The sequence below is a fragment of the Camellia sinensis genome, chromosome 13 (assembly GCF_055761805.1).
Source record: "Camellia sinensis isolate YWXY chromosome 13, ASM5576180v1, whole genome shotgun sequence".
Taxonomy (NCBI): Eukaryota; Viridiplantae; Streptophyta; class Magnoliopsida; order Ericales; family Theaceae; genus Camellia; species Camellia sinensis.
Genome location: NC_138973.1, coordinates 125,924,794 through 125,996,882, shown reverse-complemented (window position 1 = coordinate 125,996,882; position 72,089 = coordinate 125,924,794). Strand labels below are relative to the sequence as shown.

At 38.6% G+C, this 72,089-nt stretch overlaps 2 protein-coding genes and 2 long non-coding RNA genes across 4 annotated transcripts; all 4 read right to left on the bottom strand.

Moving 5' to 3' along the window:
- Window positions 1-6,470: 6,470 nt before the first annotated feature.
- Window positions 6,471-13,932, bottom strand: LOC145806430 (uncharacterized). Its single transcript, XM_082903359.1, has 6 exons — window positions 11,324-13,932; window positions 10,881-10,934; window positions 10,355-10,408; window positions 9,273-9,328; window positions 8,624-8,677; window positions 6,471-8,411 (listed from the first exon to the last, which is right to left on the bottom strand). The coding sequence occupies exons 2-6, from the start codon at window positions 10,930-10,932 to the stop codon at window positions 8,325-8,327; spliced, it is 303 nt and encodes a 100-aa protein (XP_082759485.1). The 5' UTR covers window positions 10,933-10,934; window positions 11,324-13,932; the 3' UTR covers window positions 6,471-8,324.
- A 16,847-nt stretch (window positions 13,933-30,779) lies between these two features.
- Window positions 30,780-46,324, bottom strand: LOC145806012 (uncharacterized). Its single transcript, XR_014348414.1, has 3 exons — window positions 45,341-46,324; window positions 45,043-45,117; window positions 30,780-31,280 (listed from the first exon to the last, which is right to left on the bottom strand). It is a non-coding gene; the product is annotated as an uncharacterized LOC145806012 (long non-coding RNA).
- On the bottom strand, window positions 39,250-43,372 carry LOC145806270 (uncharacterized). The gene is made up of 2 exons (XM_082902726.1): window positions 40,289-43,372; window positions 39,250-40,199 (listed from the first exon to the last, which is right to left on the bottom strand). The coding sequence occupies exons 1-2, from the start codon at window positions 40,488-40,490 to the stop codon at window positions 39,250-39,252; spliced, it is 1,152 nt and encodes a 383-aa protein (XP_082758852.1). The 5' UTR covers window positions 40,491-43,372.
- A 6,259-nt stretch (window positions 46,325-52,583) lies between the features above and the next one.
- LOC145806011 (uncharacterized) lies at window positions 52,584-54,756 on the bottom strand. The gene is made up of 2 exons (XR_014348413.1): window positions 53,764-54,756; window positions 52,584-52,863 (listed from the first exon to the last, which is right to left on the bottom strand). It is a non-coding gene; the product is annotated as an uncharacterized LOC145806011 (long non-coding RNA).
- Window positions 54,757-72,089: the final 17,333 nt, after the last annotated feature.

Sequence of the window (72,089 nt, the reverse complement as noted above, 5' to 3'; positions counted from 1 at the left end):
TAACTATACAACTTCTAACATGAAATAATGTATTCAGGATATTTGCTAAACAATATAAATGTTAAACCATGCACCTTTTAGATAATAACAGAATATATTAAAATTTTAAAATTTATTTTGTTACAAGGATCTTTAAGGGGTTTTCTTTATTTTTTATAATTTCTCCTTTGTTTTTTATGGATGGGGAAACTATACAAATTGGGTAGACTACTTAGGTACAACTATACATAAGATATGTATATATTTGATATTCTTAAAATCATTTGAAATACCAAACAACCAAGCAAAATAATATATATCTCGTTTATATTATATATGGGAAAGACTATAAAAAAAAAAGAAATTCATAACCAAACATTATATGAAGTATAACCAAATATTTCAAAATAATGTCATGACTAAATTAATAAAAAAAATTGTATAATTAAAGGTGCATATGATATATAGATGTGTATTATAGAATTCTCCATTATATATAGACATTCTCAATACACTCTCAATCTTACGTGTTTTTAATATTAATATTGACCACATTTAAAATTTATTTTTATTTAGTTTTCAATTGCTAAAATTTTCAACACATGAAGTATTAAGACTCAAAATTAAATTTTATTTTAAAAATAATTTTTCGTACATCGCACGGGTCACCTACTAATTTTATATGGGGTAGTTATTCATCCCCCTAAAAATAGAGCTCTAAAGAGAGCTCTATACACTTAGCAATGAAAAAAAAAAAAAAAAAAACCAATATATCACATCCCAACTATCCCTACAACTCCATTAGAATTCTTAATTTATAACTCTGAAACATTTTTGTTTTATATATAATATGGATAGATAGATAAATACCAGTTGCCCCAATAATGGGGGAACCTCCACCAATTCCAGGGGAATCTCCTGCACCTCAACATGATTTTCCATATCTGAAGAAATAACAAATAGAAGCATATAGTAAGTATACAACTTCTAACACGAAATAATGTATTAAGGATATTTGCTAAACAATATAAATGTTAAATCTTGCACCTTTTAGATAATAACAGAAACTATACAAATTGGGTAGACTACTTAGGTACAACTATACACAAGATATGTATATATTTGATATTCTTAAAATCATTTGAACTAGCAAACAAACAAGCAAAATAATATATCTCGTTTATATTATATATGGGAAAGACTATAAAAAAAAAAATTCATAACCAAACATTATATGAAGTATAACCAAATATTTCAAAATAATGTCATGACAAAATAAATAAATAAATTGTATAATTTAGGGTGCATATGATATATAGATGTGTATTGTAGAATTCTCCATTATATATAGACATTCTCAATGCACTCTCAATCTTACGTGTTTTTAAAATTAATATTGACCTCATTTAGAATTTATTTGTATTTAGTTTTAAATTGCTAAAATTTTCTACACATGAAGTATTAAGACTCAAAATTAAATTTTCATTTTAAAAATAATTTTTCGTACATCGCACAGGTCACCTACTAATTTTATTTAGGGTAGTTATTCCTCCCCCTGAAAATAGAGCTCTAAAGAGAGATCTATACACTTAGCGATGAAAAAAAAAAAAAAAAAAAAAAAACCAAAACATCACATCCCTACTATCCCTACAACTCCATTAGAATTCTTAATTTAGAACTCTGAAATATTTTTGGTTTATATATAATATAGATAGATAGATAAATACATGTTGCCCTAATAATGGGGGAACCTCCACCAACTCCAGGGGAATCTCCTGCACCTCCAACATGATTATCCATATCTGATGAAATATCAAATAGTAGCAAATAGTAACTATACAACTTCTAACATGAAATAATGTATTAAGGATATTTGCTAAACAATATAAATGTTAAACCATGCACCTTTTAGATAATAACAGAATATTTTAAAATTTAAAAAAAAAATTTGTTACAGGGATCTTTAGGGTTTTTTTTTTTTTTTTTTTATAATTTCCCCTTTGTTTTTTATGGATGGAGAAACTTTACAAATTGGGTAGACTACTTAGGTACAACTATACACAAGATATGTGTATATTTGATATTCTGAAAATCATTTGAAATAACAAACAACCAAGCAAAATAATATATCTCGTTTATATTATATATGGGAAAGACTATAAAAAAAAAATTTCATAACCAAACATTATATGAAGTATAACAAAATATTTCAAAATAATGTCATGACTAAATAATTAAATAAATTGTATAATTAAGGGTGCATATGATATATAGATGTGTATTATAGAATTCTCCATTATATATAGACATTCTCAATACACTATCAATCTTACATGTTTTTAAAGTTAATATTGACCACATTTAAAATTTATTTGTATTTAGTTTTCAATTGCTAAAATTTTCTACACATGAAGTATTAAAACTCAAAATTAAATTTTCATTTTAAAAATAATTTTTCGTACATCGCACCGGTCACCTACTAATTTTATATAGGATAGTTATTCATCCGCCTAAAAATAGAGCTATAAAGAGAGCTCTATACACTTAGCTATGAAAAAAAAAAACAAAAACATCACATCCCAACTATCCCTACAACTCGATTTGAATAATTAATTTACAACTCTGAAATATTTGTCATTTATATATAATATAGATAGATAAATAAATAAAAACCTGTTGCCCCAATAATGGGGAACCTCCACCAACTCCAGAGTAATCTCCTGCACCTCCAACATGTTTATCCATATCTGTTGAAATATCAAATAGTAGCATATAGTAACTATCCAACTTCTTACATGAAATAATGTATTAAGGATTTTTGCTAAACAATATAAATGTTAAGCCATTCACCTTTTAGATAATAACAGAATATTTTAAAATTTTAAAATTTATTTTGTTACAGGGATCTTTAAGGGTTTTTTTTATTTATTTTTAATAATTTCTCCTCTGATTTTTATGGATGGGGAAACTATACAAACTGGGTAGACTACTTAGGTACAACTATACATAAGATATGTATATATTTGATATTCTTAAAATCATTTGAAAGACCAAACAACCAAGCAAAATCATATATCTCATTTATATTATATATGGGAAATACTATAAAAAAAAAAAATTCATAACCAAACATTATATGAAGTATAACCAAATAATTCAAAAAAATGTCATGACTAAATAAAAAAAAAAATTGTATAATTATGGGCGCATATGATATATAGATGTGTATTATAGAATCTCCATTATATATAGACATTCTCAATACACTCTCAATCTTACGTGTTTTGGAAATTAATATTGACCTCATTTAAAATTTATTTGTATTTAGTTTTCAATAGCTAAAATTTTCTACACATGAAGTATTAAGACTCACAATTAAATTATCAATTTAAAAATAATTTTTCGTACATCGCATAGGTCACCTACTAATTTTATATTGGGTAGTTATTTATCCCCTTAAAAGTAGAGCTCTAAAGAGAGCTCTATACACTTAGCAACGAAAAAAAAAAACCAAAACATCACATCCCTACTATCCCTACAACTCCATTACAATTCTTAATTAAGAACTCTGAAATGTTTTTGTTTTATATATAATATAGATAGATAGATAAATACCTGTTGCCCCAATAATGAGGGAACCTCCACCAACTCCAGGGGAATCTCCTGCACCTCCAACATGATTATCCATATCTGATCAAATATCAATATAGCGACCCCGGTCTTTTCCCATTTGACTATTGTGTCCGGACATAGGTTCCGTAGATTCTGTCATTGTATAATGGTTGTTGTTGTCCCTTATTTTCTCATTTGGAATTATAGGATGTGTTGGGCAGGTTTGTTTCAGGTTGGTTGGGTTTAGAAATTAGGTGTTGCTGTCCAGAATTTTGGATCTTCGCTCGAGCGAGGAGTTTGTCGCTCGAGCGAGCTGTTGTTTTTGGTTCTTCGCTCGAGCCGGAGTTTGGTAGCTCGAGCGAGAGTTTGCGTCTGGTTTGGACCTGTAGCTTTGCATTCTTGGCTCGAGCGAGCTTTTCTTCGCTCGAGCGAGTTAGTTCGTTCTTCGCTCGAGCAATAGTTCCTTCGCTTGAGCGTGTGTCTGGTTACAGACCTGAGGGTTTGAGTTCTTCGCTCGATCGAGCTTTCTTTCGCTCGAGCGAGCTTTTGGGTTGTTGGCTCGAGCAAGGCTTCATTGGCTCGAGCGTAGTTTCTCTGTGTCTGGTTGCTCGAGCGACCAAGTCTTCGCTCGAGCGAGCCTGTCCAGTTTATATACACAGCAGCGGGTCTTGGATGTCAAGACTGCCTTTCTCCATGGTGATTTGGAGGAAGAGATCTACATGGAGCAGCCAGAAGGATTTAAAGTTAAAGGGAAACAAAATCTAGTCTGCAAACTGAAGAAGAGTCTCTACGGCCTGAAGTAGGCACTGAGACAATGGTACAAGAAGTTTGATTCATTCATGGTGGATCACGAGTACACAAGAACGGTAGCAGACCAGTGTGTATATTTTCGAAAGTTTTCGGATAGAAACTTCATCATCCTAATGTTGTATGTTGATGATATGCTGATCATCGGACATGATATTGCTATGATCAACAAGTTGAAAAAGGACTTGCCGTAGTATTTTGACATGAAAAATTCAGGCCCAGCACAGCAGATTTTAGGCATGAAGATTTCTCGTGACAGGAAAGCCAAAAAGATATGGTTGTCATAGGAAAAATATGTTGAACTGGTGATTGAAAGGTTCAACATGAAAGACGCCAAGCCAGTCAGCACACAACTAGTCAACCATTTCAAGGTAACAAAGCGTTCGTGTCACACGACCAGCTCTGAAAAGAAAGAAATGGAGACAATCCCTTATTCTTCCGCAATAGGAAGTTTGATGTATGCAATGGCGTGTACCTGGACAAGTACAGCTCACGCAGTTGGTGTTATGAGCAGATTCCTCGCCAATCTTGGAAAGGAGCATTGGGAGGTGGTCAAATGGTTTCTTCGGTACTTGAAGGGAACTTCAAAGACGTGTCTATGTTATAGGGGAGCTGAACCAATTTTGGAGGGATTTACAGATGCCGATATGGCGGGTGATCTTGATGGTAGAAAATCTACATCAGGATTTCTATTCACCTTTGCAGGGGGCTGTTTCATGGCAATCCAAACTACAAAAATGTGTTGCTTTATCTACAACAGTGGTAGAGTACGTTGCTGCCGTAGATGTTGGAAAAGAAATGTTGTGGTTGAAGCGGTTTCTCTAAGAATTTGGTCTACAGTAAGAAGAATACAAGGTATATTGTGATAGTCAGAGTGCAATTGATTTGAGTAAGAATTCCACGTACCATTCGCATACAAATCACATGGATGTCCGGTATCATTGGATACGAGAAGTGATGGAAAAGCAACTGATGAAACTAGTGAAGATTCACACAGACAAGAATCCTTCTGACATGATGACTAAGGTTGTCACCAGAAACAAACTGGAAGTTTGCAAAAATCTGACCGGGATGGACTTCAAGTGAGAAGCCCACATGGAGAAATTAATAAGGGTTGGCTCCAAGTCAAGAAGTAAGAGGGAAGATGGCAGTTGGCAGCCCAATTACTTCTTTCTCTTGACTTTGTTTTCTCTCTTTTTTGTGTATAAATTGAGGTGATGAGGAAGGGATGAGACAACACAGACAGAGCAAAGAGCGTAATCTGTGAGTGAGAGTGCTATAGAGAGAGAGGTGTGAGTATTGTAAACTCCCTCTGGGAAATTCTATAGAGAAATCTCTCCCTGTGGACGTAGGCAATTGCCGAACTACGTAAATCTCTTGTGTCTCATTTTTTTTTGTGTGTGTGATTGATTTTTGAGTGTGCCTTAATCCTAACAGTAATACTGTGTTTGGCATCCATGATAAGAGAAGTATTCAATCTAATAGTTGATTTTGTGAAATGTGAAATTGTAAAAAAATATGAACTGGTTTAAAACTTCTTTATTTTTCAGTTAATCCTGCCCCTATATATTCATACATTCGTATATATGTAGAACCTTTTGATAATTGACAGTATGGGGAGTATTTATTAAATTTTTTTTTTTGGGACAGTATGGAGAAGTATATTAGCTTATGTATTCGTTAGCATTAATTTGAGGTTGTTAATTTGTATTTATTTTTCTTGCAATGTTAGACAAGCTTGGTTCGAGCAGTTGTTCGTGAATGTGATGCGCATTTAACTGTTATTAGGTAATTTCATTTTTGGTTTCTGCCCATGCTGTTTATTTGTCTCTATTAAAATTGTTAATATCATTAGGAAGTCTTGTTATTGGTTTTCCACACGGTGTTGCTCTGACTCTTGTAAAATTCCGTACTGAATTTTTCCATCATATTGGTGAAATAATTTACGTAGTTGCAATTGTTTCATTCCTTCCACACTTCAATAGCTTCTTAAGGGAAAAATTGCATGTCTGGTGAAATTCGAATCAACTGTGGTGCTGTATGTTAAATATTACATTGAATAGCATTCTGAATATGAACATTACATGAAATGGCAGTAATTGCAGAAGTAGATATTGAAGATTGAAATGACAATCACCACGATAGGTCCTTTCCCCCCCCCCCCTTTTTTTTTTTTTTGGTGTCTTCAATGGCCTCTGCTAGATGGAGGGTTGAAATGTGGAATTTTATATTTCCAGCCATCCCTAAAGTTGTTTTATTTGGTTTTTAATTTGTATTGATTTTGGTTTGTTGGGTTCCTCTTGCAGTCCTCATTCTGTTCACAGAGCATATGCTGGAGAAGGTGAGAGAATCTCATGGAAGGCTTTTGCTGAAGCATCATCTCGTGCAAAATCGGGCAAGCCGTCAGTTATCTTTATTGATGAAATTGATGCACTCTGTCCTCGTCGTGATTCAAGGTGTGTGAGACAAAAAAAAAAAAAAAAAAAAACAAAGGTGTGTGAGACAACTGACAAAATTTGAGCCAACTCTGAATTATTTTTTCCATACGATTTACTGCTTTTCATTTTGCTGCACTTCAATAACAGAAGGATGAGAAAGGGAAGAAAAAAAAAACTTGTGAAGGAACATGCTGAAGTGCATTCACATTTTTCTCTCTATTTTTTTTTTTCCTTCCCCTTTTTTAATTCTTTCACTTATCATATTCATCAATTTACTTTTGTGATTGTTATTTGGTCTTTCATATTTGATGGTGCTGATGTGAGAAAAGATAAGTGGTTAGAAAAATAAATAAATAAAATAATTTTCTTTTTTGCCAATAGTTGAAGCTGTTATGCTCATTTCATGCTATAGAGCACCTCTCTGCATTTTATTTTCTTTGTCTATGTGCATGCAGGTGCATATGTACTGTTATGATGCCTTTCTGTTAGTTTGATACCAAAATGTTTTCTCTTAATAAAATAGACACTGTTTCTTTGTTGTCTTAATTTTTTTGGTGAAACAACTGAGGGGTGAAAAAGACAAAAGAAGTGTTAATGTGAGTCATTGCTACTTAACTATGAACCAGCGATTTGGGAATCATGGCATCATTTATGGGCAGTTTGTCACATCCCGCCGAATTACCAATACAGAATTAAATACAAAAAGAAAGTCTCATGGAAGAGAGGGTAGGGGAATGTTCTGGAAACTCCTAGAAATATTGAGAAAATATGAAGACCATGCAGGATGCTGGAAGCTTCTAGAACTCCTTAGAGTCTTATAGACAATTGTACATAGGACTAGAAGCTTGTACATAATTCTTGTATATTCTAGAACAGGTTCTTTGAGAGGATAGGGGAAGGATCTAGAATCCTCTCCATCCATGTAGATCTAGACTAGTCTATTAAATGTAAGAGGAGGAAGTGTTTAGAACACTCTATACTAGTATAGTTCTAGAATGTTCTATGTAGCCTATAAAAGGGGGAGGGCCTCATTTGCCCATACTACTCAAGAAAACCAAGTGCATCCAAGAGTTGTAAGCTTTCTCAAAGTATATACAAGGCCTTCTCTCAAACTCTCTCTTTTTGTTCTTCTAAACTTCTCTTTCCTACAACTGTGTGAGTTAGGCTAACTTAGTATCATCAAGTAAAACTTGAGATTGTCTAAGTGCCACACGGATGGCTTGGAAACAACCAAGTCCGTGACAAGCTGCTTACTTACATACGTCACTTGTTCTTGAAATGCAGAAAAGAGCAAGATATTCGTGTAGCCTCTTAGCTTTTTGTGCTTATGGACTCCAACAAACCCACATCAAGATCTGTGCCACAGGTGGTTGTGGTGGCATCTATTGACATCCCCAAGCATCATATACAAAGTTTTTTAGAAGAGAGAGAAAAATACGAAAGTAAAAAAGCAAAAATCCTAAAGCTATGGTATGAAACCCAGTCAACCTAGCCGACGACGCAGTGAAGCGCCCTGGGAAGGAACCCCCTCATCATCTGAGTCACTCCCTCTAGTAGCATTGGACGCAGATGCACCTCCAGCATTAGACAAAGCCAAAAATACAAAAAAATTAGCAAAAACTTTTTCGATTAATAACCAAAATAATACACCATAAGTTATAATCAAGTCATAATTTGTATATTATAGAATTTTTATTTGTTTTTATTTTTTTTCAAAAAAAAAATTATTTTGATACAAGTGGGTCACCTACTAGTTTTATATATAATATAGATAGATAGATAGATACCTGCCGCCCCAAAAATAGGAGGATCGGCAACACCTCCAACATGAGGATCCATATCTGAAGAAATATCAAATAGTAGCATGAAAAGAGAAATTCAAACCATATGCAACATAAAAATAAAAAATAAAAAAATACCTCATAATAATTACAAAAAAATAAGACTGACTAATAGTAATTGTACAATTTCTAGCATTAAATAATGTATTAAGGATATTTGCTAAACAATATAAATGTTAAAACATGCACCTTTTAGACAATGACAGCATATATTAAAATTTTAAAATTTATTTTGTTATAAGGATCTCTAAGGGGTTTTTTTTTTTTTTTTTTTTTTTTTTGGATTGGGAAACCATACAAATTGGGTAGACATAAATACTTCCCACCATGCTAGCCATCCTACATACGTATTTAGCTTTCAATTGTAAAAAAAAAATTCTATACATGAAGTATTATAACTTAAAATAATATTTTCACTTCAAAAATAATTTCATGGGTCACGTACTAGTTTTATATATAATATAAATAGATAGATAGATAAATACCGGTTGCCGGAGAAATATTATAACTTAAAATAATATTTTCACTTCAAAAATAATTTCATGGGTCACGTACTAGTTTTATATATAATATAAATAGATAGATAGATAAATACCGGCTGCCGGAGAAATGAGAGGATCGGTATAACACCTCCTGCATGAGGATCCATATCTGATGAAATATCAAATAGTAGCATGAAAAGAGAAATTCAAACCATGTGCAAGATAAAAAAAAATTCCTAATAACAATTACAAAAAAATAAAACTAACTAATAGTAATTATACAATTTCTAACATTAAATACTGTACCAAGTATATTTTGCTAAACAATATAAATGTTAAACCATGCACCTTTTAGACAATAACAAAATATATTAAAATTTTAAAATTTATTTTGTTATATGGATCTCTAAGGGCTTTTTTTTTTTTTTTTTTTGATAATTTCTCCTGTGTTTTTTATTGGATGGGGGAACCATACAAATTGGGTAGACATAAATACTTCCCACCATGCTAGCCATCCTACTTACGTATTTAGCTTTCAATTGTAAAAAATATCTATACATGAAGTATTATGACTTAAAATCAAATTTTCACTTTAAAAATAATTTCACGGGTCGCCTACTAGCTTTATATGTAATATAAATAGCTTTATATATAATATAAATAGATAGATAGATAAATAACGGCTACCGGAGAAATGGGAGGATCAGCAACACCTCCTACATGAGGATCCATATCTAATGAAATATCAAATATTAGCATGAAAAGAGAAATTCAAACCATATGCAACATAGAAAAAAAAAAAAAAAAAAAAAAAAACCTCATAACAATTACAAAAAAATAAGACTAACTAATAGTAATTATTCAATTTCTAACATTAAATAATGTATTAAGGATATTTGCTAAACAGTATAAATGTTAAAACATGCACCTTTTAGACAATACAATGACAGAATTTATTAAAATTTTAAAATTTATTTTGTTATAAGGATCTCTAAGGGTTTTTTTTTTTTTATTGGATTGGGAAACCATACAAATTGGGTAGACATAAATACTTCCCACCATGCTAGCCATCCTACTTACGTGTTTAGTTTCAATTGTAAAAAAATTCTATACATGAAGTATTATGACTTAAAATCAATTTCACGGGTCACCTACTAGTTTTATATATAATATAGATAGATAGATAGATAAATACCGACTGCTGGAGAAATGGGAGGATCGGCAACACCTCCTGCATGAGGATCCATATCTGATGAAATATCAAATAGTAGCATGAATGCAAGATAAAAAAAAAATACCTAATAACAATTACAAAAAAATAAGACTAACTAATAGTAATTACACAATTTCTAATATTAAATACTGTACTAAGTATATTTGCTAAACAATATAAATGTTAAGCCGTGCACCTTTTAGACAACAACAGAATATATTAAAATTTTAAAATTTATTTTGTTATATGGATCTCTAAGGGTTTTTTTTTTTTTTGATAATTTCTCCTGTGTTTTTTATTGGATGGGGAAACCGTACAAATTGGGTAGACATAAATACTTCCCACCATGCTAGCCATCCTACTTACGTCTTCTTTTTTCAATTGTAAAAAATTTCTATACATGATGTTTTAAGACTTAAAATCAAATTTTCATTTTAAAAATAATTTTCCGTGCATCGCACGGGTCACCTACTAGTTTTATATATAATATAGATAAATGGATAGATACCTGCTATCCCAATAATGGGAGGATCGGCAACACCTCCATCATGAGGATCCATATCTGATCAAATAGTAGCATGAAAAGAGAAATTCAAACCATATGCAACATAAAAAAAAAAGAAGCTAATAACAGTTTTTTTAAAAAAAAATATGACTAACTAATAGTAATTATACAATTTCTAAGATTAAATAATGTATTAAGGTTATTTGCTAAACAATATAAATGTTAAACCATGCACCTTTTAGACAATAACAGAATGTATTAAAATTTTAAAATTTATTTTTTTTTAGGGATCTCTAAGGATTTTTTTTTGGATAATTTCTCTTTTGTTTTTTATTGGATGGGGAAACCAGACAAATTGGGTAGACATAAATACTTCCCACCATGCTAACCATCCGACTTATGTACAAGTATGCGTAAGATATTTATTGTACGGGAAAGAAATAAACCTTCTCGTATAATCCTGTTGATCAAGTCTGCACTCCTTTGTACGTCGTCGCTTTATCACCTGAAAACACAAACGTGAGCTAGCCGGCAGGTGTGTGCCGGAAACCTCACCGATGCCTAAGTCAGTAAGCTTGACAAATAGACAAAAGCTCTGTGTATTCAGAAAACAAAGTTGTGTTACCTCTCCAAAGGTGATGTTTGTGAGCTTTTATAGGTTTCGTGTGGTACAATCCTAGTAGGACTTCTACTCCTCCATGCAGAGTCCTCCTAGGATTCATACTCCTGAAAGATAATGTTTATCCTTCAACACTCCCCTCACTACTTAAACCAAGTGAGATGGTTTTATCATGGCCGAACTCCAATATGACCAAAATAAACATGACTATGCATAGCCGCGGAATAAGCCGAACTAGCTATTCCTTTCACTGCTCTTACGTCGGCTTCTCATGCACAACCCATGGTGTGGTTAGACCGAACTAGCATGTCATGACCGATGTAACTCCAAGACCAGTCTAACTCCAAAGTACTGTCAGACCGATCTAACTTCGATCTTCTGTCGGACCGGACTAACTTCAAAATATCCACACGACCGGAGTAACTTACATGGCCCTTTTACTCGGCCCTTTGTACTGCGGCTCATAACGGCCCATTACCCAGCTCGGCCCAATTTTCACATAAATTACCCTCTCAATTGCCCCTTAATTCCATCTGCTTAGCATGTATAGCGACCCCGGTCTTTTCCCATTTGACTATTGTGTCCGGACATAGGTTCCGTAGATTCTGTCATTGTATAATGGTTGTTGTTGTCTCTTATTTTCTCATTTGGAATTATAGGATGTGTTGGTCAGGTTTGTTTCAGGTTGGTTGGGTTTAGAAATCAAGTGTTGCTGTCCAGAATTTTGGATCTTCGCTCGAGCGAGGAGTTTGTCGCTCGAGCGAGCTGTTGTTTTTGGTTCTTGGCTCGAGCCGGGGTTTGGTAGCTCGAGCGAGAGTTTGCGTCTGATTTGGACCTGTAGCTTTGCATTCTTGGCTCGAGCGAGCTTTTCTTCGCTTGAGCGAGTTAGTTCGTTCTTCGCTCGAGCAATAGTTCCTTCGCTCGAGCGTGTGTCTGGTTACAGACCTGAGGGTTTGAGTTCTTCGCTCGATCGAGCTTTCTTTTGCTCGAACGAGCTTTTGGGTTGTTGGCTCGAGCAAGGCTTCCTTGGCTTGAGCGTAGTTTCTCTGTGTCTGGTCGCTCGAGCGACCAAGTCTTCGCTCGAGCGAGCCTGTCCAGTTTATATACGCAACAGCGGGTTTTGATCAGTCTTTTTCATATTCTTTTTGATTCCAAACCCTAGGTCCGACTTCTCTCTTTCCCTATTCACCTTCTCTCTTAGATTTGATCCACTTAGGGTGTGTTTCTACCCTAGATCCTTCATTAAAAAGATAGAGTGAGTTGAGGGCTTTCATTTAATCTGAACATTTGGCGATTTGGAGCACATTGGTATTTGGACACTCATCTCTGTCTTCACCATTTGTGTTGTTGTCTTTGAGGTAGGGATTTCCTACTCCACTTTATAAGTTTTGTTCTAAGTTTTGGTATTTTGATAAGTTGGGGTTACTTTGATAATTTTGGGAAAAACCCTAGTTGTGTTAATTAATTAATTTGTATAATTAATTTCAGGGAATTTGGGAATTTGGTTAAATTCATGAAATTGGGGAAATTATTGATTAAATGGTGTAGTTGGATAATTTAAACCACTCGCCTATTGAAATGTTGAAATATTTATTTCCACTCTAGAAATAACTGTTTTGGGCTATCGGTGGAGGATAGTCGAGATTGTTGTAGACATTGCATGTGGATTAGGAATAACTGAAACTAATCACATTGGTTAAGTCATTAAATTTGACTATTGCATTGATACAGAAAATACATGTATTGATTGAGCATTGCATTTGCATACATTGTTTTGTGTGGGAGGAGATAGGGGATGTACTCCACGGTTTAGGGGAAGATAGGGGATGGACCTCTAAACCGGATTTTGTTTGGGAGGAGATAGGGGATGGACTCCATTAGCATCACTTTTATGTGTGCTTATTTATATAGAAGTGTTTTATTGATACAACACTAAAATGTGTATCAATCTGGAAGTATGAAGTGTTTTGATTTGAGCTTGAGTCTCATTTGTTTGTTGATATTGGAAGAATGTGAATATGATATATATAATTCACTGTTGTAAGTTTGGCCAGGTTCTGAGCCATGTTGATAAAATTGGAAAGTAAAACGTGTCTTAGACAATAGTGTCATGAGACTGTAAAATGAAATAATTGATTATCTTGGTTAACCATCTGTTGAATGCTATTGCTTTATTCATTGCTTATATGTGGTTTAGTATATTTCTGCTGGGCTGTGGCTCACCCTTTATGGGAACATCATTTTCAGGTTCAGGTGATAAGCTACCTCCAAGGACTTAGCTTTGAAGGACTTGGAATCTGAAGACTATTTTTAGTTGTTTGCTTTTATTTGTTGTACATGTAAACACTCAAGCCTAGGGCTTTAATTGTAATTGAGTTAGAACTCATACTTTTGTGTCCAAGTGTTGGCTTGGAAAGATGTAAGCCTGTAGGGCATTTAATTTGATGTTACATGTAATGCTTTTGTTTAGTATGACTCTGATGAATATTATAATGAATTATCAAAGTGTTTTCTTTAAATATTGCATGTCAATGATGTAAATATAATGGGTTAATTTTTGAGGGCATTACAACTTGGTATCAGAGCGTACCGGGTTTGAATACTTTGGGTACGTGGGAAGTGATTAGTATCACATTGGGTTCGTCTCGTTTGATAGAGACTTAGTGTAATGTTATATGCTTATGTGATGACATGTTTATGTGATTATGTGGGTATGGAATGTAGTTTCTAGGATGTTGATTGGACCCTTGAGTTTCTAGTAGTCTTGTTGGAAAGGCACTTGATCACTGCTGCTTCCAACCGGAACTATAGTAACGCATTGGGACTATCATTATCCGGGAATGAAATTCGTAGGTGCTTATGTGATTATGTGCTTACGTGGAATGAATTATTGTTGTCCATTGCATTAGGACGCGAGTGTTTAGCTTCGGCACATTTATTAATGTGCTAATGTCTTTGTTTCCTTTATTAGGATGTCAGGACGAGGACGAGGACGCGGTAGGCGTGGTAGGCCGGGTAGGCAGGAGGTGCCTGTGCCAGAAGAGATTCCGGCAGTTCAAGAGGGAATTGGCCAGGCCAATGTGGCCGAGCCAGTAGGCCAGCAGGCTATGGACGCTCTAGCCCGAGAGATAGCAGGGGCATTCAGGGAGTCAGTAGGCATTCTCAGAGCTGAGAATCAAGCTCAGGCTGTTATTGCGGATGCAGGACCTTCCTTTCTGAAGAGGGAGTTCTTCCGGTCTAATCCGGATGAATTTGTGGGTGATCCTAAAGGGCCGCTTAAGGTAGATGAATGGCTCGAACAGACAACGAAGACGTTTGAGATGCTTGGCATCGAAGACGAAGGGTTGAAAGTGACCTTGGCATCTTTCCAGTTGAAGGGGGATGCGGGTCAGTGGTGGAAGTTCACTAAGGGGCGTATAGGAGGTACGTGGGAGGCTTTTGTGAATGCTTTCCAGGAGAAGTTTTTACCTCCGGCAGTCAGGGAGAAGCTGCGAGACCAGTTTTTTCAGCTTAAGCAGGCGAGTTCTTCAGTGGCCGAGTTTGAGGCTGCATTTACTAGTTTGTCCAGGTTTGCACCTGAGTTGGTGGCGTCTGAGGAACGCCGCTGTATTGAGTTTGAGAAGAAGTTGAGGCGTGGCCTCAAGCTGAGAGTTGGGGGAACTATGATTCGGGATTATGGGCGTATGGTTGATGCTGCAACCCACATGGAAATCATGATGCAGGAGGAGGAGGAAGGACAGAAGGGCTCCAAGAGGAGTCAGGATGGTCAGAATGATGGTCGGAGATAGAAGGGTTTTAATCCCCAGCAGTCTCAGGGTAGCTTTTCTAGATCGACTTTTCCTGTACCGAGTGCTAGTTCGGGGAAAGGCAGTCAGGGAGACATTACCTGTTTCAAGTGTGGCCAGCTGGGCCACAAGTCTCCAGTTTGTCCTCAGAGGGGAGGAGTTCAGAGAGCAGCATCTTCTTTGGCTCGATCTCAGAGCCAGAGTCAGGGTAGAGGTCAGCCACTCTCGTGTTATCAGTGTGGTCAGCCAGGGCATATGAAGAGGTATTGCCCGCAGTTGGGTGGCACATCTGGTGCATCTAGTTTAAGGCCGATTCAGGGTCAGCAGCCAGCTCAGTCGGGTCAGGCCTTGAGGGCCAATCAGGGGGCTTCATCGTCCCAGTCGGTACAGCAATCTTATGCTCCTAGGGGTGAGCAGGTTGATCAGAGGTCGTCTGGACGCGTGTACGCTGTTACCGCGCAAGATCTGGTGCCAGCACCATCAGTTGTGAGAGGTACTTTCTTGTTTTGTAACTCGGTTGCTAATGTTTTGATTGATACGGGTGCATCTCATTCCTTTGTGTCTGCTGCATTTGCATCTGTTTTGAAGTTGGAGTTAGCACAGTTAGCATCTCCTATTTGTGTAGTGTCACCTCTTGGGGGTGAATTGATTTTGAAACAAGGTGTTAGAGGTTGTGACATAGAGGTTGATTATCATAGGATCCCTTTTTCCTTTGTAGTTATGCCTATGAGGGGTTTCGACGTTATTTTGGGTATGGACTGGTTATCGTCATACCGGGCAGTTATTGATTGTTACCACCAGAGGGTCACTTGTTGTACCGTGAGCGGAGAGTATTTTCATTTTCTGGGGGACCGGGTTGGCAATGTGTTGCCACCGGGGTATGCTCCGCGAGGACGGAGTGAGCTTAGTGGTCTAATTGCTAACCTTTCGATTAGTGAGAATGATGAGACTCAGATTGTGTTGCCAAGGGTGGTTTGTGAGTACTCGGACGTCTTTCCCGAGGATCTTGTTGGTTTGCCACCGCATCGGGAGATTGAGTTTTCTATTGACCTAGTGCCCAGCACGGCGCCGATTTCTATGCCACCTTATCATTTTGCCCCAGCCGAGTTAGTTGAGTTGAAGATTCAGCTCCAGGAGTTGCTAGATAAGGGCTTTATACGTCCTAGTGTTTCACCGTGGGGAGCACCGGCTCTCTTTGTTAAAAAGAAAGGTGGTGCTTTGAGACTTTGTATAGATTATCGGAAGTTAAATTGGGCTACAGTTAAGAATAAGTACCCTATGCCTCGTATTGATGATCTGTTCGATCAGTTGAAGGGTTCCCGTTGTTTCTCGAAGATAGATTTGAGATCGGGTTATCATCAGTTAAGAGTCAGGGAGGAGGATATTCCGAAGACGGCATTCCGTACACGGTATGGCCACTACGAATTTCTGGTGATGCCATTTGGGCTCACCAATGCACCAGCAATGTTTATGGATTTGATGAACCGGATATTCCGGGAATTTCTAGACCGTTTTGTAGTCGTCTTTGTGGACGACATCCTTATCTATTCACCTTCTGAGGAGAAGCACAAGGAACACTTGAGAGTGGTGCTTGAGTTACTTAGAGCCCATAAGCTTTATGCTAAGTTTGGAAAGTGTGAGTTTTGGCTAGAAGAGGTCAAGTTCTTAGGCCATGTCGTTTCTGGGGAAGGAGTGTCTGTTGATACATCCAAGACTGAGGCAGTGCAAGATTGGGCACAGCCTAAGAGTGTGTTTGAGATCCGCAGTTTTCTGGGGTTAGCGGGGTATTATCGCCGATTTGTGAAAGATTTCTCCAGATTAGCTTCGCCTTTGACTAGATTGACTCGGAAGGGAGTCAAATTTGTATGGAGTGAGACTTGTGAAAAGTCGTTTCAGGAGTTGAAAGTTAGACTGACCACCGCCCCATTATTGATTATTCCAGAGAGAGGGTTGGGTTATGCAGTCTATTGTGACGCCTCACGAGAGGGTCTGGGTTGTGTGTTAATGCAAGAAGGGAAAGTAGTTGCCTATGGCTCACGTCAGTTGAAAATTCACGAGCAAAATTACCCTACGCATGATCTAGAGTTAGCAGCTGTGATATTTGCCTTGAAGATTTGGAGGCATTATCTTTATGGTGAGAAATTTGAGGTATTCTCGGATCATAAGAGTCTGAAATATTTGTTTACATAGAAAGACTTGAACTTGAGGCAGAGGAGGTGGATGGAGTTTATAGAGGATTATGACTTTGAATTGCATTATCATTCGGGAAAGGCCAATGTGGTGGCCGATGCCCTTAGCAGGAAACCTGTTGGTGACATAGCTAGTATAGCCATCCGAGAATGCGAGATGTTGGGTGCACTTGGGGAGTTCGATTTACTTCTGGGCGAATCCGTTGAGGCTGCGGCCTTGTTTTCTGTTGTTGTTCAGCCTACACTTGTGACTCGAGTGTTAGAGGCTCAGAGAGGTGACCTTGAGGTAGAATCTCTCCATGAGAAGATTTCTGGTGGAAAGGTTGAGAAAGGTTTGACGGTGTATCCCGACCTCAGTGTGAGATACCGAGACCGTCTGTTTGTACCGGAGTCTTACCGAGAGGAAGTACTCCGAGAGTTCCACCATTCACGCCTTGCGGTGCATCCGGGAGGCACTAAGATGTATCGGGATTTGGGTCGCCAGTTCTAGTGGCGGGGTATGAAGAGAGATGTGGCAGCTTTCGTATCTAAGTGCCTTACTTGTCAGCAAGTGAAGGCCGAACATCAGAGGCCAGCGGGTTTGTTGCAACCCTTGCCTATTGCCGAGTGGAAGTGGGAACATGTTACTATGGACTTCGTTGTGGGTCTTCCGAGGGCTCAGCGGGGTAGTGATGCTATTTGGGTAGTTGTGGACCGGTTGACTAAGTCGGCGCATTTTATTCCTATGCGTGTTAGAGATTCAGTCGATCATCTTGCCGATTTGTATATTCGGGACATAGTGAGGTTACACGGGGTTCTAGTGACGATCGTCTCAGATAGAGATCCTCGTTTTACTGCCAGGTTGTGGCAGAGTTTGCAGAGTGCCTTAGGCACTAAGTTGACCTTTAGCACGGCTTATCATCCTCAGACTCACGGGCAGTCCGAGCGTACTATTCAGATCCTTGTGGATATGCTTCGGGGTTGTGTTCTAGACTTTAGTGGGTCATGGGAGAGGCATTTGCCGTTGGTGGAGTTTGCCTACAACAACAGTTTCCAGTCTAGTATCGGTATGGCACCATTTGAGGCCTTGAATGGCCGACCGTGTAGATCTCCTGTTTATTGGGCTGAGGTGGGTGATGCACCTCTGTTGGGTCCGGAGTTGGTGAGGGAAACGACGGAGAAAGTTGAGCTTATCCGTAAGAGGCTTGTTACAGCACAGAGTCGTCAGAAATCTTATGCCGACCGTAGGAGGAGACCTTTGGTGTTTGAGGCGGGTGATCATGTCTTTCTGAAGATATCACCTAGCCGGGGTTTAATGAGGTTTGGGAAGAGCGGGAAGTTGTCCCCTCGGTTCATTGGTCCGTTTGAGATCCTTGAGAGGATTGGCGAGGCTGCTTATCGTTTAGCTTTGCCGCCGCAGTTGTCCGGAGTACATGACGTGTTTCATGTGAGTATGCTTCGGAAGTATGAGCCGGATCCATCACATGTCTTGGATTGGACCGATTTAGTGGTTGATGAGGATGTTTCGTATGAGGAGAGACCGGTTCGGGTCTTGGATAGGCGGGATCAAGTTTTGCGAGGCAAAACCATCCCTTTGGTCAAAGTTTAGTGGAAACACCACGGAGTGGAAGAAGCCACTTGGGAACGTGAGTTAGAAGTCCGCGAGAAATATCCGGACAAGTTTATTGATTTGTAATCTTATAATTAGATTCTGTTATATTGTTGAACTTAAGAGCTTTATATATGTCTTAAGTTGTAAAACATTGAGTTTGTTTTGGTAAAAGAGTGTATCTTGAAACTTGCTTCATTATAGAAGTTTAGTGTAACATTGCATCTGTTGAGTACATTGTTGAATGGGTTGTATATATCATGCGATTGAATATGATATGAGAATTGTTAACATTGAAAAGAATAATGCATAATAAATGATACAGGTTGAAATATATGTTGTTTTATATGTATATTGTGAGATGCCTCTTGATAAAGAGATGAAATGACCAGTTTTGGGTCAAGATGTTTACTAATGAACTATCTTATAAAAAAAAAACTGTTTTCAAAAATTTATGCTTAATTTCGGGGACGAAATTCTTTGAAGGGGGGGAGGTTATAGCGACCCCGGTCTTTTCCCATTTGACTATTGTGTCCGGACATAGGTTCCGTAGATTCTGTCATTGTATAATGGTTGTTGTTGTCTCTTATTTTCTCATTTGGAATTATAGGATGTGTTGGGCAGGTTTGTTTCAGGTTGGTTGGGTTTAGAAATCAAGTGTTGCTGTCCAGAATTTTGGATCTTCGCTCGAGCGAGGAGTTTGTCGCTCGAGCGAGCTGTTGTTTTTGGTTCTTCGCTCGAGCCGGGGTTTGGTAGCTCGAGCGAGAGTTTGCGTCTGATTTGGACCTGTAGCTTTGCATTCTTGGCTCGAGCGAGCTTTTCTTCGCTCGAGCGAGTTAGTTCGTTCTTCGCTCGAGCAATAGTTCCTTCGCTCGAGCGTGTGTCTGGTTACAGACCTGAGGGTTTGAGTTCTTCGATCGATCGAGCTTTCTTTCGCTCGAGCGAGCTTTTGGGTTGTTGGCTCGAGCAAGGCTTCCTTGGCTCGAGCGTAGTTTCTCTATGTCTGGTCGCTCGAGCGACCAAGTCTTCGCTCGAGCGAGCCTGTCCAGTTTATATACGCAACAACGGGTTTTGATCAGTCTTTTTCATATTCTTTTTGATTCCAAACCCTAGGTCCGACTTCTCTCTCTTCCTATTCACCTTCTCTCTTAGATTTGATCCACTTAGGGTGTGTTTCTACCCTAGATCCTTCATTAAAAAGATAGAGTGAGTTGAGGGCTTTCATTTAATCTGAACATTTGGCGATTTGGAGCACATTGGTATTTGGGCACTCATCTCTGTCTTCACCATTTGTGTTGTTTTCTTTGAGGTAGGGATTTCCTACTCCACTTTATAATTTTTGTTCTAAGTTTTGGTATTTTGATAAGTTGGGGTTACTTTGATAATTTTGGGAAAAACCCTAGTTGTGTTAATTAATTAATTTGTATAATTAATTTAAGGGAATTTGGGAATTTGGTTAAATTCATGAAATTGGGGAAATTATTGATTAAATGGTGTAGTTGGATAATTTAAACCACTCGCCTATTGAAATGTTGAAATATTTATTTCCACTCTAGAAATAACTGTTTTGGGCTATCGGTGGAGGATAGTCGAGATTGTTGTAGACATTGCATGTGGATTAGGAATAACTGAAACTAATCACATTGGTTAAGTCATTAAATTTGACTATTGCATTGATACAGAAAATACATGTATTGATTGAGCATTGCATTTGCATACATTGTTTTGTGTGGGAGGAGATAGGGGATGTACTCCACGGTTTAGGGGAAGATAGGGGATGGACCTCTAAACCGGATTTTGTTTGGGAGGAGATAGGGGATGGACTCCATTAGCATCACTTTTATGTGTGCTTATTTATATAGAAGTGTTTTATTGATACAACACTAAAATGTGTATCAATCTGGAAGTATGAAGTGTTTTGATTTGAGCTTGAGTCTCATTTGTTTGTTGATATTGGAAGAATGTGAATATGATATATATAATTCACTGTTGTAAGTTTGGCCAGGTTCTGAGCCATGTTGATAAAATTGGAAAGTAAAACGTGTCTTAGACAATAGTGTCATGAGACTGTAAAATGAAATAATTGATTATCTTGGTTAACCATCTGTTGAATGCTATTGCTTTATTCATTGCTTATATGTGGTTTAGTATATTTCTGCTGGGCTGTGGCTCACCCTTTATGGGAACATCATTTTCAGGTTCAGGTGATAAGCTACCTCCAAGGACTTAGCTTTGAAGGACTTGGAATCTGAAGACTATTTTTAGTTGTTTGCTTTTATTTGTTGTACATGCAAACACTCAAGCCTAGGGCTTTAATTGTAATTGAGTTAGAACTCATACTTTTGTGTCCAAGTGTTGGCTTGGAAAGATGTAAGCCTGTAGGGCATTTAATTTGATGTTACATGTAATGCTTTTGTTTAGTAAGACTCTGATGAATATTATAATGAATTATCAAAGTGTTTTCTTTAAATATTGCATGTCAATGATGTAAATATAATGGGTTAATTTTTGAGGGCGTTACAACATGATTGGGATTATCTGTCAACCAGCCGAGCTATAAACTCTCAGCCTTTCCAACCGAGCTATAGATTTTTAGCCTTTCCAGCCGAGCTACTTTCACACCGAGCTCTGGCTGTCCGGTAGTAACGTCTCTTCAATCACAGACTGAAACGCTTCCCATTCTAATGGCACGTGGCATGCTTTGATTGACTGAGGACGGCTGTCACGCCGTCTTCGTACTTCATGAAATTTGAACAGTCCCGCATTTTTCCCTTTACCTAAAACGAGCCTCTTCATTTTGACACACTTTGCAACTTTTTCCCTCTGAGCCTCCATTGCTTCTTCAACTTCTAAGCTTGTGTTCTCCATAGCTGTTATTCTCTCTCCAGCTCTTTCCTCTTCATCGAGTAAGCACTGTACATCTACTTTGTTTTTGAAGCACTGTACATCTACTTTGTTTTCGTATTTTGTTTTCTGTGTTTTTGCAAAACATATTTTTCCATTTCGCTTTGCTCTGTACTTTTCTGGAAAAATCTTAACAATAGAACACATGAGTACATGTAATATCTTGTAGAAAACTGGTTTTCGATCCAAAATCATGATGCAACCGAACTAGGACACTGTTTAAGCTAGGTAAAAGTCTAGTCAGTTTACAACCGGACTAACACTTCATGTTTACACCAGTAGTTTTAATAAGTCAAACCACTTCTTGCGTTACCTCAGCCGAGGTAACCAATCGAATTAAGTTTGCAATTAGCATACTGAGATACCTGAATTCCAACCGATCTAGGCCTTGGGGGCTAAACCAGCTTTCTTAGTTTTTTAGACCGAACTCAGAAAGCTGCCCCTAGACGATCAACTGGTCTAACAAAATCGTTTCCACAACCGAGATATCGAGATGCTTGCCAAGGCCGAGCTAATAAAAACCCTGCTCAAACCGAGCTACCAATCACCTTGCAGAAACCGAGATAGAGCCTGTAACATCCCACACAGTCGAAGTAGGACTTCTTTTTTATCTTGCTTTTAATTTGTAGCACAGCCCAATGATCTGTGCTTAACACCTTTGTTCTTCACTTTGCAGACTTAGGTTGCCCAGGCACTCCTCTGCGCGCTCAACCGAGCTACTGAGCACAATTTTTGGACCGAACTAATTTAATCATAAATTATACAATAAATGGGGAAGTATAGGTTTCTAGTAAATACTCCGGGCGGTCTAGCCGAATTCCGAAAAGATTACAATATACCCGACGACGTCCACCTAATCTTAGCCGAAAAAGATGTCATACCTTGGGGCAATGAAGGCTTTGTCCCCTTCACCCTCTTGTCCATAATTGAAACCGGACTACGATTTCCAGTCCAACCCGTAATTTGGGAGTTTCTTAGGCAAACCAGACTATGCCCAACCTAGCTATCCACCAATTCATACCGTATAATAATGGGAATAGCCGAACTAAATCGCCAGGCCGGTCTCAACCTCGGTCTGGCCGAAATCTTTCACTAATACTCCATTGGTTCGAAGGAATACGGCTGGGTGCACTATCTTAGAATACGCCGTCGACGTGAGAAAATAATAAAAAACACACCGGATAAAGACTTGAATGACGACAATTTTTTCTGGGTTTCTGGGAACTTTGAGGATCACCAAGCCCAGATTCCTGGCCGAAGCATCAATTGGAAAAAAGGAACACCTGGTATAATTACTTCGGTTTTTCTTGCGTGCTTTACAATATTTCGATTTTCAATTTTTCAGCCGAACTAGCAGTTGTCTTCTTTCTTTTCTTCCGGTAGGACGCCATCTTTTAAGAACAGGATGATGGGATCCATCCAAGAGGGGCCTAGCTCTGTGCAACATACCTCTTCTGCTTCGGGGTCTTCCATGCTTGGTCTTGGTAAGTAGTCGATGAGTAATGGATGAGGGATGGATGTATCTGCCATTAAGGCAAAGCCTGCTAGTTCATCCGCTCTGCTGTTCTCTTCCCTGCCTATCTGTTCTATCCTCACTACTTCAAATTTCTTGATCTCTGTTCTGACCAATTCTTGGTACTTGGCCATCCTATCATCCTTTGCTTCATAGTCGCCAGAAATTTGGTTTACCACCAGCTGTGAGTCGCTGTAGACCATTAATTCGGTGGCCTTCATGTAGAATGCTGATTTGAGTCCTGCAAGAAGCGCTTCATATTCCGCTTCGTTGTTTGATGCTGGGAAGCCAAGGTTGATTGCTTGCTCCACAACCAGGCCGTTTGGTGAGATGAGGACTATGCCAAGTCCTGCACCATGCCGGTTGGATGCTCCATCCACAAAGAGCTTCCACATCTCACCAACGAACAACTTCCAGCAAGTGGAGGGGTCGGATGATGTCGTGGGGTCAAGAATGTTGCTGGTGTTTTCTTCGAGGTCCATGCTTGCTGTCTGCCCCTCGCTATCTGATTGTACCAAGTCTTTATTTGTTGGTGAGTCTTGGTTTGCTTCTTCCTTCTTGTCTTTAATCTGGTCTGCCTTGGAGTCTGACTGAGTACCTTCTGCTAGGGATTGTGCTGTTTCGGCATCAACTTTCATCCCTAGTTCGATTGTGTCAGTTAGGTCGACTGGGCAGATATGATGACTTCCAGGAGTAAACTCTGCGACGAAGTCTTCCAAAGATTGGGCTTTTACTGCGGTTCTGGGTTGGAACTTGATGTCGAATTGTCCCAACTTTACTGTCCACTTCAAGATTCGCCCAGAAAAGTTCACCCTCTCAAACAAAGCTTTCAGTGGGAAAGCTGTGAGGACGACTATGGTGTGGGCGTGAAAGTAGTGTGCAAGTTTTCTGGAGGCCATCATTAAGGCTAGAGCAAGTTTCTCCAGTGGCAGGTACCTTGTTTCAGCTCCCAGTAATGTCTTGCTGACATAGTAGATGGGCAGATGTTGGATCCCTTCTGCTCGAACCAACACTGCGCTAATTACGTGCTGAGAGACTGCTAGGTACAGAAAGAGTTCTTTTCCAGGTACTGGGGTAACAAGCAGCGGTGGGGAAGACATATATTCCTTCAAGCTTTCCAGAGCTCGGTCGCATTCTTCGTCCCACTCGAACTTGACTTTTAATGCTTAAAAAAATGGTCGTAGTCTGTCTGACGACCAGCTTATGAACTGATTGAGCGCGGCTGCCATGCCGGTGAGATGCTGCACTTCTTTTACTGAGTTTGGTCTCTCTAAATCCTGGATTGCTTTGATCAGGGAGGGGTCTGCTTCTATACCCCGGTTGGTCACAAGGAAGCCCAGGAATTTGCCAGATCCTACTCCGAATGCACACTTGGGCGCATTGAGGCGCAACTTGTGCTTCTTCAGGATCTCAAACATCTCGCCTAGGTCCTTGAGATGGTCATTCTTATCCTTGCTCTTGACCACCATGTCGTCGATGTAAGCTTCCATTGTTCTGCCTAACAATGGTTCAAACATCTTGGTGACCATCCGTTGGAATGTCGCCCCTGCGTTCTTCAGGCCAAAGGGCATGACCTTGTAACAGTATAGTCCTCTTGGAGTTGTAAAGGATGTGACCTCCTGGTCTGGTTTATGCATGGCGATTTGGTGGTAGCCTCTGTATGCGTCCAGAAAGCTAAGTCGGGTGTGCCCCGCCGTTAGGTCTACCAGTTGATCTATCCGTGGTAGAGGAAAGCTGTCTTTTAGGCACGCCTTGTTGACTGTTTTATAGTCGACGCAGACACGCCATTTGCCATTCTTTTTTGGCACTACGACTGTGTTGGAGATCCATCTTGGGTAGTGCACTTCTCTAATTGCTCCTGACTCCAGCAGGTTACCTACTTCTTCCACCACTATCTCGGCATGGTGGAGTGATGATCTGCGTGTGCGTTGGATGACTGGTCTGGCGGATGGGTGGACATTGAGTTGGTGACAGATGAAGTTTGGATCAATGCCTGGCATGTCGTAGGGCGTCCAGGCGAACACTTCGATGTTAGAGGTTAAGAATTCCAAGACCTCTAATCTCTCAGTGCTGGACAACGACGAACCGAGCAAAAAGAACTTATCCGGGTTCTTTTCATCTATTCTTACCTCTATCAAGTCCTCCACCACTTTCTGATCAGCCGCTTTGCCGACATCTACGAATAGCTCATTGCTCTCAGGTTCTTCCACCGAATGAACGTATCCTTTGGCAGCGCGGCTGCTATTCACCGTGACGAAGCATCGCTTTGACATGATCTGATCTCCATAGACTTCTTCAATTGCCCCAGTATCGTTGGGAAACCGCATTACTTGGTGGTAGGATGATGCCACCACCGATCGCATGGCATGCAACCATGTTCTATCCAAGATGATATTGTACGTGGAGGGGACCTTCAATACCCAGAACTCCACTTGCTTCGTCACGCTTCCTGCTCTGACTGGAAGAATTATTTTGCCGACGGGCCATTCTGGCATGGAGTTGAATCCAATTAGGGGAGATACGGCTGGCGCCAAGTCTTTGTCTTGTAGCTTCAATTGTTTGAATGTTTCGTAGTACATGATTTCACATGAACTACCTTGGTCAATCAGAATCCACTTGACGTCAACATCCTTGACTCGGAGAGTGACGACCAGGGCATCATTGTGAGGGCAATATATCCGTTCCAAGTCTTTATCCGAAAAAGACATGACGTTTGTTGCCTCTGTCTTTCCCTTCTTGATGGCAGGTTGGGCACTCAGCACCTCTCTAAAGTGCTCAGCCTTTTTAATTGATCCCCTGAGCTCGCATACACGCTCAGGTTCAAAGACTCCATGTATCACATTGATAATGCCTTGAGGTGGGGCGTCGACTGGCACCCCGTTGGGGTTATTATGGTCCTGGGGGGCTAGTTGCGTCCCTCCCTCAATGTATTTATCCAAGTGTCCTGCTGCCACCAACTCCTCCAGGTGCTATCTCAATGGCGTGCAATTCTCAGTGCGGTGCCCCTTTTCTTTATGGAAGGTGCACCGTGATCTTTCGTCATAGTCCTTCTGCGCTTCCCCTAGTTTGGTCGGCCATCTGACGAAAGGCTCATCTTTTATTTCACTTAGAATTCGGTAGATCGGTTTCTTGAATACCGTTGTTATGGCCGTGCGGACCCTCAACCATCTTTTATCTGGGTCCTTTCCATTGTCTCGCCTACCACGTCCGTTTCTGTTCTGTCGATCTACTGCATTGACCTTTGCTGAGGTCTTCTTTTCTGGTACTGCGGTCGTGCCAGATTTTTCTTTGGCACGTGCGCCATCCTCTTCCACCCTGATGTGCTGATGCACTCTTTCCATCAAGGCTTCCATGGTAAGGGGTGGCGTCATGGTGATTGAGTCCCTTAGTCTGTTCCCGACTGGAAGGCCTCTTTTATACTGTGCAATGGCGAGATTGGTGGGGCAGTCCCCAATCTGGTTGAATGTCTCCCAGTAGCGACTATTGTAGGATATTAGGGTCTCTTTGTCGCCCATGTCGATGGAGAGTAACTGGTCAATCTCCACCAGGGTTTTAGTGTTTGTTCTGAACCTTGTGACAAATGCCTCTGCCAATTGCGTCCAGGAGGCTATGCTGCCTTCTGGAAGTTTCTCAAACCAAGTCAAGCCTAGATCACCAAGGCTTGACGGGAAGAGGATGCACATTAGAGCCTCGTTTCGCCGATATACCGCCATAACCTGGCGGAAGTGGCTTAGGTGAATGTAGGGGTCCATCTTCCCCTCATACGTAGTGAATTTGGGCTGAAGGAAGCCTGTAGGTAGGGGCGCGTTTTCGATTGCCGGAATGAACGATGAGGTCTGCGGCCTTGCTAATGCCTTGTCCGTTGGTTCGTAGGCAGGCCGTGGTAATGGCATTCCGACCTCGACGCTTTCATGCGATCGAGAAGCCAATCGTTGAAGGGCAGAAACTCTGCGAGGGTCGCGCGCCCTGGTGTCCTCCTTCCGTCGTGCCTTTTCTTCCAGCATGATCCGTAAATCGGATGATTTGGGCAACTCCGTCTGTTTGGATGATGTCTGGTGCGAGTGCGAGGGTCGGTAGGTACTTCCCTCTGTGTAAGACCTCAATGATCTCGTTCTCCCAGACCTGGAGTAACGAGTTCTGGAGGTTCTAGACTGAGTATCGCCTGTCCTGAGGCTTCTACTCTCTGCTTGTGATTTGGAATATCTTCCATGGTCTTCTGAGCGGCGTGGGGGCGTCTTGTTTTTGCGCCCCTCTCCTGTCGCCACTCCTTTTCCCTTCACCTGGCGCTTCAAGGTCTCCATGTCGGCCGCCATCTTCCTTATTAATTCGTCTTGCTCCTTCACGCGGTCCTCCAGAACTTGAGGATCAATCCTCCGTCTTTTCCTGTCAGGACTTTGTGAATGAAAGTGACGGGGGCTGTGAGTCCACCTCCCCCTAGTATCTCTCCTGGAGTTATGTCGTTGGGACTCTAAGTCCGCCATGAGAGGGATAGAAGGTAATCCTTCGCGCCTTGCACCCCCGTCTGGTGTTTGCCCATCGATGGCAGACTGTGGTAATTCTTCAATGTGCGCCATTGTTCCTAAAGAGGTAAAGCTTGATCAAGAGGTTTTGCCCTGTCTGTTTTTCCCACAGACGACGCCAATTGTACGGAAAAGAAATAAACCTTCTCGTATAATCCTGTTGATCAAGTCTGCACTCCTCTGTACGTCGTCGCTTTATCACCTGAAAACACAAACGTGAGCTAGCCGGCAGGTGTGTGCCGGAAACCTCTCCGATGCCTAAGTCAGTAAGCTTGACAAATAGACAAAAGCTCTGTGTATTCAGAAAACAAAGTTGTGTTACCTCTCCAAAGGTGATGTTTGTGAGCTTTTATAGGTTTCGTGTGGCACAATCCTAGTAGGACTTCTACTCCTCCATGCAGAGTCCTCCTAGGATTCATACTCCTGAAAGATAATGTTTATCCTTCAACACCCCCCTCACTACTTAAACCAAGTGAGATGGTTTTATCATGGCCGAACTCCAATATGACCGAAATAAACATTACTATGCATAGTCGCAGAATAAGTCGAACTAGCTCTTCCTTTCACTGCTCTTACGTCGGCTTCTCATGCACAACCCATGGCGTGGTTAGACCGAACTAGCATGTCATGACCGGTGTAACTCCAAGACCGGTCTAACTCCAAAGTACCGTTAGACCGATCTAACTTCGATCTTCTGTCGGACCGGACTAGCTTCACGGCCTTAGGACCGGACTAACTTCAAAATATCCACACGACCGGAGTAACTTACATGGCTCTTTTACTCGGCCCTTTGTACTGCGGCTCATAACGGCCCATTACCAAGCTCGGCCCAATTTTCACATAAATTACCCTCTCATTTATATATTTGATATTCTTAAAATCATTTGAAATACCAAGCAACTAAGCAAAATAATATAGTTCATTTATATTATATATGGAAAAGACTATAGTATACACCCTCTCAAAAGGTGTATATCATATGCATCTTATAATTATAGAAAAAAAAATGATATAATTTTATATTTTCTGAGCCATAACTGAAAAAAATGAAAAAAGTCATAATGAAACATTATATGAGGTATAACCAAAGATCTAAAAATAATGTTATAATTAAAGAAAAAAATTGCAAAATTAAAGATGCATATGGTAAGTAAATGAGTATTATAGATTTCTCTATTATATATAGACATTCTCAATGCACTCTTAATCTTACGTGTTTTTAAAATTAATGTTGACCTCATTTAGAATTGTCAAATACTTTATATCATCATATAATTTTAACTTCCTATGTAAAAATTTATATAGCATGATAAGTCTTACTATTCATTAATCATGGTATGTCATACAAATACAAAATCTATGTTATATCTATACACCAAATTGGTGAAAAAAGTGGTCAAATAAAATTGATAATAAATAGGATTTCTCTGTGAAACCAACTACTAATAAAGACTTGTTTTGTATCATTTTCAAAAGTTGTTTCTAGTTCTTGGGAAAATAAAAATAAAAATAAAAAATGGAAACTAAACCTAAAATATTTGACAAACTGTTTGAGAAATTGTTGGTCAAATTTTAAAAGTAAAAAACTGAGTATATTTATCTTTAAAAAATGCAATTTTTAAAGGAAAAAATGTTGTTTTAGAAACGATTTATGTTTGGTGATCTAGGCTTGAGCTTCCTCAAAACAACAAAACTAGTGAGTGATATCATGGTTTTGAAAACTGCACCTTACCGACTAGTTGAACTAGTTGGCCCGTCAACTAGTCCTTGGTCTGATTCAGATCTCAGTCAGAACCATTTGATATAAAGAATCTGAGTATTTTGTGAAATTCGCTTCAATTCGTGATTAAACTACTGAAGTTGACTCAGTCCGGTTATGTTGCTGCCTTCCTTGTATTAAAAATTATATACTAAATGGATTTTCTGTTCAATCTGCGGTTAAACCGCCAAACCTATTGCCTTGGTCCAGTTATGTTTAGGGCTACAAATGAACCGAGCTGTTCACGAATAAGCTTGGCACGAGCTAACGCTCAGCTCAGCTCATTTTGTAACCGAGCCGAGCTCAAGCTACAACATTAGGCTCGTTTATCTTTATTTAAACTATATAATAAATATATTATTATATATTAAATAATATAAATAATATTAAAAAAATCTTATCGAGCCGAGCCGAGCACGAGCCTAGTTATTTATCTAGCCAAGCTCAAACTCAGCAAAGTTTGGCTTGACTCGTTTGCAACTCTATATGTTGATGCCTTCGTTGCATTAAAAATTATATACTCAATGGATTTGTGACTAAACATTTGCTTCAATTCGTGGTTAAAGCCTTGCATTAAAAATTATATATCAAATGGATTTGTAGGTAAACATTTGCTTCTATGTTGCCTTACTTATAGGAGTGTAAAAATGGTCAGCAGCCACCCGCCCGTGGCCTAGGGTGGGCCTAGCTTGATTAGGCCCAGACCCGAGCCAGGCTAGAGACCCTGGGCTTGGGCTTGGGCCGTCATTTTGAAGCCTAGCCCGGCCCATTGGCCTGCTCAAAACTTGGCCCGAGGCTTGACCCGTCCAAGGCCCAGTGTCATTTTTAGTGGAAAATAATAAGCTTTTAGTGGAAAAAATAAAAAAAAAAAACAAAACAAAATTGTTCAGACCTACCCAACACCCAAATACCCCATGGGCTTAGGCCTAATTACGGCCCAGCCCGGCCCAAATTTTGGCAAGGCCCCACGAGCCCCAATATGGGCCGACCCAAGCCTGAGCCGAGCCAAGCCAAGTCGGGCCAAATTTACACCTCCACTTATATTAAAAATTATATATATTGAGTTCAAATAACAGAACAAGAAAGCCTCTTGGGGAAATAGAAAGACTGTCTTCGAAAAGCTAACGTATACGATAATCACGTAGTCAATTGAATTTAAAACCACACACACACACACACACACACACACATATATATATATATATATATAAAAGTAGTGTTTACGTTCAATTTTTTTTTCTCTTTTTTTATATGGCATATCTCTCTTCTCTTCTTTTTTTAAATGCTATAGTAATATACCCTTATACCTAATTATTGCTAAAAGGAATATGTTTAATTAGTAAAAAAAATATATATTTTGTTTATATCCATACCTTGCTCACCAATAACAGGTTGCTCTAGGACATCATCACCAAGTTCTAGCAAAATTGCAGCCAGGTCAAAGTCTGCCCCAATTACCTCAAAATTGTCGGGGATAGGCCCTGGAATGTTCCACAGTTCTCCTTGATCATTGTTGGCATGCGGTGCTACAATAAACAACAAGGATCTCAAAATAATGTCATAATTGTGGGGATATATTTTATGAGTCCCAACACGTGGCAAAGGTGACGCCGACGTGTCAGCCGAGGTGCCACGTGTCCAGGACATGATGTCGAGGTGATCTTGGCAAGGCCGAGGTTATCTCCGAAGATATCGGAATCCGAAATAAGCGGATAAGGCACAAGAGCCCTAGAAAGAGGAGGGACTATAGCATAGATAAGGATAACACTCTTAGGGAGTTTATCTTTATCTCTTGGAGAGTCCAGAATAAGAACTGAGCAAGAGTCCATTGAAGCTAGGCTTCTATTGGGACTAGGATTGAGTTTGCTATAAAAGAGAGGCACCGCCATGGGTCTAAGGTACGCAATTTATATTCTGTCTAGTGAGATTAGCACTATTAATTATCTTTGAGAGATATACTGACTTGATCGTCGGAGTGCCCCCGGGTGGACGATCCACCGCCGGAGTCTTCTCTTTCTGTTACAGGTTAGCCAGGTGTCATCTATTCTGCCAGTGTTCTCCAGCTGAATACTGAGTTGGGTAGTGTGATCGGAAAATCACTCCCACAATTTGGCGCCGTCTGTGGGAAAGAAAGTAGAATAGATGGCCAGTAACGGACAGAAGGAAAAGATTGGGGACAACACTCCTGCTGGGAGTGGAAGACCTATTGACCTTGATATCACAGGAGACGAATGCAATGCAAAAACTCGTGACCAGAATCACAGAGCGAAAGACATCGGCCAAACTGGCAATGCACCCAAGAAACCTTATCAAAGCAGGTACTACAACGAGGACGACCTCCAGGTTTGGAAGGATAGGTGCCTACGGAGGGACGAAGAGGTAAAAGAGATGGAAACAAATTGGCAGACCTACAGTCGGTCGTCAATTTTATGATGCAAAATAACGTCATGCAGCCACTGTTTCCACTGCAGGACACGCCGATCCCAGCGGCCAATGCCCAGAAGGGAGGGCAGAAAACAATCCTCGTAGCCCCTCAGCACAACGGAAGTGAAAGATACTCTCACCGACCTTCTAGGGAAGTCGGACGAAAAGAGTCAAAAAGAGAAGAATCACGAAGGACGCACCGCACAGAGAATGCAGGCCCCAAAGGACATTGGCATGTTCAGGGGCAGGCACTGTGCTTCGACACAACTCATGGAGAGGGATCAAAAAGGACTCAACACAAAGCTGAAAGTAGCGCACCAAAAAGACTGAAAGTAAGAGATAGCCGGGCTCCTGGACGGAGCAAAGAAGACTTAAGAGATTACCTCAAGAGGAAGAAACAGAATGCCTACGCCGAGGTAACCTTCCCAGATAAGCCGAGAACACCATTCCCGGTGGAATTAGACAGGTTTGAGGCGCCGAAGAGATTCAGCATGCCGTGGTTTCAAATATACGATGGTAAGTTAGACCCCAACTTCTACGTTGGACTATATTTGAACTCAATGGCATTGTATAGTGGGAACGAGCTGTTGCTCTGTAAAGTGTTTCCCTCATCCTTCAGGGAGATTTCTTCAGATTGGTTCCACAAACTACCGAAGGGAAGCGTGAAGACTTGGGAAGGCCTGGCCGAGATGTTTGTGGCCAGGTTCATGACAAACAAGCTGCAGCCATTAAGGGTGGACGCATTGATGGCTCTAAAGATCAGCAAGGATGAAGGCCTTAGGGCCTATGCAAAAAGATACTATGAGGTGCTCAATCAAATACCCGAATGTAAACAAGAGGTGGCGGTCGTATCTTTCAAGAACGGCCTGAAAGAAAACTGTCCACTACGAAAGTCTTTGGCAAAGACATTGCCAAAAAGTATGGAAGAGCTCATGGCAAGAATCGAAAAGTATGCTAGAGTCGAAGAAGACACATCGAGGGCTAAGGAGATAAAACAAGAGAAAGGAAACGGCTCGTCGAGGCGAGGCCGAGGTAATAATGAATTGAACAAACAAGAAGCAGAACTGAGGGCCACACAGGCAGTAACAACTGTGTTCTGAATCCCAATTTACAAAGTCCTGGATCAAATTCGGAACCAACCCTATTTCAAAACACCAAGAGGACTCCAGGAGAATTCATGGGAAGAACCATTGGCAGGCATTGTGCCTACCACAATGAAGATAGGCATACAACTCAGGGTTGTAGAGCCCTAAAAACACATTTGGAAGACTTGGTGAGACAAGAACATCTGAGAGACCTTATCGATGAGACCAGGACAAGGGAAGAACGAGCAAGATTGCCTCAGGCACCAGCATCCCCACCTCCCCCAGCACAGCAGCCGCAGACAGGAAGACCTCGAGTAATCAACGTAATCCACTCGAAGGTCAACGAAAACGAAATCCGAGAAGAGACCCAGAAGGTAAAACACCTACAACATGTCTACCAAGTCGGGGAGAAAAGACATCGGGCAGAAGAGTGCCAGGGACCAATGATAACCTTTACTGAAGCCGACCTAGAGATGGTCCAGCATCCACATAATGATCCCTTGGTAGTATCCCTCCAGGTTGGGGAGTGCCAAGTGAAACGCATCCTGATTGACCGAGGCAGCTCCTGTGACATCATGTACGTCTGATGTTACAAGGAGCTTGGCCTCCACCCAGATGATATGGAACAATCCAATGGCCCAATGGTTGGGTTCAGTGCAACGCCGACATGGCCACTTAGAACAGTAAGCTTGGAGGTACAGGCTGGCACCAGGAAGATCAAGACAGAATTCACCATCATCGACACACCCTCCCCTTACAACATCATCTTGGGAAGGCCATGCTTGCATGCAATGGGGGTAGTTCCCTCAACATTGCATCAACTATTGTGATTCCCAACAGAGCATGGGATAGAGGAAGTCAGAGGCGATCAGCTACAAGCAAAGAATTGCTCCGTGGCAGCAATGAAATCTACCTGCAGCATACGAGAGCCAGAAAAGGCAGAAATTGAAGATGAGGACGTGGAAGTCCTAGAAGACGTCGGCAAGGAGCCAGCCGAGAAGAGTGAAGAGGCACTGAAGAAAATCCTCGTCCAGGATGGGGATGAAGAACGCTTCTTTCTTCTCGGCTCGAGCTTAGCCAAAGAAGAGGGAAAAAAGTTGGAAACTTTTTTTAGAGCAAATATTGAGGTGTTTGCTTGGACACCTTACGAAATGCCTGGAATTGATCCCGAGGTCACTTGCCACAAATTGAATGTTGACAGGTCGGCCAAACTTGTAATTCAACGAGCCAGAAGACCGACGTTGATGCACGTCGAAGCAATAGAGGAAGAAGTAGACAGACTTCTGGAGGCCAAGGCCATTAGAGAAGTTCACTACCCGACATGGCTATCCAATACAGTAGTGGTAAAGAAGAAGAACGGTAAATGGAGGGTATGCATAGACTTCGCCAGCCTCAACAAAGCCTATCCCAAAGACAGCTTTCCTCTACCCAAGATTGACCAGCTAGTAGATGCCACTTCAGGGCATGGAAGAATGAGCTTCCTAGACGCCTACAGGGGATACCACCAGATAGCCATTTACCCCCCAGACGAAAAGAAGACCGCGTTCATCACCCCAAAAGGCCTGTACCGTTACAGAGTAATGTCTCTCGGGTTGAAAAATACAGGAGCAACTTACCAAAGGCTGGTAACCAAAATGTTCAAACACCTGATTGGCCGAACAGTAGAAGTCTACATCGACGACATGGTCGTCAAGACCAAGGAGCCTGAGGGTCATCTCGCCGATCTAAAAACAGTCTTTGAAATCCTTAAAACATATAAGCTCCGACTCAATGCATCGAAGTGTGCATTTGGAGTTGGATCTGGTAAGTTCTTAGGATACCTGGTGACTAGAAGGGGCATCGAGGCCAGCCCAGATCAAATCAAGGCCATCCTAGAGTTGAAGAGTCCGACGTCGGCAAAACTGGTGCAGATACTAACTGGAAGGGCCGCAGCCCTGAACAAATTCATCAGCAGGAGCTCAGATAAGTGCAAACTTTCTTCAACTTGGTAAAGAAAGCCATAGACTTCCCGTGGACAGAAGAATGCCAAGCCGCTTTGACCGACCTGAAGAAGTACTTGACCATAGCTCCAGTTCTTACAAATCTAGAACCTGGGGAGAAGTTGTTCCTGTACTTAGCCATTTCGGAACATGCGATAAGTGCAGTACTAATCCGAGAAGAAAAGTGGGAGCAAAGGGCTATTTACTATGTAAGTAAAACCCTAGCAGATACAGAAACGAGGTATCTACCCTTAGAGAAATTGGCACTAGCTTTAGTAATGGCTTCAAAGAAGTTGAACCATTACTTCCAGGCCTATAAAATTATGGTGCTAACAGAGCACCCCTTGAAGTCCTTACTGCAACAAGGAGACCTGACAGGAAGAATAGCCAGGTGGGCAGTCACCCTAGGCCAGTATGACCTGGAGTACAGGCCAAGGACAGCAATTAAAGGCCAGGTTATGGCCGACTTCGTGGCTGAGTTCACACCAGAATCTATCAAACATCGGGCTCCGTTGAGCCAGGATGAACGATGTCCAGACAAGCAAGGAGAAGCCTAGGCAAAGGCGAAAGAACAAAAGAAAGAAGAAAAACTCTGACCCTACAGCATTTACATCAGCGACTCCTTTTGACTGTTCGTTGTTGGGAGTTCAAATCGACAGGGAGCAGGGGTAGGAGTAGTATTGATATCCCCAGATGGGTAGGTACTAGAACAGTCAATTCGTTTGGGGTTCCAGGCCTCAAACAATGAAGCAGAGTATGAAGCACTCATTGCAGGACTGAAGTTGGCAGTAACAGTGCAAACAGATGAGGTAATAGTTTTTTGTGATTCATAACTAATAGTTAACCAGACAACAGGCGAGTTTGCAGCCCGAGATGAACGAATGTCGGCCTACACAAAGGAAGTCATCAGATTGTCAGCCTTGTTTCAGAACTGCCGACTACTTCAGGTAAGCCGAGATGATAACAACCACGCCGATGCGTTGGCCAACCTAGCTAGTGCAGTACAACTTGGAAAAGCAATGACAATAATGATTGACTACCTATCGGGCCAGAGCATTGAACCAGTAACCACAGAGGATGAAGCAATGTGCGTAGACACGGGACCAAGCTGGATGGACGCAATTGTTGCGTTCCTAAAAGAAGGAAAGTTGCCAGATGATCGCAAGAAGGCACACAAGATCAGATTGAAGTTGGCAAGATTCAGTCTGACAGTAGAAGGACATCTCTACAAAAGGTCCTTTACTGGACCCCTTTTAAGGTGCGTACATCCTTTACAAGTTGAAGATTTTTTATATGAAATTCATGAAGGAATTTGTGGAAGCCACACCGGGGGCAGATCACTCGCTCATAGGGCCATCACCCAGGGGTATTGCTGGCCTTACATGCAAAAAGATGCAGAAGCCTACGTGAAGAAGTGTGAACAATGCCAAAGGTTTACACCTTTGATACACCAGCCAACTGCTGACTTGAACCCTGTATCCAGTCCTTGGCCATTTTCCTAATGGGGCATGGATCTCATTGGGCAATTACCCTAAGCAACTGGACAAAGAAAGTACTTACTGGTAGCAACGGATTACTTCACAAAATGGATAGAAACCAAACCTCTTGCCAAGATCCGAGATGTGGATGTGAAGAACTTCATTTGGAAAAACATTATCACCAGGTTTGGGATTCCAAGAGCAATTGTTACAGACAATGGAACTCAATTTGACAGTAAACTAATCAAGAACTTCTGTGTAAAGTTCAAGATCAAGAACTACTTTTCAACCCCAAGCTTTCCACAAAGCAATGGACAAGCAGAAGCATCCAACAAAGTAATTTTGAATGGGATAAAAAAGAGGCTGTAGGCAGCAAAAGGAAAGTGGGTAGACGAACTAACCAATGTACTCTGGGCATATCGGACTACGCCGAGAAGATCAACAGGGGAATCTCCCTTTGCCATGGCTTATGGCACAGAAGCAGTCATTCCACTGGAGGTCGGCATCCCTGGGATCAGAACCCAGGGGGTAGAGAATGGAACTAATGATGTACTCTTAGCCCGAGATCTAGATCTTCTAGAAGAACGAAGGGAGAAAGCTGCAATTCAGTTCGCAGCATACCAACAACAGCTTGCCAGAGCTTATAACAAGAAGGTTAATCCAAGAGAATTTTAGATTGGTGACCTCGTCCTAAGAAAAGTCGTCGGCAACAAGAAGGATCCCAGAGAGGGCAAACTTGGCCTAAATTGGGAAGGACCCTACAGAATCATCTCGGTGCTGGGCAATGGGGCATATCGACTTGAAGATAATGAGGGCAAAGAGTTGCCAAGACCTTGGAACACTTGTAACCTGAAATTTTTCTATCATTGAGATTTGACTTATTTTTTGCCGACGTCATAAATAAAATTTTAGCAAGATTCTCAACACTTGTGACTGATAAAGATTCATAATGTTGTTTCTGGAATGCATAAATAATGAGAACCCAAGTGGAACTCAGGTTCACATTAGAGGACAGAGAGAAGACAAAGATGTTTAACACTTGTTGAAATTTGCAGACAATTTACAAGTTGAAGTTAAACTGAAATCATTGTTTAACATTTGTTGAAATTTGTGGACAATTTACAAGTTAAGTTAAACCGAAATCATTGTTTAACACTTGTTGAAATTTATGAACAATTTACAAGTTGAAGTTAAACCGAAATCATTGTTTAACACTTGTTGAAATTTGTGGACAATTTACAAGTTAAGTTAAATTGAAATCATTGCTTAACACTTGTTGAAATTTGTGGACAATTTACAAGTTGAAGTTAAACAGAAATCATTGTTTAAACACTTGTTGAAATTTGTGGACAATTTACAAGTTGAAGTTAAACCGAGATCATTGTTTAACACTTGTTGAAATTCGTAACAATTTATAAGCCAAAGTTAAACCCAGATTATTGTTTAAACGCTTGTTGAAATTTGTAGCAATTTACAAGTTGAGTTAACCAGTATGATGTTCAACACTTGTTAAAAGTTTACAAGCTAAGTTAAACCGAGAAGTTTGGCTATCCGTGGTGTGTCACCCCGAGAAAATTATACAAAGAAGGAAGAGTATGTGAAAGACATGCAGAATATTCTAAGTATAGAATCACTTAAAAGCAATCAAGAAAAGACAAAGGTACAAGCACTCAGTGAAGGAAAGTTGTATTAGCATTCAACAAAGAGAGGGCACATCGGCCATACGGAGGGCTTACATTGTTTCAAAAACAAAGAAAAACAAAGTACAAAAGAAAAGACATTGAAATTAAGATTCCTCAGCATCAACAACAGGCTGGGTTTGGACCTCGGAAGGCTGTTGAAAAGCCATCTCGGCCACCTTTTCTGCCGCAAGCTCAGCATCAATTTCTTGCAAGGTTTCATCAATACTCTTGTCGGCAAGGGAGACATTGCATAAAACTTTCTCAGGAGCAGCTTCTTGGCGAACCTCCTCATCCTCCTCATCTTGAGTCAAGTCTAGGACTTGCTCATTTTGAGGAGGAGACTTGGCCCCAGTTGCTTCCTTGGGTTTTCTCACCAGGGTCTTGTCTTCAGATTCAGATTTGTCATCGGATTAAGTTGGTGAAGGAGTTGGAGGGAATGGAAGAGGAATGGCGTCGGCTTTCCGAAGTGGCGAGTCCTCGGGGACCTCAAGCTTCTTTAGAAGAGACATCCAACCAAGGGTGAAACCCTTGTTGCATGCCTGCTTCACTTGAATTTCATAAGCCTCCGTGACATCAGCCATACCTTGAGCATATGCCTTCTCATCGGCATCTTTGATTTCAACCTCTTTGGTGGCCAAGGCTTCTTGAAGCTCTTTTTCGGCTTGGGCCATCTTCTCCTCGGCCTCTTTTCTTTGGGACTCAGAAACCTTTCTGATGGCTTCTGCAAATTCAGCCTTCTCTTCAGCGTTAGTTTCGGCTTTGATTGCAACCTCGGCTTGGTCCTCCAACTTTTTCATCTTTGATTGTAAACTCTTGTTGGTTTTTTGAAGAGTAGAGAACTTCTTCTTCATCTCGGCCAACTTTTCTCGATTTTCGAAAGATTGAACTGAGAGAGAATGGGCATGCTGGATGGCCTGAAATTGAATAAAACAGAAGTTATTAGAAAATTTCTAAGTATGAGAGTAAAGGAAAAAGGTGCCAGATGAAAGACACTTACTTGAACAGAACGTTGAAGCATCAAAGTGTAGTTTTCGTACTCGCTCATTTCGGCGTTTCGATTAAGATCGTCGGGGAGGAGCAGAGCAGTACTGAGGGCTACGCCGATGTTGATGTCATCTGCACTATCGTTAGCCATGACTGGCTTATCTTCCAGAGTAATTTTTGGAGCCCAGGGGGCATCATTCTTTTTAGACCCCGAGGTGGTCGCAGAAGATGACCTCGGCTTTTTTGATTTTGGGGATTCTGATGGCTGGGCTTCAGAGCGCCTCTTCCCAGCAGAGGGTTGAGATTTGTCACTCTTAGCCAACTTGGAGATCGACAAAGTATCCACAGATTCAGTCTGAGTTACCTTAGCCTTTGGTTGAGCCTTCTTGATTCGCTTTGGCTTTGGAGGAGGCAGGGTTTGTGTTGGTTGTGCATCAACATCAGAAGGGATGCTAGCCAAGAGATCTTTTGCAATTGGTTTTGGGCGACCTATCTCGGCAGTAAAAACTGTTCGGCGGTGGCGTTGTGATATTGGAATCAAGTATGGAGCCGAGGTTGATGGCTGATCAGCTGGATCGGAAGTTGACCCTTGATCTGTCTGAGATGTGGACACAGTCTGTGGAGTTGTAGCAGAAGGTGGAGAAAGGCTTTTCTTCTTCCTCTTAGGGACGTTGGGCAGAGCTGACTTATAAGTTGGGATAAAGTTGAGAAGCAAAGGCGCCTTCCGTTTGTGAACCGGAAGGTTCAGTAGCTTCTTCAAATCCTTGCTGGGGAAGAAGGATTGGCGAAAGTTTTTTGGAGGCTGAGGAAGAACTGCAAAGATAGAACAGCACAGACATTAGAACAGAATATTGAAAACTTTATGCAAGAAGATAAGAAAACTTATGAAGGGTGGCCCTTACCAGCTCCTTCCCCAAGAACTGTTCGGCTTAAGGGATAAAGATGGAGGTCATCGTTTGGCTGAAACTCCCAATTGCCCAAGACGATGAAGTAATCGTCTCCAGCGCCCTTGTTGGAGTCTGAGAGGTCGGCTACGATTTTATATTCAGTGGATCTCAGCTTGAGGTAAAAGACATAGTTTGTGTCTTTTCTAAGGCGACACATGGTATAATAGTACTAGAAATCGGCAAGCGTAATCTTGGCATTCTCTTGTTTGACTAAAGCTATGGTACCAGCAATAACTCGGTAAGAATTGATGACGAGTTACATTGGGTTCAACTTATAGAAGTGAAGGATTTGATGAAAAAAAGGGGTCAAGTGGAAACCGAAGTCCACACTCAATAAAAGCAACCACAGGGAAGGGCATGGAGTTGTCTGTAGGCATGATGGAGTCATTATCCCCAGCCAACCTCAAATTGACATCGGCTGGGATTTCAAACTCTTGCCTAAAAATTCTAGCTTTGAGGGGGTGTCTACCCGATGTTTCCACATACCCATAATATCGGAATAACTAAAGGTATTGGATTTCAAAAATAAGATGTTTCAAAAAGGGTTATTGGGACCTCGGCAAAAAACCTAGGTTTGAGCTGGTGCAGAAATTTGTAAGGGATGTTTCAGTTTTGCCCTAAATTGTGGGTTCTACAGACAAATCCCAAACCTAAGTCTATGGAAACAAAGACTGAAGGCACGAATCTGGAAAAGACACAAAAAACAGAAAACAAGAACTGAGTTTCAGAATCAAGAACAGAGATGGTCTATCAAGAGCATAAAGAATACAAGAAGTATAGGGCCAAGAACAGTGGAAAAAATACAGGGAAGTGGTGAAACAGTGTGTGTGTTCAAGATATGGGCAAGGGCAAAATCGTGGAAAAAACACATTCAAATGAATGATTCACAAGATCGAATGTTTAAGCAAAGTAGTAATGGCAACAAGTTCAAGAAAAAATTAAGAAACTGAAATAAGAAGGAATAGTATATTACCAAAGGAAGAACGAAGCCGGTGTTAAATATTGCCGAGGTCAGACGATGATGGCGGACCGGAGAATCAGCACGAACCTAGTCGAAGAAAGCGAACGCCAGTGGCTGCAGAACTTTGGAAGCTTGAGCAATGGAGGATTTCGAAGGGTAAAGCAAGAAAGGGAAAGAAAGAGCTTCAAACACGAAAGAGTAAAGTGAAAAGACGGGGGAAAAGAAAGAGTTTTGATTAAACTTGAAACGGCAGCAAAAAGGAAATTAATGATTCTAGAAAAACGAATCCGTCAAGCGGCGCATACAGGCACAAAAACGATCTACAAGCACGTCCGGAGTACGATCTAGTAAGAAGAAGACGTGTGGCTGAAATAGCTGAGTTATTTGTGCACGACTGCTCACAAACAAGGAAGAGTACTTAGAATTCTTGATCTTTAAGAAAACATGTCGGCCTACGATGATGATCTCGGATTAACCCGATGAATTAGCATGAGGTACTGATATAGGTTCCATCACCTCAGAATGCCGAGGTAATAGAACCTAGAGGGCAGTTGTGAGGATATATTTTATGAGTCCCAACACGTGGCAAAGGTGGCGCTGACGTGTCAGCCGAGGTGCCACGTGTCCAGGACATGACGCCGAGGTGATCTCGACAAGGCCGATGTTATCTCCGAAGATATCGGAATCTGAGATAAGCGGATAAGGCATAAGAGTCCTAGAAAGAGGAGGGACTATAGCATAGATAAGGATAACACTCTTGGGGAGTTTATCTTTATCTCTTGGAGAGTCTAGGATAATCACTAAGCAAGAGTCCATTGAAGCTAGGCTCCTATTGGGACTAGGATTGAGTTTTCTATAAAAGAGAGGCACCCCCATGGGTCTAAGGTACGCAATTTATATTCTGTCTAGTGAGATTAGCACTATTGATTATCTTTGAGAGATATACTGACTTGATCGTCGGAGTGCCCCTTGGTGGACGAACCACCGCCGGAGTCTTCTCTTTCTGTTACAAGTTAGCCAAGTGTCATCTATTCTGCTAGTGTTCTCCAGCTGAATACTGAGTTGGGCAGTGTGATCGGAAAATCACTCACACAATAACTAGAGAAAAAAAAAATTGCGTAATTAAATGTTACATATGGTATGTAAATTAGTATTATAGATTTCTCTGTTATATATAGGCATTCTCAATGCACTCTCAATCATACGTATTTTTAAAATTAATGTTGACCTCATTTAGAATTGACAAATGCTTATATATCATCAGATAGGTCAGTAAAAATTTATAAATCATGATATTGACAATTTTAAGAAAAATTGGTTGGAAAAGGAAAATGTTGTCATTTGCTGGTAGAGTAACTCTCATAAAATTTGTTTTGGCCTCGTTGCTTACTTACTACATGTCTCTATTTAGATTACCTAAGTGTGTTGCTAAAGAGATTGACAGGCTACAAGCAGCATTCTTGTGAGGGAATTCTGAGTCTAAAAGGAAAGTACATCTGGTTATATAGAGAGAGATAACAATGAACAAGAAGCAAGGGGGAGTTGAGATTAGAGATGTCAGGTTAGCAAATCATTGTATGCTGATGAAATGGTTGTGGAGATTTGCTTTGGAGGATGATGCATTGTGGAAGCAAGTTATTTGCAACAAGTAAGGATCAAAATGAGGGAGATGACTGCCATCAATTGAAGTATCTGTCAAAGTTTCCAATCCAAGGTTGCACAGTTTGTATGTTGAGAATGTGGAAATTAAGATTGGAAATGGTAACAGGGTCCTGTTCTGGATTGACAATTGGAGAGGGATTCATGTCTTAAGTTGAAGTTCCCTATATTGCATCAACTATGCATAGAAAATGATATCTCATTGAATGGCTAGCTGTCAAGACTCAAGACTCAGAAGCCATGCCGGGTGGAGTTTCAATTTCAGAAGGCCCTTACATGCTTGGGAAGAGGATGAACTCGAAAGACTCCATATTTTGTTAGGTGAACAGCCACGAGAATATGTATTTTTTTAATTACATATAAAGTTCTATACAAACTCAAATCTATTTTAAATTATATTAATTTTACTTCATTTTATATGGACGCTCTATACCCAATATCAATTTGAATTATACTATTTTTTTTCTTTTTTGATTTAGATGTTATTATGTGATTCTTTCTTGATTATGAATTTCTTTTATATAGTTGATATGTTAATTTGATAAAGAGTGTTTATTTTACAATCTTATAATTTAATATATATATATATCATATAAAATTATTATATGATAATTCAACTACAACATATTTATATTTAATTTTTTTAATAAATTTTATATAATTTCTATTTCTACATTTTTTTATTTTTCAAATGAATAAAAGAGAAAATTAAATAGTTAGAATTACTTTTAATTATATGTTTTTAATTCTTCTTCTAATTTAACTATTATTTTTAATATCTAAATGAATATTTATTTTATTATTTTATAATTTAATATATATCAGACAAAATTATTATATAATAATTAAACTTTTATAATACAATAGAACTAAAATTATCACAATACACAAATAATTTAACTAAAATTCATATATATAAGTATTGGAGTAATAATTTTATATAATGATAGCGCTAATATTATTAAAATAAATAATTAAAAGCATAATTTAATTTTAATTTTATGTACTTTGGATAATTTGTACTTAATATACATTTGAATTCCATTAGCAGAATTTAGTTATTCACTAGTTTTATGATAATATTTAGTAGGAATTAAACCTTCTTGAATACAATTACGGTTTGCGCATATATCAATTAAGGCTATGACTTCTATTTATAATCATTGATAATTAATTTAACTTTTGAATGCCATTTTTTTATATTAATTCTGTTAATGATATTTTATTCTTTTATAACACACATTGTATCATCAAATATTTTTTGAAAAAAAATGCATTGCACGGGTCAACAGTTAGTTTTCTTCTGTAGTTATAACGTGCATATGGTACAAATCCTTGAAAAATAAATTGACAAATGTCAAATAATAAATAGTGTGCAGTATTATATTAAATAATAACAATTTACGAAAATTATTGTGTATATTTAAGGCACCTATTGATATTTCTTGATTAATTTTTATATAAAAATTTAGAATTTATAGTATTTCTGATAATGCACAATCATGAGCTCTGCCTAAAAATATATGCAAAAATAATTTGGCTTGAATAAAATATTTACTGTTATTATGTTGTGTCACATGATTAATCACTGATAACCAAGTAATAATTTTTATATTATAGAATTTTCTGTTGTCTTTATTTATTTTTTTCATAAAAAAAATTAAGGATTTGATTTCAGGTTGAGAATACATATTTTTTTTTTATACCTTTGAAAAAAATTGCTTTTATGAGCCTTCTACATAGGATTACACATACAGTGACAAAAAATTTTATCAATCATTAGCAAATTTATTTGTATTTAGGTTTCGATTGTTAAAATTTTCTACACATGTAGTATTAAGACCCAAAATTAAATTTTCATTTTAAAAATAATTTTTCGTACATTGCATAGGTCACCTACTAATTTTATATAGGGTAGTTATTCATCCCCTAAAAATATAGCTCTAAAGATAACTCTATACACTTGACAATGAAAAAAACAAAAAAAAAGACCAAAACATTACATCCCCACCACCCCTACATTAAAACTCTTACTTAGAACTCTAAAATATTTTTGTTTTATATATAATATAGATGGATAGATAAATACCTGTTGCCCCAATAATGGGGGAACCTCCACCAACTCCAGGGAAATCTCCAGCACCTCCAACATAATTATCCATATCTGATGAAATATCAAATAGTAACATATAGCAACTATACAATCTCTAACATGAAAAAATGTATTAAGGATATTTGCTAAACAATATAAATGTTAAACCATACACCTTTTAGATAATAACAGAATATATTAAAATTTTAAAATTTATTTTGTTACATGGATCTTTAGGGGTTTTTTTTTTTTTTTTTTTGGATGGGGAAACTATATGTACGGGAAAGAAATAAACCTTCTTGTATAATCTTGTTGATCAAGTCTGCGCTCCTCCGTACGACGTCGCTTTATTCCCTGAAAACACAAACGTGAGCTAGCCGGCGGGTGTGTGCCGAATACCTCTCCGATGCCTAAGTCAGCAAAATAGACAAATAGACAAAAGCTCCGTGTATTCGAGAATCAAAGTTGTGTTACCTCTCCATAGGTGATGTTATGAGCTTTTATAGGTTCCGCGTGGCACAATCCTAATAGGATTCTTACTCCTCCATATAGAGTCCTCCTTGGAATCACATTCCTGAAAGATAATGCTTATCCTTCAACACCCCCCTCCCTGCTTAAACCAAGCGAGATGGTTTTACCATGGTCGGGTCCCAATATAACCGAGATAACATGGCCTTGCTAAAGCCGCAGAATAGACCGAGCTCCACCTAGCTCGGTTCTTCCTTTCACTGCGTGTACCTTGGTTTCTTCTGTACAAACATACTAATCCATAGTGTGCATAGGCCGCGCTAACGAATGGTTAGGTCTGACCGAGCTAACTGCATTATGCCATGACCGGGCTAACTCAGAGTGTGGTGACCGGGCTATCCGCAAATCTCTCCAGGACCGGGATAACAATAAGGCTTTCTAAGACCGGGCTAACTCCAAGACTCTCTTGGACCGGGCTAACGCCAAGGCCCTTTTACTCCGCCCTTCTTACTGTGGCCCACAACGGCCCATTACCCAGCTCGGCCCAATTTATATATAAATTACCCTCTCACTATACAAATTGGGTAGTCATAAATACTACCCACTATGCTAGGCATCCTACATAGGTACAACTATACATAAGATATTTATATATTTGATATTCTTAAAATCATCATTTGAAATACAAAACAACCAAGAGCAAAGTAATATATATCGTTTATATTATATATGGTAAAGATTAGAGTATACACCTTCTTAAAACGTGCATACCATATGCAACTTATAATTACAGGAAAAAAACATAACATAACTTCATACATTCTAAGTTATAACGGAAAAAAAAAAAAAAAATTCATAGCCAAACAATATACGAAGTATAACCAAATATCTCAAAATAATGTCATGACTAAATAAATAAATAAATAATTGTATAATTAAGGGTAAATAGGATATATAAATGTGTATTATAGAATTCTCCATTAAATATAGACATTCACAACACACTCTCAATCTTACGTGTTTTTAAAATAAATATTGACCTCATTTAAAATTTATTTGTATTTAGTTTTCAACTGCTAAAATTTTCTACACATGAAGTATTAAGACAAAAAATTAAATTTTCATTTTAAAAATAATTTTTCGTACATCGCACAGGTCACCACTAATTTTATATAGGGTAGTTATTCATCCCTCTAAAAATAGAGTTCTAAAGAGAGCTCCATACACTTAGCAATGAAAAAAAAAAAAAAAACAAAACAAAACATCACATCCCTACTATCGCTACAACTCCATTAGAATTCTTAATTTAGAACTCTAAAATATTTTGGTTTTATATATAATATAGATAGATAGATAAATACCTGTTGCCCCAATAATGGGGGAACCTCCACCAACTCCAAGGGAATCTCCTGCACCTCCAACATGATTATCCATATCTGATGAAATACCAAATAGTAGCATATAGTGACTATACAATTTCTAACATGAAATAATGTATTCAGGATATTTGCTAAACAATATAAATGTAAAACCATGCACCTTTTAGATAATAACAGAATATATTAAAATTTTAAAATTTATTTTGTTACAGGGATCTTTAAGGGTTTTTTTATTTTTTATAATTTCTCCTTTGTTTTTTATGGATGGGGAAACTATACAAATTGGGTAGACTACTTAGGTACAACTGTACACAAGATATGTATATATTTGATATTCTTAAAATCATTTGAAATACCAAACAACCAAGCAAAATCTCGTTTATATTATATATGGGAAATACTATAAAAACAAATTTCATAACCAAACATTATATGAAGTATAACCAAATATTTCAAAATAATGTCATGACTAAATAAATAAAAAAATTGTATAATTAAGGGAGGATATGATATATAGATGTGTATTATAGAATTCTCCATTATATATAGACATTCTCAGCACACTCTCAATCTTACGTGTTTTGAAAATTAATATTGACCTCATTTAAAATTTATTTGTATTTAGTTTTCAATTGCTAAAATTTTCTACACATGAAGTATTAAGACTCAAAATTAAATTTTCAATTTAAAAATAATTTTTCGTACATCGCACAGGTCACCACTAATTTTATATAGGGTAGTTATTCATTCCTCGAAAAATAGAGCTCTAAAGAGAGCTTAATACACTTAGCAATGAAAAAAAAAAAACAAAACCGAAAATTCACATCCCTACTATGCCTACAACTCCATTAGAATTCTTAATTTATAACTCTAAAATATTTTTGTTTTATATAAAATATAGATAGATAGATAAATACCGGTTGCCCCAATAATGGGGGAACCTCCACCAAATCCAGGGGAATCTCCTCCACCTCCAACAGGATTATCCATATCTGATGAAATATCAAATAGTAGCATATAGTAACTATACAACTTCCAACATGAAATAATGTATTAAGGATATTTGCTAAACAATATAAATGTTAAACCATGCACCTTTTAGATAATAACAGAATATGATAAAATTTTAAATTTTATTTTGTTACAGGGATCTTTAAGGGTTATTTTTTATTTTTTATAATTTCTCCTTTGTTTTTTATGGATGGGGAAACTATACAAATTGGGTAGACTACTTACGTGCAACTATACATAAGATATGTATATATTTGATATTCTTAAAATCATTTGAAATACCAAACAACAAAGCAAAATAATATATCTCGTTTATATTATATATGGGAAAGATTATAAAAAAAAATTTCATAACCAAACATTATATGAAGTATAACCAAATATTTCAAAATAATGTCATGACTAAATAAATAAATAAATAAATTGTATAATTAAGGGTGCATATGATATATAGATGTGTATTATAGAATTATCCATTATATATAGACATTCTCAATACAATCTCAATCTTACGTGTTTTTAAAATTAATATTGACCTCATTTAAAATTTATTTGTATTTGGTTTTCAATTGCTAAAATTTTCTACACATGAAGTATTAAGAGTCAAAATTAAAATTTCAATTTAAAAATAATTTTTCTTACATCACACAAGTCACCACTAATGTTATATAGGGCAGTTATTCATCCCACTAAAAATAGAGCTCTAAAGAGAACTCTATACACTTAGCAATGAAAAAAAAAAAAAAACAAAACCAAAACATCACATCCCTACAATCCCTACAACTCCATTAGAATTCTTAACTTATAACTCTGAAATTTTTTTGTTTCATATATAATATAGATAGATTGATAAATACCTGTTGCCCCAATAACGGGGCAACCTCCACCAATTCCAAGGGAATCTTCTGCCCCTCCAACATGATTACCCATATCTGATGAAATATCAAATATTAGCATATAGTAACTATACAACTTCTAATATGAAATAATGTATTAAGGATATTTGCTAAACAATATAAGCGTTAAACCATGCACCTTTTAGATAATAACAGAATATATTAAAATTTTAAAATTTATTTTGTTATAGGGATCTATAAGGGGTTTTTTTTTATATAATTTCTCAGTTTTTTATGAATGGGGAAACTATACAAATTGGGTAGACTACTTAGGTATAACTATACTTAAGATATGTATATATTTGATATTCTTAAAATCATTTGAAATACCAAACAACCAAGCAAAATAATATATCTCGTTTGTATTATATATGGGAAAGACTATAAAAAAAAAAATTCATAACCAAACATTATATGAAGTATAACCAAATATTTCAAAGTAATATCATGACTAAATAAATAAATAAATTGCATAATTAAGGGTGCATATGATATATAGATGTGTGTTAGAGAATTCTCCATTATATATAGACATTCTCAGTACAGTCTCAATCTTACGTGTTTATAAAATCAATATGGACCTCATTTAAAATTTATTTGTATTTAGTTTTCAATTGCTAAAATTTTCTACACATGAAGTATTAAGACTCAAAATTAAACTTTCAATTTCAAAATAATTTTTCGTACATCGCACAGGTCACCCCTAATGTTATATAGGGTTGTTATCGATTCCACTAAAAATAGAGCTCTAAAGAGAACTCTATAAACTTAGCAATGAAAAAAAAAAAAAAAACCAAAACATCACATCCCTACAATCCCTACAACTCCATTAGAATTCTTAACTTATAACTATGAAATATTTTTGTTTTATATATAATATAGATAGATAGATAAATAGCTGTTGCCCCAATAATGGGGGAACCTCCACCAATTCCAGGGGAATCTCCTGCACCTCCAACATGATTATCCATATCTGATGAAATATCAAATAGTAGCATATAGTAACTATACAACTTCTAATATGAAATAATGCATTAAAGATATTTGCTAAACAATATAAACGTTAAACCGTGCACCTTTTAGATAATAACAGAACATATTAAAATTTTAAAATTTATTTCGTCACAGGGATCTATATGGGTTTTTTTTTATATTATTTCTCCTTTGTTTTTTATGGATGGGGAAACTATACAAATTGGGTAGACTACTTCAGTATTAATATACATAAGATATGTATATATTTGATATTCTTAAAATAATTTGAAATACCAAACAACCAAGCAAAATAATATATCTCGTTTATATTATATATGGGAAAGACTAAAAAAAAATTTCATAACCAAACATTATATGAAGTATAACCAAATATTTCAAAATAATATCATGACTAAATAAATAAATAAATTGTATAATTAAGGGTGCATATCATATATAGATGAGTATTAGAGAATTCTCCATTATATATAGGCATTCTCCATACAATCTCAATCTTACGTGTTTTTAACATTAATATTGACCTCATTTAAAATTTATTTGTATTTAGTTTTCAATTGCTAAAATTTTCTACACATGAAGTATTAAGACTCAAAATTAAACTTTCAATTTCAAAATAATTTTTCGTACATCGCACAGGTCACCCCTAATGTTATATAGGGTAGTTATCTATTCCACTAAAAATAGAGCTCTAAAGAGAACTCTATAAACTTAGCAATGAAAAAAAAAAAAAACAAAACCAAAATATCACATCCCTACAATCCCTACAACTCCATTAGAATTCTTAACTTATAACTATGAAATATTTTCGTTTTACATATAATATAGATAGATAGATAAATACCTGTTGCCCCAATAATGGGGGAACCTCCACCAATTCCAGGGGAATCTCTTGCACCTACAACATGATTATCCATATCTGATGAAATATCAAATAGTAGCATATAGTAACTATACAACTTCTAATATGAAATAATGTATTAAGGATATTTGCTAAACAATATAAACGTTAAACCATGCACCTTTTAGATAATAACAGAATATATTAAAATTTGAAAATTTATTTTGTTACAGGGATCTATAAGGGTTTTTTTTTTTTTTACAATTTCTCCTTTGTTTTTTATGGATGGGGAAACTATACAAATTGGGTAGACTACTTGGGTATAACTATACATAAGATATGTATATATTTGATATTCTTAAAATCATTTGAAATACCAAACAACCAAGCAAAATAATATATCCCGTTTATATTATATATGGGAAAGACTATAAAAAAAAAATTTCATAACCAAACATTATATGAAGTATAAGCAAATATTTTAAAATAATGTCATGAGTAAATAAATAAATAAATTGCATAATTAAGGGTGCATATGATATATAGATGTGTATTAGAGAATTCTCCATTATATATAGACATTCTCAATACAGTCTCAATCTTACGTGTTTTTAAATTTAATATTGACCTCATTTAAAAGTTATTTGTATTTAGTTTTCAATTGCTAAAATTTTCTACACATGAAGTATTAAGACTCAAAATTAAACTTTCAATTTAAAAATAATTTTTCGTACATCGCACAGGTCACCCCTAATGTTATATAGGGTAGTTATCCATTCCACTAAAACTAGAGCTCTAAAGAGAACTCTATAAACTTAGCAACGAAAAAAAAAAAAAAAACAAAACCAAAACATCACATCCCTACAATCCCTACAACTCCATTAGAATTCTTAACTTATAACTATGAAATATTTTTGTTTTATATATAATATAGATAGATAGATAAATAGCTGTTGCCCCAATAATGGGGGAACCTCCACCAATTCCAGGGGAATCTCCTGCACCTCCAACATGATTATCCATATCTGATGAAATATCAAATAGTAGCATATAGTAACTATACAACTTCTAATATGAAATAATGCATTAAAGATATTTGCTAAACAATATAAACGTTAAACCGTGCACCTTTTAGATAATAACAGAACATATTAAAATTTTAAAATTTATTTCGTCACAGGGATCTATATGGGTTTTTTTTTTATATTATTTCTCCTTTGTTTTTTATGGATGGGGAAACTATACAAATTGGGTAGACTACTTCAGTATTAATATACATAAGATATGTATATATTTGATATTCTTAAAATCATTTGAAATACCAAACAACCAAGCAAAATAATATATCTCGTTTATATTATATATGGGAAAGACTAAAAAAAAATTTCATAACCAAACATTATATGAAGTATAACCAAATATTTCAAAATAATATCATGACTAAATAAATAAATAAATTGTATAATTAAGGGTGCATATCATATATAGATGAGTATTAGAGAATTCTCCATTATATATAGGCATTCTCAATACAATCTCAATCTTACGTGTTTTTAACATTAATATTGACCTCATTTAAAATTTATTTGTATTTAGTTTTCAATTGCTAAAATTTTCTACACATGAAGTATTAAGACTCAAAATTAAACTTTCAATTTCAAAATAATTTTTCGTACATCGCACAGGTCACCCCTAATGTTATATAGGGTAGTTATCTATTCCACTAAAAATAGAGCTCTAAAGAGAACTCTATAAACTTAGCAATGAAAAAAAAAAAAAAAAAACAAAACCAAAACATCACATCCCTACAATCCCTACAACTCCATTAGAATTCTTAACTTATAACTATGAAATATTTTCGTTTTACATAAAATATAGATAGATTGTAACGCCCTCAAAATAAACCCATAATAACCATAACATTAACATGCATTTATAAAAGAAAATGAATCATTTGAATTATTCATCAGAGTATTCTTATTGAAAGACATCACATGTAACATCCTGCAACATCAAAATAAATGCCCTAAGGGCTTACATCTTTCCAAGCTAACACTTGGACACAAAAAGGATGAGTACTAACTCATTTACAAGTTAAGCCCTAGGCTTGAATGTTTACATGAAATCTCAAAAATAACAAAATAAAACATATAACTAAAGACAAGTCTTCAAAATCCCAAACATCAAATCCTTCCAGGCTAAGTCTGTGGAGGTAGCTTATCACCTGAACCTGAAAATGATGTTCCCATAAAGTGTGAGCCACAGCCCAGTAGAAAAAATACTAAACCAAATATAAGCATTGAATAAAGATATAGCATTCAATAGATGGTTAACTAAGATAATCAATTTTATCATTAAACAGTCTCATGACACTAATGTCTAAGACACATTTCACTTTCCATTATTATCAACCTGGCTCAGAACCTGGCCAAACTTACAACAGTGAATTGTATATCATATTCACATTACTTCCACTATCAACAAAACAAACGAGACTCATGCTCATATCAAAACACTTCATACTTCCCATTTGATACACATTTTAGTGCTGTATCAATAATCATGTAAAACACTTCAATATAATAAGCACACATAAAAATGGTGCTAATGGAGTCCATCCCCTATCTCCTCCCAAACAAAAATCCGGTTTAGAGGTCCATCCCCTATCTTCCCCTAAACCGTGGAGTACATCCCCTATCTCCTCCCAAACAATATGCATATGCAATGCTCAATCAATACATGTAATTTCTGTATTAATTCAATAGTCTAAATTTATGACTTAAACAAATTGATTAGTTTCAATTTTCCCTAATCCGCATGCAATGTCTACAACAAGCACGACTATCCTCCACCGATAGCCCAAAACAGTTATTTCTAGACTCGACAAATAAATATACCAACAATTCAATAGGCGAGTGATTTATATTAACCAACTACACCATTTAATCAATAAATTCCCCAATTTCATGGATTTAACCAAATTGCCCAATTTCCTTAAATTAATTACTCAAATCAATTTAGCAATTCAACTAGGGTTTTTTTTTTTTCCCAACATTATCAAAGTGTTCCCAACCTATCAAAATACCCAACTTAGAACAAAGCATATAAAATGGAGTAGGAAAATCCCTACCTCGAAGAAAATAAACCGTATAGAGAAGATGGAGATGAAGACCAAAGACCAACGTGCTCCAAATCCCAAGTTTCTCAGATTAAAACGAAGCCCTCAACTTACTCTAACTTTTTAATAAAGGATCTAAGGTAGAAACTCACTCTAAGTAGATCAATCGTAAGAGAGAAGGTGTGTAGAGGGAGAGAGAGAGATAAAAACACTCCAGGGGCGGTTTTTAGAAGGTTATGAAGGAAAAGTAGGTCAAAAAGTGATCCAAAAAGTGAAATCACGGACTGATATAATCGACTCTACGCTCGAGCGTAGAAAGCCCCGCTCGAGCGTAAGACACAGAATCGTGCTCGAGCGTGAAGAAAGCCGCTCGAGCGTCGATTGCACCCTTCCAGAAGTTTTGCAGGCGCTGCACCCGCTCGAGCGTCAAACTCCCCGCTCGAGCGAAGGAGCAAAAACAAGGGATCACGCTCGAGCGTAAAAACTACCGCTCGAGCGGAAGAACTGCAGAGCAAAATACTGGGAGATGGAAAATCCCGCTCGAGCGTCAAAAATCCCGCTCGAGCGGAGAAGCAACAACGAAGGGACCGCTCGAGCGTTAAAACTTCCGCTCGAGCGTGAAGGCCAAAATCTGGGCATCACCTATCGGCATCTAAAATCAACCAACCTGTAACAGACCCGTCCAACACAACCTATACTTCAAATACAAAGAGATTAAAGGACAACAACAACCAGTAAGTAATGACAGGATCCACGGAACCTAAGTCCGGATACAATAATTTAAAGAGAAAAGACCGGGGTCGCTATATAGATAGATAAATACCTGTTGCCCCAATAATGGGGGAACCTCCACCAATTCCAAGGGAATCTCTTGCACCTCCAACATGATTATCCATATCTGATGAAATATCAAATAGTAGCATATAGTAACTATACAACTTCTAATATGAAATAATGTATTAAGGATATTTGCTAAACAATATAAACGTTAAACCATGCACCTTTTAGATAATAACAGAATATATTAAAATTTGAAAATTTATTTTGTTACAGGGATCTATAAGGGGTTTTTTTTTTTTTACAATTTCTCCTTTGTTTTTTATGGATGGGGAAACTATACAAATTGGGTAGACTACTTGGGTATAACTATACATAAGATATGTATATATTTGATATTCTTAAAATCATTTGAAATACCAAACAACCAAGCAAAATAATATATCTCGTTTATATTATATATGGGAAAGACTATAAAAAAAAAATTTCATAACCAAACATTATATGAAGTATAAGCAAATATTTTAAAATAATGTCATGAGTAAATAAATAAATAAATTGCATAATTAAGGGTGCATATGATATATAGATGTGTATTAGAGAATTCTCCATTATATACAGACATTCTCAATACAGTCTCAATCTTACGTGTTTTTAAATTTAATATTGACCTCATTTAAAAGTTATTTGTATTTAGTTTTCAATTGCTAAAATTTTCTACACATGAAGTATTAAGACACAAAATTAAACTTTCAATTTAAAAATAATTTTTCGTACATCGCACAGGTCACCCCTAATGTTATATAGGGTAGTTATCCATTCCACTAAAACTAGAGCTCTAAAGAGAACTCTATAAACTTAGCAACGAAAAAAAAAAAAAAAAAACAAAACCAAAACATCACATCCCTACAATCCCTACAACTCCATTAGAATTCTTAACTTATAACTATGAAATATTTTTGTTTTATATATAATATAGATAGATAGATAAATACCTGTTGCCCCAATAATGGGGGAACCTCCACCAATTCCAGGGGAATCTCCTGCACCTCCAACATGATTATCCATATCTGATGAAATATGAAATAGTAGCATATAATAACTATACAACTTCTAATATGAAATAATGTATTAAAGATATTTGCTAAACAATATAAACGTTAAACCATGCACCTTTTAGATAATGACAGAATATATTAAAATTTTAAAATTTATTTCGTTACAGGGATCTATAAGGGTTTTTTTTTACTATTATTATTTCTCCTTTGTTTTTTATGGATGGGGAAACTATACAAATTGGGTAGACTACTTCAGTATAACTATACAAAAGATATGTATATATTTGATATTCTTAAAATCATTTGAAATACCAAACAACCAAGCAAAATAATATATCTCGTTTATATTATATATGGGAAAGACTATAAAAAAGAATTTCATAACCAAACATTATATGAAGTATAACCAAATATTTCAAAATAATATCATGACTAAATAAATAAATAAATTGTATAATTAAGGGTGCATATGATATACAGATGAGAATTAGAGAATTCCCCATTATATATAGACATTCTCAATACAGTCTCAATCTTACGTGTTTTTAAAATTAATATTGACCTCATTTAAAATTTATTTGTATTTAGTTTTCAATTGCTAAAATTTTCTACACATGAAGTATTAAGACTCAAAATTAAACTTTCAATTTAAAAATAATTTTTCGTACATCGCACAGGTCACCCCTAATGTTATATAGGGTAGTTATCCATTCCACTAAAAATAGAGCTCTAAAGAGAACTCTATAAACTTAGCAATGAAAAAAAAAAAAAAAAACCAAAACATCACATCCCTACAATCCCTACAACTCCATTAGAATTCTTAACTTATAACTATGAAATATTTTTGTTTTATATATAATATAGATAGATAGATAAATACATGTTGCCCCAATAATGAGGGAACCTCCACCAATTCCAGGGGAATCTCCTGCACCTCCAACATGATTATCCATATCTGATGAAATATCAAATAGTAGCATATAGTAACTATACAACTTCTAATATGAAATAATGTATTAAGGATATTTGCTAAACAATATAAACGTTAAACCATGCACCTTTTAGATAATAACAGAATATATTAAAATTTTAAAATTTATTATGTTACAGGGATCTGTAAGGGCTTTTTTTTTTTTTATAATTTCTCCTTTGTTTTTTATGGATGGGGAAACTATACAAATTGGGTAGACTACTTAGGTATAACTATACATAAGATATGTATATATTTCATATTCTTAAAATCATTTGAAATACCAAACAACCAAGCAAAATAATATATCTCGTTTATATTATATATGGGAAAGACTATGAAAAAAAATTTGATAACCAAACATTATATGAAGTATAACCAAATATTTTAAGATAATTTCATGACTAAATAAATAAATAAATTGTATAATTAAGGGTGCATATGATATATAGATGTGTATTAGAGAATTCTCCATTATATATAGACATTCTCAATACAGTCTCAATCTTACGTGTTTTTAAAATTAATATTGACCTCATTTAAAATTTATTTGTATTTAGTTTTCAATTGCCAAAATTTTCTACACATGAAGTATTAAGACTCAAAATTAAACTTTCAATTTAAAAATAATTTTTCGTACATCGCACAGGTCACCCCTAATGTTATATAGGGTAGTTATCCATTCCACTAAAAATAGAGCTCTAAAGAGAACTCTATAAATTTAGCAATAAAAAAAAAAAACAAAAAAAACAAAACCAAAACATCACATCCCTACAATCCCTACAACTCCATTAGAATTCTTAACTTATAACTATGAAATTTTTTTGTTTTATATATAATATAGATAGATAGATAAATACCTGTTGCCCCAATAATGGGGGAACCTCCACCAATTCCAGGGGAATCTCCTGCACCTCCAACATGATTATCCATATCTGATGAAATATCAAATAGTAGCATATAGTAACTATACAACTTCTAATATGAAATAATGTATTAAGGATATTTGCTAAACAATATAAACGTTAAACCTTGCACCTTTTAGATAATAACAGAATATATTAAAATTTTAAGATTTATTTTGTTACAGGGATCTATAAGGGTTATTTTTTTATTTTTTATAATTTCTCCTTTGTTTTTTATGGATGGGGAAACTATACAAATTGGGTAGAATACTTAGGTATAACTATACCTAAGATATGTATATATTTGATATTCTTAAAATCATTTGAATTACCAAACAACCAAGCAAAATAATATATCTCATTTATATTATATATGGGAAAGACTAAAAAAAAATTCATAACCAACCATTATATGAAGTATAACCAAATATTTCAAAATAATGTCATGACTGAATAAATAAAAAAAAATTGTATAATTAAGGGTGCATATGATATATAGATGTGTATTAGAGAATTCTCCATTATATATAGACATTCTCAATACAGTCTCAATCTTACGTGTTTTTAAAATTAATATTGACCTCATTTAAAATTTATTTGTATTTAGTTTTCAATTGCTAAAATTTTGTACACATGAAGTATTATGACTCAAAATTAAATTTTCAATTTAAAAATAATTTTTCGTACATCGTACAGGTTATAGCGACCCCGGTCTTCTCCCATTTGATTATTGTATCCGGACTTAGGTTCCGTAGATTCTGTCATTGTATAATTGTTGTTGTTGTCCCTTATTTTCTCATTTGGACCTATAGGATGTGTTGGGCAGGTTTATTTCAGGTTGGTTGGGTTTAGAAACCAAGTGTTGCTGTCCAGAATTTTGGATCTTCGCTCGAGCGAGGAGTTTGTCGCTCGAGCGTGCTGTTATTTTTTTGGTTCTTCGCTCGAGCCGGGGTTTGGTAGCTCGAGCGAGAGGTTGCATCTGATTTGGACCTGTAGCTGTGCATTCTTGGCTCGAGCGAGCTTTTCTTCGCTCGAGCGAGTTAGTTCGTTCTTCGCTCGAGCGATAGTTCCTTCGCTCGAGCGTGTGTCTGGTTACAGACCTGAGGGTTTGAGTTCTTCGCTCGATCGAGTTTTCTTTCGCTCGAGCGAGCTTTTGGGTTGTTGGCTCGAGCAAGGCTTCCTTGGCTCGAGCGTAGCTTCTCTGTGTCTGGTCGCTCGAGCGACCAAGTCTTCGCTCGAGCGAGCCTGTCCAGTTTATATACACAGCAGCGGTTTTGATCAGTCTTTTTCATCTTCTTTTGATTCCAAACCCTAGGTCCGACTTCTCTCTCTCCCTACTCACCTTCTTTCTTAGATTTGATCTATTTAGAGGGTGTTTCTACCCTAGTTGCTTTATTAAAAATATAGAGGGAGTCGAGGGCTTTCATTTAATCTGAACATTTGGCGATTTGGAGCACATTGGTATTTGGGCACTCATCTCTGTCTTCACCATTTGGGTTGTTTTCTTCGAGGTAGGGATTTCCTACTCCATTTTATAGGTTTTGTTCTAAGCTTTGGTATTTTGATATGTTGGGGATACTTTGGTAAATTTTGGGAAAAACCCTAGTTGTATTATTAAATTAATTTGTATAATTAATTCATGGAATTGGGAAAAGATGGTTAAATTCATGGAATTGGGGAATTCATTGATTAAATGGCGTAATTGGATAATTTGAATCATTTGTCTACTGAATTGTTGACATAGTTATTTTCAGTTTAGAAATAACTGTTTTGGGCTATCGGTGGAGGATAGTCGTGATTGTTGTAGACATTGCATGTGGATTAGGAATAACTGAAACTAATCACATTGGATAAGTCATTAATTTTGACTATTGCATTGATACAGAAAATAGGTGTATTGATTGAGCATTGCATTTGCGTACATTGTTTTGTGTGGGAGGAGATAGGGGATGTACTCCACGGTTTAGGGGAAGATAGGGGATGGACCTCTAAACCGGATTTTGTTTGGGAGGAGATAGGGGATGGACTCCATTAGCATCACTTTTATGTGTGCTTATTTATATAGAAGTGTTTTATTGATACAGCACTAAAATGTGTATCAATCTGGAAGTATGAAGTGTTTTGATTTGAGCTTGAGTCTCATTTGTTTGTTGATACTGGAAGGATGTGAATATGATATATGTAATTCACTGTTGTAAGTTTGGCCAGGTTCTGAGCCGTGTTGATAAAATTGGAAAGTAAAACGTGTCTTAGACAATAGTGTCATGAGACTGTAAAATGAAGTAATTAATTATCTTGGTTAACCATCTGTTGAATGCTATTGCTTTATTCATTGCTTATATGTGGTTTAGTATATTTCTACTGGGCTGTGGCTCACCCTTTATGGGAACATCATTTTCAGGTTCAGGTGATAAGTTACCTCCAAGGACTTAGCTTGGAAGGACTTGGATTTTGAAGACTATTTTTAGTTATTTGTCTTTTTTATTGTTAGTACATGTAAACACTCAAGCCTAGGGCTTTATTTATATTTGAGTTAGAACTCATACTTTGTGTCCAAGTGTTGGCTTGGAAAGATGTAAGCCGGTAGGGCATTTACTTTGATGTTACATGTAATGCTTTTGTTTAGTAAGACTCTGATGGATATTATAATGAATTATTAAAGTGTTTTCTTTAAATAATGCATGTCAATGATATATATAATGGGTAAATTTTTGAGGGCGTTACAACTTGGTATCAGAGCGTACCGGGTTTGAATACTTTGGGTACGTAGGAAGTGATTAGTATCACAATGGGTTCGTCTCGTTTGATAGAGACTTAGTGTAACGTTATATGCTTATGCGATAACATGTTTATGTGATTATGTGGGTATGGAATGTAGTTTCTGGGATGATGATTGGACCCTTGAGTTTCTAGTAGTCTTGTTGGAAAGGCACTTGATCACTGCTGCTTCCAACCGGAACTATAGTAACGCATTGAGACTATCATTATCCGGGAATGAAATTCGTAGGTGCTTATGTGATTATGTGCTTACGTGGAATGAATTATTGTTGTCCAATGCATTAGGACGTGAGTGTTTAGCTTCAGCACATTTATTAATGTGCTAATGTCTTTGTTTCCTTTATTAGGATGTCAGGACAAGGATGAGGACGCGGTAGGCGTGGTAGGCCGGGTAGGCAGGAGGTGCCTGTGCCAGAGGAGATTCCGGCAGTTCAGGAGGGAATTGGCCAGGCCAATGTGGCCGAGCCAGTAGGCCAGCAGGCTATGGGCGCTCTAGCCCGAGAGATAGCAGGGGCATTCAGGGAGTCAGTAGGCATTCTCAAAGCTGAGAATCAAGCTCAGGTTGTTGTTGCGGATGCAGGACCCTCCTTTCTGAAGAGGGAGTTCTTCCGGTCTAACCCGGATGAATTTGTGGGTGATCCTAAAGAGCCGCTTAAGGCAGATGAATGGCTCGAACAGACAACGAAGACGTTTGAGATGCTTGGCATCGAAGACGAGGGGTTGAAAGTGACCTTGGCATCTTTCCAGTTGAAGGGGGATACGAGTCAGTGGCCAGCTGGGCCACAAGTCTCCAGTTTGTCCTCAGAGGGGAGGAGTGCAGAGAGCAGCATCATCTTCGGCTCGATCTCAGAGCCAGAGTCAGGGTAGAAGCCAGCCACTATCGTGTTATCAATGTGGTCAGCCAGGGCATATGAAGAGGTATTGCCCGCAGTTGGGTGGCACACCTGGTGCATCTGGTTTGAGGCAGATTCAGGGTCAGCAGCCAGCTCAGTCGGGTCAGGCCTCGAGGGCCAATCAGGGGGCTTCATCGTCCCAGTCAGTGCAGCAATCTTATGCTCCTAGGGGTGAGCAGGTTGATCAGAGGTCGTCTGGGCGCGTGTACGCTGTTACCGCGCAGGATCTTGTACCGGCACCATCAGTTGTGAGAGGTACCTTCTTGTTTTGTAACTCGGTTGCTAATGTTTTGATTGATACGGGTGCATCTCATTCCTTTGTGTCTGCTGCATTTGCATCTGTTTTGGAGTTGGAGTTAGCACAGTTAGCATCTCCTATTTGTGTAGTGTCACCTCTTGGGGGTGAATTGATTTTGAAACACGGTGTTAGGGGTTGTGATATAGAGGTTGATTACCATAGAATCCCATTTTCCTTTGTAGTTATGCCTATGAGAGGTTTCGATGTTATTTTGGGTATGGACTGGTTATCGTCATACCGGGCAGTTATTGATTGCTACCGCCAGAGGGTCACTTGTTGTACCGTGAGCGGAGAGTATTTTCATTTTCTGGGGGACCGGGTGGGTAATGTGTTGCCACCGGGGTATGTTCCGCGAGGACGGAGTGAGCTTAGTGGTCTACTTGCTAACCTTTCGATTAGTGAGGATGATGAGTCTCAGATTGTGTTGCCAAGGGTGGTTTGTGAGTACTCGGACGTCTTTCCCGAGGATCTTGTTGGTTTGCCACCGCATCGAGGGATTGAGTTCTCTATTGACCTAGCGCCCGGCACGGCGCCGATTTCTATGGCACCTTATCGTTTTGCCCCAGCCGAGTTAGTTGTGTTGAAGATTCAGCTCCAGGAGTTGCTAGATAAGGGCTTTATACGTCCTAGTGTTTCGCCGTGGGGAGCACCGGCCCTCTTTGTTAAAAAGAAAGGTGGTGCTTTGAGACTTTGTATAGATTACCGGAAATTGAATCGCGCTACGGTTAAGAATAAGTACCCTATGCCTCGTATAGATGATCTGTTTGACCAGTTGAAGGGTTCCCGTTGTTTCTCTAAGATAGACTTGAGATCGGGTTACCACCAGTTGAGGGTCAGGGAGGAGGATATTCCGAAGACGGCATTCCGTACACGGTATGGCCACTATGAGTTTCTGGTGATGCCATTTGGGCTCACCAATGCACCGGCAGTTTTTATGGATTTGATGAACTGGATCTTCCGGAAATTCTTGGATCGGTTTGTAGTCGTTTTTGTGGATGATATCCTTATCTATTCGCCTTCTGAGGAGGAGCACGAGGAACACTTGAGAGTGGTGCTTGAGTTACTTAGAGCCCATAGGCTGTATGCCAAGCTTGGGAAGTGTGAGTTCTGGCTGAGGGAAGTCAAATTCTTAGGCCACGTGGTATCCGGGGAAGGGGTGTCTGTTGATGCATCCAAGGTTGAGGCAGTGCAGGATTGGGCACAGCCTAAGAGTGTGTTTGAGATAATAAACGTTAAACCATGCACCTTTTACATAATAACAGAATATATTAAAATTTTAAAATTTATTTTGTTACAGGGATCTATAAGGGTTTTTATTTTTTATTTTTTATAATTTCTCCTTTGTTTTTTATGGATGGGGAAACTATACAAATTGGGTAGACTACTTAGGTATAACTATACATAAGATATGTATATATTTGATATTCTTAAAATCATTTGAAATACCAAACAACCAAGCAAAATAATATATCTCGTTTATATTATATATGGGAAAGACTAAAAAAAATTTCATAACCAAACATTATATGGAGTATAACCAAATATTTCAAAATAATGTCATGACTAAATAAATAAAAAAAAATTATAATTAAGGGTGCATATGATATATAGGTGTGTATTATAGAATTCTCCATTATATATAGACATTCTCAATACACTTTCAATCTTACGTGTTTTTAAAATTAATATTGACCTCATTTAAAATTTATTTGTATTTAGTTGTCAATTGCTAAAATTTTCTACTCATGAGGTATTAAGAATCAAAATTAAAATTTCATTTTAAAAATAATTTTTCGTACATCGCACAGGTCACCTACTAATTTTATATAGGGTAGTTATTCATCCCCCTAAAAATAGAGCTCTAAAGAGAGCCCTATACACTTAGCAATGTAAAAAAAAAAAAAAAAAAAAAACATCACATCCCTACTATCCCTACAACTCCATTAGAATTCTTAATTTAGAACTCTGAAATATTTTTGTTTTATATATAATACAAATAGATGGATAAATACCTGTTGCCGCAATAATGGGGGAACCTCCACCAACTCCAGGGGAATCGCCTGCACCTCCAACATGATTATCCATATCTGATGAAATATCAAATAGTAGCATATAGTAACTATACAATTTCTAACATGAAATAATGTATTAAGGATATTTGCTAAACAATATAAATATTAAACCATGCACCTTTTAGATAATAACAGAAACTATATGTGGATGTCCCCGAACGCCCCAGGAGGATGAGGCCCGTTCTGTTCATTGGGCTCACTACAGTTCAGGACTCAAAAGTCACGGTCCTGTATCTAATCTCGCGGAGTGCAATGCAAGACTGATGAATCATCAAAGAGTCCAAACCCGGCAAATCGTTTTTGAAAACAGATTTTTTTTTAAAGAAGTGCCAAACATGGACTGCTTTCCCAGATACAAAGTCGCCACCTAAATATTTTTTTGGGGGGAATTTAGGAAACCCTGACTCGTTGCCTAAGGCCACATGTCCTTCATCACCAAAGTTGCCTCGGCTCGGGAATTTGGGTACGATTGGAGAAGGTCACTTCGTGAGCACCCTCGCTCGCCCGATCAAAGATCGGCCTCTACTAACCATGATATCTAGTTTTGAAAACATTATGCGTTCTTATTCCGGTTATTAGCCTAGATTCACTATGTGATGCGCACAACATATAAGTATAGACTGGATCGCCTGAATTGGAACAAAACATTTCATGCTTGTTTATTTGAACATGGTTTGTTACTCGCAAGTAGGCTTAAAATGCGGATTTTGCCACACTCGGGTGGGCTTAGAAAAACATGATTTTGCCACTATCTAGTAGGCTTAAAACTCACAATCAATGCATTATTCCAATTCAAATAATCTAACCTTCACCCACAGGCATTCAGGCAGATATATCACATAAGCAGTTAGCCTCATGGTAAGCATGCTATCATGGCAGTCACTCACACACATGCAAGGATGCTAAAGCATAAATACTTATTGAGTACTCCAAGCCAAAACAGAAGCTATGTTAGAAATCCATGCATGACCCTAACTATACAGAAATGCCTAATGCAACACATGCAAAAGTGTGACTACAATAGGCTCGGCTATTCTAAGATGGCATATAATGATGCTACAGCTAACATGTATTCAACTCGGAATTGGAGTACAATGCAGTTAGTATGATGCTCCGAGCCCGGTGCATACAAAATAGATGAATGGATGCAAACATGCTATCATACTGTATGCTAATTGAAACATGCCCTAATCTAACCATCATAAGCTGGTAAATAAAAGGGAGAAAGACGTGGGGTTGGAAGACATACATCACACACACGCACACTTATTACAGTTGTGCCCTCGCTCGGAGGGTTCGAATAAATAATATACAGTCCGAATGAATAGTACAGTCCGAATAAATACAAAATCCTAATTAATTAACAAATTAATCTAGGAAAGCAGGGAATTAGCATGCAAGCTATGGACCGCCTCGGCTCTATTCCGAATGATGAATGATGCATGCGCGGGTTGCCTTTGTCGGGAAATTCCTTGCGATGTCCCGGTTTGCCTCTGTTTGTAATTAATCCCGGGATGTTGTGCGAAGCTCTAGAAGGCTGCTAATTTCTGGTTTGCTGCAACAGAGAGCAAGAAGGGGGCATGGCATAGTATTTTCACATATGTATGCATGCCTCGATCCTTGTGCCACCAATCACACATATCGATGCATGATGGCCAAGGAGTCGAATTGCACGACTCAATGTGAAATGAATGCACATGAAAACACAACAAGACCTAAACTCCATCATGGGTAATCCGGAGTGTCGGCGATAGGGAATTGAGACACGTTCCGTCACTCGGAGTACAAAACGTACCTCGTTTTCCGTGCTTGGGCTAACTCCTATCCCAAACACGATGCAAATGAGATGGCATACACAATGCGACTAACATACAACCTAGCATACGCAACGCTATCAAATGGCATACACGAATGCTCGATGTAACATGGCATACGCAATGCTCTAACATGCAACCTAGCATGCGCAACGCTATGAATTGAAATGGCATACACAATGCACAATGGACTTACACCAACATGAGTGGACCTCAGCCACACTCACATCAGTGGCCATGAGATGGAAAAGAGACAACCGAAATGCATGCACACATGCACGAATACCAAGGACCGAACCTAAGGCATAAAATGCCACTCTACCAAGGAATGGTAAGGGATGAAAGATGGCATACAAACATGTAATTTTCAGCACTGAAACATGATGCTAAATTATAGCGATCCCGGGTTTACCCTTGTTGTACAGTGATCCGGACATGTGTCCGTGGATGTTGGTAGTTGGTTATTATCGTGTTTACATTCTTTTTTCTTCATATTTGAGTTATAGGATGCGTTAGGCAGGTTTGTTACAGGTTGGTTGTGTTCGGGAGCCTAGTGTTGCTGCCCAGAATTTTGGACCTTCGCTCGAGCGAGGAGTTGGTCGCTCGAGCGAGAGTGGGGTTCGTGTTTGGTGGGTCGAGCCAGGGTGGCTCGCTAGAGCGAGCGGTTGCACCTGGTTCTGGACCTGAGAGCTGTCTTTCTTGGCTCGAGCGAGCTTCCTTCGCTCGAGCGGTCTGGGTTTTTCTTCGCTCGATCGAGAACTTCTTGGCTCGAGCGAGAGTTTTCTGTGGCTGGTCGCTCGAGCGACCAAGCCTTCGCTCGAGCGAGCGTGTTTTATATCAGCGGACAGCAGCGTCTTAAACATCACTTTTTCACTTCCTTTCTTTGATTAAACCCTAAATCCGAGCCCCTCTCTCTCTACACTTGCAATCTCTCTAAGATTTGATCTCCCTAGAGTGTGAATCTAGCCTAGGGCCTTTGTTAAAAAGATAGAGGGTGTTGAGAGCTTTGATTTAATCTGAAAAATTTTGGATTTGGAGCAAGTTGATCTTCGAGTCTTCATCTCCTTTTGGACTTAAACTTTGAGGTAGGGATATCCTACTCCTCTCTATGGATTTTGTCTTTAAATTTTGGTATTTTGAGATGTTGGGGTTGGTTTGGTAATTTTGTGAAAGTTTGGGGCTTTTGTGTAATTTTACAAAAGTTGGGGTTTTATTCATAATAAACCTGGATGCATGTTTGGCATAGAGAAATTGAATGAATGTTAAATCATTGATGAAAATGGGACCTAAGGGTTGGAATGGTAATTATGGATAATGACCTAATTACATTATTGATTAATTGGGATAATTAATGGCGAGAAATGAGGAAATGAAATGTTGATTGAATATCCATTTGTGCATTTATTTTCTATTTAGAAATAACTACTTTGGGCTATCGGTGGAGGATAGTCGTGATTGTTGTAGACAATGCATGATGATTAGGCAAACTGAAACTAATCAATGAAATGTGTCATGGAACTTGACGGTTGATAGAATACATTAATTATATGTATTGAGTGATTGTATATAGAACCATTGTGTTTGTATACGTTATGTGTAGAGGAGGAGAAAGGGGATGTACTCCGCGGTTTAGGGGAAGATAGGGGATGTACCTCTAAACCGGATAGTGTTGGGAGAAGATAGGGGATGAACTCCGTAGATACAGCTCATATGCTTGTCTAAAGAAGTGAAGATAGAGCTTATACGCTTATCTTTGTGATATGTGGATATAGCTTTTATGCTTACCTGTGGATATTGTTGTTATACATATCTGTTGTAGAATGTGGATATAGCTTATTTGCTCATCTGAGAATGTGGATATTGTGGTTATACATATCTGTTGAGAATGTGGATATAGCTTATATGCTTATCTGAATGTGGGATATAGTTTTTATACATATCTGTGGAAAAGATGATAGAGCTAGCATGCTTATCTGTTGAAAATGAGAAAACGAAAGGAAACTTGGACTCATAAGTCGTATGACATAAATATGTGATTTATGTGATTGTATCAGTGTTGACCATCTATCAATTGCTAATATTTTAGTCATTGTTCATGGTTGGTTTAGTGTATTTCTACTGGGCTGTGGCTCACCCTATATGGGAATATCATTTTCAGGTGCAGGAAGCATGCCACCTCCAAGGTCATAGCTTGGGAGGCTAGAGGCGGGCATGTTTTGTTGTTTTACTTTTGATGTATTACATGTAACTTCAAGCCAAGGGCTTTATGTGTAAACGAGTTAGTACTCTTTTGTTGTAACCAAGTGTTAACTTGGAAAGCTGTAAGCCCGTAGGGCATTTTGTTATGATGTTAACATGTAATACTTATGTAATGGAACTCTAAGGAATAAAGGAATGTGGTTAGTTTATATGTAAATGCATGTCTTATCAGATGGGTTTAATGTTGTTATTTTGAGGGCGTTACAACTTGGTATCAGAGCGTACCGGGTTCGAATACTTTGGGTACGTGGGAAGTGATTAGTATCACAATGGGTTCGTCTCGCTTGATAGAGACTTAGATGTAGTATCATATGCTATGTGCTTAAATGCTAACATGCTTATGTGACTATGTGGGTATGGGATTTAATTTCTAGGATGTTGATTGGATCCTTGAGTTTCTGGGAGTCTTGTTGGAAAAGCACTTGATCAATGCTGTTTCTAACCAGAACTCTAGTAACGCCTCGGGACTATCATTATCCGGAAATGAAATTCGTAAGTGCTTATGTGTTTATGTGCTTATGTGGAGTGAATTACAGTTGTCCATGCATTAGGATGTGAGTGTTTAGTTTCGGCACATTTATGAATGTGCTAACGTTCTGTGTTGCCTTTATTAGGATGTCAGGACGAGGAAGAGGAGCTAGGCGTGGTAGACCTGCGAGGCAGGAAGTACCGTTACCGGGTGAGATTCCGGCAGTGCAAGAGGGAGTTGGGCAGGCCAATGTGGCCGAGCCAGTGGGTCAGCAGGCCATGGGTGCCTTGGCCAGAGAGATAGCAGGAGCTTTCGGTATTCTTAGAGCTGGCAATCAGGCAGCTGAGGCAGGGCCTTCTTTCTTGAAGAGGGAGTTCTTCCGGTCCAATCCGGACGAGTTTGTCGGGGATCCGAAGGAGCCACTGAAGGCTGATGAGTGGCTAGAGCAAATGAGTAAGACGTTCGAGATGCTTGGCATCGAGGACGGAGCACTGAAAGTGACCTTGGCATCCTTCCAACTGAAGGGAGATGCGGGTCAATGGTGGAAGTACGAGAAGGCTCGTGTTGGTGGTACTTGGGAGGCGTTTATAAATGCTTTTCAAGAGAGGTTTTTGTCTGCAGTAGCTAGAGAGAAGCTGAGGGATCAGTTTAGCCGGCTTAATCAGCAGGGCTTGTCAGTGGCCGAGTTTGAGGCTACTTTTACCAGTCTGTCCAGGTTCGCACCGGAACTGGTGGCGTCTGAGGAACGTCGTTGCTATGAGTTTGAGCGGAAGTTGAGGCGGGGCCTCAAGTTGAGGGTTGGTGGGTCTTACATCCGAGAGTATAGACACCTGGTAGATGCTGCAGCTCATATGGAGCTTATGATGCAGGAGGAGGATGAGGGACAGAGGGGCTCCAAGAGGAGCCAGGATAGTCAGAGTGATGGCAGGAGGCAGAGGGGTTCTAACCCTCAGCAGTCGCAGGGTGGTGTTGCTAGATCGACCTTCCCAGTGCCGAGTGTAGGCTCCGGGAGAGGTGGTCAGGGGGAATTCACTTGTTACAAGTGTGGCCAGCTGGGTCACAAGGTTTCAGTTTGCCCGCAGAAGGGTGGGGGTCAGAAAACTGCTTCTTCTTCAGCTAGACCGCAGAGTCAGAGTTTGGGCAGGGGGCAGCCCTTGACTTGTTATCAGTGTGGACAGCCTGGGCACCTGAAAAGGTTTTGCCCGCAGTTGAGTGCCACTTCGGGAGCGTCTGGTTCTAGGCAGACGCAGGGTTTTCAGCCAGCTCAGTCTGTGCAAGCCTCGAGGGCCAATCCGAGAGTTTCGTCATCCCAGTCTGTGCAGCAGTCTTTTGCTCCGAGAGGTGAGCAGGTAGACCAGGGGCCTACGGGGCGCGTGTATGCTGTTACCGCGCAGGATTTAGTACCGGCTCCATCAGTAGTGAGAGGTACTTTTCTGTTTTGCAACTCGGTTGCTAGTGTGTTGATAGACACGGGTGCATCTCATTCTTTTGTATCTGCTGCATTTGCATCTGTTTTGGAATTGGAGTTAGCACAGTTAGCATCTCCTATTTGTGTGGTATCGCCTTTGGGTGGTGAGTTGATCCTGAAACAGGGTGTTAGAGGATGTGATATAGAGGTCGCCGACTATAGGCTTCCTTTTCCGTTTGTTGTCATGCCCATGAAGGGTTTTGATGTTATTTTGGGTATGGACTGGTTATCGTCATACCGGGCTGTTATCGATTGCTACCGCCAGAGGGTCACGTTATGTACCTTGAGCGGGGAGTGGTTCCATTTCTTGGGAGACCGGGTTGGTAGTGTTTTGCCACCGGGGTATGATTCGCGACGGCGAAGTGAGCTTAGTAGTCTACTTGCCATCTTTGAGAGTGGTGAGAGTGGTGAGACCCAGCTTGTATTGGCGAGGGTGGTTTGTGAGTATTCGGATGTCTTTCCCGAAGATCTTGTTAGTTTACCACCTCACCGAGAGATAGAGTTCTCTATTGATTTAGTGCCCGGCACGGCGCCGATTTCTATGGTACCTTACCGTTTTGCTCCAGCAGAGTTGGTTGAGTTGAAAATTCAGCTCCAGGAATTGCTAGATAAGGGTTTTGTTCGCCCTAGTGTTTCACCGTGGGGAGCGCCGGCCCTCTTTGTTAAAAAGAAAGATGGTGCCTTGAGATTGCGTATTGACTACCGGAAGTTGAATCGGGCTACGGTTAAGAATAAGTATCCTATGCCTCGTATAGATGATTTGTTTGACCAGTTGAAGGGTTCCCGTTGTTTCTCTAAGATAGACTTGAGATCGGGTTAGCACCAGTTGAGGGTCAGGGAAGAGGATATTCCGAAGACGGCATTCCGTACGCGGTATGGCCATTACGAGTTTCTGGTGATGCCATTTGGGCTTACCAATGCACCGACAGTCTTTATGGACTTGATGAACCGGATTTTCCGGGAGTTCTTAGACCGATTTGTGGTCGTCTTTGTGGACGACGTCCTTATCTTTTCACCTTCAGAGGAGGAGCACGAGGAACACTTGAGAGTGGTGCTTGAGTTGCTTAGAGCCCATAGGCTGTATGCCAAGTTTGGGAAGTGTGAGTTCTGGCTGAGGGAAGTCAAATTCTTAGGCCACGTGGTATCCGGGGAAGGGGTGTCTGTTGATACATCCAAGGTTGAGGCAATGCAAGATTGGGCACAGCCTAAGAGTGTGTTTGAGATCCGCAGTTTTCTGGGATTAGCTGGGTATTACCGTCGGTTTGTGAAAGATTTCTCCAGGTTAGCGTCACCGTTGACTAGACTGACTCGGAAGGGAGTCAAGTTTGTGTGGAGTGAGACTTGTGAAAAGTCGTTCCAAGAACTGAAAGTTAGATTGACCACCGCTCCGGTGTTGATTATTCCGGAGAGAGGGTTGGGTTATGCGGTTTATTGTGATCCCTCACGAGAGGGTTTGGGTTGTGTGTTGATGCAAGAGGGAAAAGTGGTAGCTTATGGCTCACGTCAGTTGAAAATACACGAGAAGAATTACCCCACACACGACCTAGAGTTAGCGGCTGTGATCTTTGCCTTGAAAATCTGGAGGCACTACCTTTATGGTGAGAAGTTCGAGGTGTTCTCGGACCACAAGAGTTTGAAGTATCTGTTTACACAGAGAGACTTGAATCTGAGGCAGAGGAGGTGGATGGAGTTCATCGAGGATTATGATTTTGAGTTGCATTATCATCCGGGAAAGGCCAATGTTGTGGCCGATGCCCTTAGTAGGAAATCCATTGGTGAGGTAGCTTGTATAGCCATCCGGGAATGGGAGATGTTGGGAGCACTTGGCGAGTTTGATTTGCTACTGGGCAAATCTGTTGAGGCTGCAGCCTTGTTTTCTGTTGTTGCGCAGCCTACACTTGTGATTAGAGTGTTAGAGGCACAGAGAGGTGACCTTGAGGTAGAATCCCTCCGAGAGAAGATCTCCAGTGGGAAAGTTGAGAAGGGTTTGACGGTGTATCCCGACCTGAGTGTGAGATACCGAGACCGTTTGTTTGTACCGGAGTCTTGCCGAGAGGAAGTACTCCGAGAGTTTCATCATTCGCGCCTTGCGATGCATCCGGGAGGTACTAAGATGTATCAGGATTTGGGTCGCCAGTTTTGGTGGCGGGGTATGAAGAGAGATGTGGCTGTTTTCGTATCAAAGTGCCTTACTTATAGCGACCCCGGTCTTTTCCCATTTGATTATTGTATCCGGTCTGTTCCGTAGATTCTGTCATTGTATAATTGTTGTTGTTGTTGTTTCTTATTTTCTCATTTGGAATTATAGGATGTGTTGGGCAGCTTTGTTCAGGTTGGTTGGGTTTAGAAACCAAGTGTTGTTGTCCAGAATTTTGGTTATTCGCTCGAGCGAGGAGTTTGTCGCTCGAGCGAGATGTTGTTTTGGTTCTTCGCTCGAGCCGGGGTTTGGTAGCTCGAGCGAGAGTTTGCATCTGGGTTGGACCTGAAGCTTTGCATTCTTGGCTCGAGAAAGCTTTTCTTCGCTCGAGCGAGTTAGTTTGTTCTTCGCTCGAGCAATAGTTCCTTCGCTTGAGCGTG

Coding starts and splice junctions, on each gene's coding strand:
- LOC145806270 (XM_082902726.1), bottom strand. CDS start 40,490: ATGTGTCGCCTTAGAAAAGACACAAACTATGTCTTTTACCTCAAGCTG. Junction 40,200..40,288: donor AGTTCTTGGGGAAGGAGCTG/GTAAGGGCCACC, acceptor CTATCTTTGCAG/TTCTTCCTCAGCCTCCAAAA.
- LOC145806430 (XM_082903359.1), bottom strand. CDS start 10,932: ATGGATCCTCATGATGGAGGTGTTGCCGATCCTCCCATTATTGGGATA. Junction 9,329..10,354: donor TCCCATTTCTCCAGCAGTCG/GTATTTATCTAT, acceptor ATATTTCATCAG/ATATGGATCCTCATGCAGGA. Junction 8,678..9,272: donor TCTCATTTCTCCGGCAGCCG/GTATTTATCTAT, acceptor ATATTTCTTCAG/ATATGGATCCTCATGTTGGA.